The 72,089-nt window shown below is 42.3% G+C and overlaps 1 long non-coding RNA gene across 1 annotated transcript; it reads left to right on the top strand.

Annotated features, from left to right (window-relative positions):
- Positions 1 to 48,977: 48,977 nt before the first annotated feature.
- On the top strand, positions 48,978 to 51,065 carry LOC308457577. Its single transcript, XR_013977013.1, has 3 exons — positions 48,978 to 49,110; positions 49,419 to 49,537; positions 50,957 to 51,065. It is a non-coding gene; the product is annotated as an uncharacterized lncRNA (long non-coding RNA).
- Positions 51,066 to 72,089: the final 21,024 nt, after the last annotated feature.

Raw genomic sequence — 72,089 nt, 5'->3', positions numbered from 1 at the left:
GTGCAAGTTTTTTCCATTACCTTCCATCATCTTTTAATGCGCTTTTGCCTCAGATTGTTTTAAAAGGCCTCTCAAATTTATGTGAGCCACAAAGGGCAAACTTCAGGAAAAGTCAGTCTAAGGCTACACATCTTTTGCAAACTTTTTTGGGAGTATGTCCCATTGAAATCACTACACACTGAAATCTGTGTGAATCAGTGGCAACTAAGTCCATTCTGTCATTTTTCAGTGAGACTCAACTTTTGCTGATCTGTGCCCAAAATGCCTCTGAGCACATGCAGAATGCCTAGTTGGTAGGCATTGTTTATTTATTTAAATGCATATTTAGAAACTGGGGGTACAAGCAAAAATAACCCAGGTTTTCACCCCCCCACCCCCTGATTCTAGGTCTTTCTAGTCTCGCTAACAGTCGGAAGTTGAAAAATCTGTTTGGCCAGTTTGCATTCCTGCTGAAAACAAGAACTGGCTCTCCAGCCTTTAAGTGCCCACCAAGCTACCCTAAATCTCCCAAAGCATTTGTTTCTCATAAATGTTACAAAGGCCTTATCCCTGGCCATTTTACAGACCACAGACCACCAGCCGAACAGAGATAACATCCCACGAGGGCAGTTTCAAAATATGGGAAGTATAAAGTTAGTCTGCGGTTTTTTGTAATACGAACAAACAGATACTTTGTACAAGGCTGATGCTATACCAACAAGCCCGTTTCGCTTATGACCTACTTTGGACCTCAGGACCCCAAGAGAATAAGTCAGTGCACTGGATAGCCTACTTAACTCAAACAATTTTGCCTGGGAGGGAAAGTTTATGGTCATTAGGACCAATGTTTAACTTAGAAAATAAATAAGATGAGTCCTTATGTTTAATCTTAAGGAAACATACGGACACTTAGCAAGACACAGAGAGCAAACAGAGGTACCTTCTACAGGTTCACTTCCTATCATAGCCACAATGAATGGTCTCTAATGCAGCACAAAGAACCACAGTGGAATTCCAGCACTGGCACATTGCAATGGAGATATCTTGCAGTGAGAACATGGGGACCTTTCTGCTGGAGATTTTGAGAGTTTCTCATACTACAGCAATACCACCACTTCCACCTCCAAGACAGAGCAATGCATGTTCATAAGAATGGCTCATAACGCATTGTTTTAAAATTAGAAAATATTCCAACTGAATGTTGCAACTTTACACCCAAACTCCACCACAATTCAGGCAAACTGTTTAGGCAAACCACTATTACCTGCAACCAAAAAGCATATTTTTTTTCCCCTAGCGCGCACACACATATTAAGATTTCATATATTGTGCAACTAAATAAAGACTCAAATGTCACATTTTTAGCTGGCCAGAATCAAGGTTAAAGTCAAGACATTGCCCTTTGCTGCTCAGGGAATAGAGAAATTATCATTATAATGACAAATGACTGTCTCTGGTTCATTACCACATTCATAAGGATGATCTGTTCACTGGCAAAACCACTGTTCTGTGGCTGCACAGAGTAGTACAATTCAACATTATCCCATCTGACCCTCATCTGACCTAGTATAGGACAGCTTCCTCTTGGTAGAATGTTATTTTTTGTGACATTGAATTGCCTGCTGGGATATCCATATTGATACAACCTCTGGACTAAACCATTTGTAGGATAAATACATTATTTATCAAGAACCCATCCCTAAAGTAGTTCTCAGAATCAGACTGTATCAGAATATATTTATAAGATATAAATAGTAGAGTCTGCTAGACTCCATGTAAAGACAATTAGGTTTGTGGCTTCCTTGTGCCTGTCTAAACCAATTTAGCCTTTCTTACAAGTGGAATTGTTGTCAGGTGCATTATTGAACCTCTTAAGAAGTACACTTGAAGTAATGCACTGGGAAAAGCCACCTTTGAGTAAAGAGTTTATCTTGTTTGCTACCTTGGAGATTGATGACTGATTACTTTCCTCCAAAGACTTTAAAGTGGTGCAGGCAGGACGCGGGGAGCTTATTCAGACTGAGGGCCACCTTCCTCTCACACAACCTTTGAGGGGCCACATGGCACTAGTGTGTGGGGCCAGAAGCAAAAGTAGGCACAGCAAGAAATGTAACTGTAAATAAGCAGGCTAGTTTCTACACACATCCACATACCCCTTTCTGTCCTTCATCCAGGCAAGCAAGATGCATTATTGGAGTTCAGGGACACATTCCAGCCATGCAAAAGCACTCAAGGAGGGGGTAAAGCAGTGTGGCTGAGGAGCTGTAACTTGGAGAAAGAGAAAGAGCTGGAAGTCCACATTTGGCCTCCAGGCCAGAGGCTCCCCACACCTACCTTATACATGTCTTCAGAAACCAAAGCTTTGGTTTCCTGTATGAATAGTGCAAACGCCATACAAAAAGGTGTAGAACAGATGCAAAGAGTTTTAGGTAACATGCAATATTGCACAGTGCTAAATGTTAGTGGCCTGGTGATACTGCGTTGCCATGGAATAAAACCTCTTTCAGGTGATCCAGGTGAGCAGCATGTACCCTTTGCATCAAATTGCATCAAATATCAAATACCCTCTACAATATGTGCACAAGTGCAACAAACACTGTATCTTTCTTCCTAAAAAGTGAATGAAGGGTTATGATGCAGCAAAATTGCAGGCATGCAAATCTGCTGCTAAGATTGGTCATTTGCAGATGTTACTATGAAGGCAAGGACTTTCAGCATTTCAAACAGAAGCAGATTCAATGCTTTCCTACCCACACCTATTGTTCCATACGAATGAAAGAAACTGACATGACAGAGGCAGGGGGCAGAGATGTGGCAATGCCAGCAGATACATTGCACACATGTTTGAGTATGTACTCACAGTGGCTGGTCCAAGACATTTTGCTGCCTGTGGCTGAGCAACAAATGATGCCTCTTGCTCTTGCCCTCAGGTCAAGTTAATTCTTAGAGTGGTTTAAGAGTCAATCGGTTTTCCCAGGGAATACTGTAATTCTGTGAGGGGATTGGGGGTCTCTTAACAATTCTCAGCACCCTTAACAAACTACAAATCCCAGAATTCGGGGGGGGGGAGCCATGACTGTTTCAAAGTCACATGATACTGCTTTAAATATATAGTGTGATGTGGCCTAAGACCACATCAAGGATTTCACCATTTAATGCACGGCATTTAGGAATCAACTGCCATGAGAGTTTCTTTTCTTTCAGGAAAGTAAATTGCAGAAATTCAGAGGGGTTCATCCCAAAACTATTCAGCTTTACTGGGGTGGCAGTATTTTGAGAACACTTCAGAATATTAGCAAATGCACTGCAGTTTACTTTCAAGCGTATTTCATAAAATAAACAGGTCGTGGGTTTTTTCTCATCTCATGGTATATTAACACACATTATCAGCTTGGCAGCAGTTTCGAAGCTAAAACATGTAAGTCTGCCAAAAAGGAAATGTGAAAAACGCAAGCAGAGACAGAAGGGAGGTGCTGAGAAAGCAATAACAAACATTACTCAATGCACCTCTTCTATAAATATAATTAAGACAGAAGAGTTTGAAACACTATAAACCAGGACTTTGTGCACATGCTAACATTTCTACTTATCTCTCATTGGGTTCATGGTTCAAATGGAGGCTGCTTAGCATGGGCAAGATTCCAGGCCCACCATGTCCAAGCTTCCATCTTAGACTAGCATGAAATCTGCATGACCAGCACCTTCTTGGAAGCGCTCCCTCCCAACATCACCATTTTGGGAGGGCAGTTGTAGGAGAACAGGATTCAGTAGTAGGTACAGAGGCTACCAATTTCACCTTTTCACTTTGGGTTAATGAAGGCTAAGGCTGGTGCTTAGCAATGTGTTTTCTACCCACCTCATTGCTGCTCACTTAGCATTCATTGAGGCAGGAAGATTAAATACAGGGAATGTAGAGCAAATAATATATTCTAGGATGGCACAGGCTCCAGCCTGTAGTAGTTTAGCTCCTCCCATGGGCTTTGCTGCTGCCATAGTTATTTCAGGGCTGCTTCCAGTAAGCATTCCTTTAACTTGTGTAAATCAGCTTTCTGACCAAGCCTACTCACTTCACTGGCAATGCAATTTGGCATGGGATGGATATCGAGAGATCAGGCCAAAGTTAAAACCAAAACCCAATTTGTTTTTGAAAAGTAGCTGTAATAATTCTAGAACTTAAAAGAAAAGCAGATTGAGCAATTAAGCATAATAGCAATTAGGATATGAAAACAACATGGAAAAACATCTTCCTCTAAACTTACATCTAGACTGTTTCCCAGCTTAAGCCTAGATATGGCAATAAAGCAATTTCAGCTCATCCTACTCAGTTGGCAGCACAGCTTCCAACCTTCTTGTGTTCAGATCAGCTTCTGTTGTATCTAGAGAAACCACGGAAACTCACCAACATAATCAGAAACAGTGTTGTGAAATGCAATCCTGTACACGTCTACTGAAAAGTTAGTCCCAAGGATTTCAAATGGAAATCAACAAATTAAAATGTTCTCCCACTCTTCTAAGTGGCTATATAAATCTGAAAATTCTAAGTATGTGTGTTTCAGCTAATATAAGGGACTTCTTTAAATTCAGCTCTTTACCTTTTATTGCAGCAGATTAGGGAGGACATAAATAGATTGAGTAAAGGGGCCTTTCCCCCCTGAGCAAAATGGTATCTGCACAAAAGATCATTCTCCCTATGCTGCTTTTATTTGTCCAAGTAAATCTACAATATTTGCCACCTCATACATTAGAGCCAAATGAAACATGGTGTTCATTTTCTGAATGCAATTAATGTGCACATTAAGACCAATTAAAATAGCAGCTGTAGGGGGGGAAGCAACAGGAGGACCACAGGAGATGTTTAAGCCTTCCCATCAGCACCATGGTCCTAATAAAAATCACCTCCCCAGTGTTGCTGCTTGTTTAGGAATTAAAGCTTCTATTTGCACCAATGAGGGCTTCTCTTGTGCTACAAATAGCAGCTTCAGGGGTGCATTTTGTTGGGATCATAGCTGGAACAGCTTCAGGTGGTTTAACTCTCCATACCCACCCCCTGTGATCCCATTGCTGTTTTTTCCCCCTTCACACACACACTTTCCAGCTGCTATATACATGTTTAAAATGTGTGCCCTAATTGTAACCACAGAGTGATCATCAACAGCTAGCTACTGGAGTTGAAAGCAAGTACAAAAGGTTTTCTTTTAGAACTCTTGTCAGTTTTTGCTGAGGATAAATGGTTATATCTTTCGCTTTTCCTGACAGTGAAGGACTGGCAAAAGCTTTGGAACCCAAATGCTTTCATTTCTTTAAATGCATCTGTTAGCTAAATATATTATACGGTTATGAGCAGATGGTCTGCTGTGGCTGGTACAACAAATCAAATATATGTGTAAAAAAAAGAGTAAATATGAAATGTTGGAAGGGTTGTGAGGAAGAAAGACATTATTTTCTTTTTTGGTAAATTCTCTTCTTCTACTGCCCTCTTCAAAAGACTTCATAAATGCTTCCTTCAGGGCTAAACGACCTCCTCATGAGAGAGGCATTCACTGCCTAAGATGGTAAACCACCCTCCCATTGAGGTAATAATAAGACTCATGGGGTGGCCACGCCTCTCAAAGCAAATTGTGTACATCAGGGGTGGCTAACCTGTGGCCTGGAGGGCCAATAAACAGGATTCTCTGCCTTCTGCTCCACTTGCAAAAAGAAACAAAAGGACAATTTTGTGTACACATTGTATCACAATGCAAATGTGTGTCCTCTGGCATTTGGGGTTGAGGGACCAAAACTAAATCAGGCGCCACCCACAAGTAATGATGGGTGTCATTGCTAGAAAAGGGTTAAATTTTTGGATTTCTGCTTGCCATGCTGTTGCTACAGGCACAAGAGCCCTGCTCCCCCTCAATGCCAACAGAGAGAATTCAGGCTTTGTGTATAGGTTTGTATAGTGGAGGAATGACTTACTGCTGTTCTTATGTAACTGCAGTCTTTGCTATATATATATTTAAAAACAGCAACAACAACAACAACCTGTATTTCCTGTTTAACTTGTTCTAAGTCACTTAGAAGGAACGCTGTGGGTTAAACCACAGAGTCTAGGACTTGCTGATCAGAAGGTTGTCGGTTCGAATCCCCATGACGGGGTGAGCTCCCGTTGCTCGGTCTCTGCTCCTGCCAACCTAGCAGTTTGAAAGCACGTCAAAGTGCAAGTAGATAAATAGGTACTGCTCCGGCAGGAAGGTAAACGGCATTTCCATGTGCTGCTCTGGTTTGCCAGAAGCAGCTTAGTCATGCTGGTCACATGACCCGGAAGCTGTATGGCGGCTCCCTCGGCCAATAAAGCGAGACGAGCACTGCAACCCCAGTCGGCCACAACTGGACCTAATGGTCAGGGGTCCCTTTACCCTTTACCTTTTAAGTCACTTAGAGGCTTTGGCAAAGGTGGCACACACATTTAATAAAGATAATAAATTATAAAATAATGCATCCAGCCTCTTTACACTGGCACTAACCCTGCCACATGGGGTGGGGACAAAAGGACTGCTTTCCCATTGCCTAACCTTTGCTTATCAAACCACAGAAATAGTTAAAACAGCCTTACAGAGGCAAAACCTGATTCTGATCCCAATGGGTTAAACTTTCAGCTAGGCCACGTGGGAAAGGATAGTAAACAAAGAATGGAAGATATTGTGGAAACATAAATGCTAGGACAGTAAGAGACAAAGAAACATTATTTTGCATGGTTTGCATTAATTAGTTCCTAAGGTTTTTCTTTCTTTTGGAGAACTGTAAATTGCATTTCTGAAGAGATTATGTATTGTGGTCATCGCCTGAAGGCAGCGATGTGCTTCTAGTCTATTCCAATGTATTATATTTTGTGGCTGGCTCACTTGAGTACATTTGTTTGTACTCAAAGCTCTGAAGTTGGATTTCTGTTGCAGATGCACAGCATCAGGTCTTACACAGGAACTTGCTTCAAGCACTCTGGCCATAGTCCAGTATATGTAGCAATTCAGGGTGCCAAATTGCACCTGCCAGCCCTGCCTTGGTTTTACTTGAACTTGTGCATATAGAATGTTAAGTCTGCTTACTTAAAAAGGAGCAACTTAAGCAACAGATCGGTTACTTGTTAGCCCCTTTAAATGCCCTTCCATGCTTGCGATCATAGTAGCGAACTGAGGGAATTTCAAAAGCACTGAAGCATGAAGTGATAGTGGCTGGGATCAATACTACTTAGGAGGGTGTGTAGGATCAATACTACTTTGGAGGGGGAGGGGCGATGAAATCCTTTCAGTCACTCACCTTGAGTTTGGCAGGGGGCTCAAAGATGATGAGGAGTAAGTTCAAGAAGTGCTTTGGGGGTGGGGAACATTCTTCCTATATAGAAATGGAAGTTAAAAGGATTTTCCGCCCCCAGGATGACTTAAGCGTGCTAAGGATCACAGTGATCTGGAAAAATATGCACCCCAAATTGTGTACAACTTATACAGTGGTACCTCAGGTTAAGTACTTAACTCGTTCCGGAGGTCTGTTCTTAACCTGAAACTGTTCTTCACCTGAAGCACCACTTTATGAGAGCCAGTGTGGTGTAGTGGTTAAGAGCGGTAGTCTCGTAATCTGGTGAACCGGGTTCGCGTCTCCACTCCTCCACATGCAGCTGCTGGGTGACCTTCGGCTACTCACACTTCTCTGAAGTCTCTCAGCCCCACTCACCTCACAGAGTGTTTGTTGTGGGGGAGGAAGGGAAAGGAGAATGTTAGCCGCTTTGAGACTCCTTAAAGGGAGTGAAAGGCGGGATATCAAATCCAAACCCTTCTTCTTCTTCTAGCTAATGGGGCCTCCTGCTGCCACCGGAGCACAATTTCTGTTCTCATCCTGAAGCAAAGTTCCTTAACCCAAGGTACTATTTCTGGGTTAGCGGAGTCTGTAATCTGAAGCGTATGTAACCCAAGGTACCACTGTATTGAGAACGCTGGGCTGGGATCAAACACACACATTTTGCAGAATACCAGCAGCCGCTAAGATTTTTTTAAAATAAGAAATGTTCCTATTCTAAAAACAGGCTTGATTTTTTTAGAAATAGAAGCTACAATGTCTTCAATGACTGCGGAACACTTTTATGTTTAGGCAAGCCTACAGAAACATGTAGTTTTATTATATATATTTGTTTTCAAAACTCTTGATTTTATCTATGTTTTCATAAAGTTATTGTGCCAACTGTTCTCCAGGTCTGTTTTAATGAATCTCTTCTCCTATTTCATACAAATTGTTTAGAGTTTGTTTTTATTGAGAGGTATTTAAATCTTGCTAAATAAAAATAAATGTTTGACAGTAACTGATGTTATTAGTGCTGTGAGAAAGTATAGTCATTTCCCCACTCTTTCACATCATGAAATGCCACTGCCATTGTCAGCTGAATTGCCAAATAATTCTCTTAATATACTTCATGCTTGCAGTTGGCTTAAAAAATGTGATTGAGTCACTGCATTCCACAGGCTCACCTTGTGAAAAATCTACAGAAATCTCCATGTTTTACAAATTAAATGCTAACAATATGTCTTCAGTATTGTAGATTTTTGCTAGATATACAGTTGTTTTTCATTCTTTGTGCTTTTCTTTCTATTTCAAAATCCCACCTCAAATCCCTACACTAAAAATAGAAAATATACAGGAAATAGCAGGGAAATTGTTGAAGGTACAGAACACATTCCACGCAAGAAATGCCTGATTATTATTATTATTGACAGCAAACCTCCCCATCATCGTCTGTAAGCTGCCTTCAAGGACCCCAAAAACAGCTTACCTCCAAACAATGCAAACTCATATAATCCACGGCACAATTTGCAAAACTCAAGCAAAAGTGTCAGGTATAGAGGCATGAATCCCTATTGAGCTTCAGTCCTGTGGTTCACCAGTGCTAACTTAACCAACCAGAACTTTTGATTGTTGATTGTAAACTCCCCCCCCAAAAAGTAAATAAATTAAATATATGTATTTTATGGCAATTCAGACCATGCTCATTTTCCCCTATAAGTTTCTTTATGCCAGCATTTTAAGCAATTGCTTCCAAACTTATTAGCACTGTCACTTGTCTTCATTTTTCTCTTTTACTAAGAGATGACAGCCTCCCTCTGTTATTGGCTTGGCTAACCTACAAATCTGTGACATTATCTTCCTGTTGCTTCCTTTTCTGGTTTTCTATTAATGGGTGGAAAATATACAGATTGCATTTACTAATTGGCTAATTTAACCCAAGCTGCTCTGATGGGGAGTTAAATATAATTCTCACTCCCTTCTGCTGTATATTTGAATACAGTTGCATACTAGAAATTGACCTTTGCTGAAGCAAATAACCCCAGGGTGTACCGGGGTCAAGTTATGCCCTATTCAAAAATTGCAAAGATGATAACGGATTTGGAGGGAGCGGGGAGAGATGGCTTTTGTCTCACAGGTATGCAGCAAAGTTACTCACATATACAGTGCTTTTTTCTATTAAAAATGTTTAGGGGTATTCTCATTTTGACTCAAGAAAACCACCATTTTATAGTTCAAATTGGGGGAAATAAATACAGTAAATGAACAACAGTACAAAGATTCACAAAATGTTTAGGGGTATGCATCCCCCTGTGTCCCCCCAGGAAAAAAGCACCGCATATATCACTCAGCCTGTTTTAACTCAATGTTTTCTTTCTGACCTGTTTGCTGTCAACTGCCCATTTCACCTCTAAACCTCATATCATTCAGTTTGATCTCAGTACTTCCAGGGCTTTATTAACCAACTTCCACTTCTCTGTCCATTACATAGTCCACAAAGCCGCTCCTCCTCACAGAGGGGTGGGGTTGCATGTGGGCCTCGTGCTTCCCACTCTCGGAGGGGGCGTGTTGAGCCCCCGTGTCATTGGGGAGTCCTGGCCCACGTCGCGACCACAGCCAGCCAATCCAGTTGGCTGGGGGATGTGGTTTGCCACATTTAAGCAGTTGCGCAGCCAGGAGCTCTTCCTTGTGCTCCTTGCTTCTGCAGATCTCCCACCCTTTTTTCTTGCATTAGTCACCTGACCTTGCTATGGACTTCGGTTGGTCGCCTGTTGAGGGGACCTGGTAGGAATTTTTCCACTTGGCAGATTGGCACCAGCCACTTGGTTTTTGCTTACCTTGTAGCAAATCGTCACATGGTTTGGCGGTTAGGCATTGGAAAAGCTTGGTTGATGGGTGGGGAGGTTGTGGCCATCACCTGCCCCTCCCCCTTTTAAGGGTATTCTGTTAAAGGAGTCTGGAGGTCGTGGTTCCTGTCCGAAGCCTGGGTGGAGGCTAGGGCCATGGAAAGACCTCTCTGGTGACCCTCAGGGGAGCTCTGAGTTGATGTTCATCAACAGGGTTCCTCCTACGTGTGGTTAACCCTTGTGAGACTTCCTACATAGTGGGCAGGAGTCAGATATAGTCAGTTCGGGTCCAATGCCTAAAGCCAATACCACTCACATTCTGTAACCAATAAAGTTGTGGCCTTTCTTAGCCCATTAACCTAAAATACTGGTGTCCATGTGTCTTTATTCATCAAAGGAGGGGGCATGGGGCCTTGACACGCAACCGAATTTCACTCTCTGTACAGCGGTACCTCGGGTTACAGACGCTTCAGGTCACAGACTCCTCTAACCCAGAAATAGTACCTCGGGTTAAGAACTTTGCTTCAGGATGAGAACAGAAACCACGCGGCTGTGGCGGCACGGCGGCAGCGGGAGGCCCCATTAGCTAAAGGGGTACCTCAGGTTAAGAACAGTTTCAGGTTAAAAACAGACCTCCAGAATGAATTAAGTTCTTAACCCAAGGTACCACTATCTCATAGGCACTGCCCTCTTTTTTCCTGTTTTCTCACCCATAGGAAACCGCCCTCCTCCCTAATTTTTATTCTTCCTGCACCCCATAATATCCTTATGCTCTTATCATACAGTCTCTTGGCCACCTTTCTATTATCTCCCAGCTTTCCTGCCCCACACATCTCTCTGCACACCTCTATGCTCTTCAAAACAAATTCTCATCTCTTTGCGCCACAGGTCTCTGGGCACCTCATCTCTGTCAACCTCATTTGGTCTTTATTCCCTCCAAACATCTCTGCTCACCTCCACCTGCCAGTTCTCTTCTCTTCCTGCTACCCTCCCCTAAGGGAGTCTCTGATGCTGGAGGACCACACAGCATGGCTGGAGGACTGTAACTGACGAAGTGCCATTTCCATGCTTCACCAATGAGAAATAATGACCGCCATGGTCTTGGTCGACATAGAAGCCCTCAGTATTCATCCTTTTTCTCAAACATTTAGAATAAGAGAATGAGGATGGAGGATAAGGATGGAGAAGAAAGCTAGCAATGGCTACTAGCCAAGATGGCTACACTCTGCTTCCACGGTCAGAGGCCTGCTGACTCACATAAACTGGGGAAAGCAGAAGGTTAAGGGCATTTGACATTAGCCAAGCCTTATGTTGCACAGGCCCAGCAAGAAGATGTTCCTGATGTAGGAGTATCCAAAGGAATAAGCCGTTTGGATAGGGGTTTTCCTCACTGTCACTGCTGAGTGCCGCAGAGGTGAGAATGGGCCAGGAGGTCACAGGTGGCTTCCTGGTGCTCAGAATGGCACTGCCCTGTTTAAAAATAATATACCACCCAGAGTGGAAGTCCCTTGCATATGATGCTACCATTAAAATCAAAGAGAACATTACAAAGGAAGCAAAGTGTGATTAAGTGTCATTGAAATCAGTGGGATTTTCGTTTTTCACATGTATGTACAGTGGTACCTCAGGTTAAGTACTTAATTCATTCCGGAGGTCCATTCTTAACCTGAAACTGTTCTTAACCTGAAGCACCACTTTAGCTAATGGGGCCTCCAGCTGCCGTCACACCGCCACAGCATGATTTCTGTTCTCATCCTGAAGCAAAGTTCTTAAACCGAGGTACTATTTCTGGGTTAGCGAAGTCTGTAACCTGAAGCGTATGTAACCTGAAGCATATGTAACCCGAGGTACCACTGTATTAATCCCACTTATTTCAGTGAGAGTTAAGGATGCTTAACTTCCCCTGGACTTCATGTCATGGCTCCATAGGCACTGTTTACCAGGTCTTTCCCCCCACATTACATCACTGAGACATGGCTATCAATCACTGTTATCTCTGCATGAGAGGAAGCTCCTTGTACCTTTTTTTCCTTGGAGGCAAGAGTGGGAAGCTCAATTCACTAATATTTAGCCACATGAGGTTGGTTTCAGCTATTAGATATTACAATGAAAACCAATGAGACTACTCAGACGTAATGATGACCTTGCCCTTTTATTATTTTTTAAAGATCCTTAGTCTCCACTTACATGGAAATTGATAGTGACATCAAGCCAGAACTATGTTATTCTAAGGTGGATACCCCCCACCCCCAGCATCTTAATGGCTGCATCAACTTCCTGCAATTGTTTCACCTATGTGGGGTTTCCTGACTCCTTTCCTAATGATTCAGCTGGCAATTCACTGCCGTTTAGGCATTAATAGCCTGCATGTGCCGTTAAAGCATCATGATTCCCAGGCCAACAGCTCCCAAAATAGCAGTTAGCAACTGGGAGAATTTGAGCTATCATTTGCCATTTTGAAAAGCTATTGACAAGGCGCATGCTTATTCTCTGCTCAAGATATGATTTAATATTAAGAGCAGGAAGAGGAAGTGTGAGGTCACTGGCAAGAGAAGGCAGACAAAATAATGATGTAAAGTCTTAAAATTGCTGGCACTGACATAATTTCCTTAACATGTTCAACTTAATTGCTGCACCTTGTTCTTAATTTCTTTTTATGATACTGCAGTATTTAATTTTTCCACATTATTAGTATTTCATTTCAATTCCACCTTTTCTCTAAGGAGCTTAAGGCTGTTACCTTCATGAAATTCTGAGCTGATCCACACATACCAAGGGTGCTGGCTTTTTTTTTTAAATAAGATATTTATTAGGATTTTTTTTTAAATATTACAATACAAAATGAAAAAGAAAAAAAAATACAAAATAAAAATGATTAAAAACACTCAGATTTCCCATTGCTTATTTTTCTTTAGCTTGTTTCCCGGACCTCCTCATACCTCCCTTTTTTGTATTCCAGTTCAATTTGTTGGTTCAGCAAATCCTTACCCTCTTTATTTATCCTATTCTTTGGTCTTAAAATAGTAACGTTAGATTTTTACCTCTTAACAACCCCTTTTTCATATTCCCTTAAAGCATTACAGCTAGAAACCACTTAATTTCTATCCAACATCGTTCTAACATTCATTCATTTTACAATATTTCTGTAGATAATCTTTGAACTTCTTCCAATCTTCTTCCACCGACTCTTCTCGCTGGTCTCGGATTCTGCCAGTCATTTCTGCCAGTTCCATATAGTCCATCAACTTCATCTGCCATTCTTCCAGAGTGGGTAAATCTTGTGTCTTCCAATACTTTGCAATATTTCTTGCTGCTGTTGTGTATCCGCCATTATCGATGGCGCCAACCCGGAAGTCCACCAAGGGCGCTGACTTGGGCCCCGGGTTATGGGTGCCCAATAGCACCTGTGATGCAACAGGACATTTAATAATAAATAATAATAATAATAAATTTTTATTTATACCCTGCCCTTGCCGTTTTAAAAACTGGACTCAGGGCGGCTAACAGAAAAAATAAAACATTGATTAAAATGTGACTTAAAAACAGCATAAAAACAACATAAAATACAACATAAATTCAGGGTCAGTAAACATCAAATGATTACCAGGGCTAACTGGCCAAGTTGTTCCTAATGGGCCAGCAAGGAGACCAGGGAAGAGTTTAAATGTGGGGTCCCAGAAGGGTTTCTTCATAAAAAAGGAAAGGGAAAATGGAATGGAGGATCAGGCTAATTCAAATTGAAGGCCAGGCAGAATAGCTCTGTCTTACAGGCCCTGCGGAAGAAGATCAAGTCCTGCAGGGCCCTAGTCTCATGGGACAGAGCATTCCACCAGGTCAGAGTCATCACTGAAAAAGCCCTGGCCCTAGTGGAGCATAATCTGGCTTCTTTAGGGCCCGGGACCCTTAAGCTATTATTATTCATGGACCTTTATGTCCTCTGCGGGACATACCAGGAGAGGCGGTCCCATAAGTACGAGGGTCCTAAGCCGCATAGGGCTTTAAAGGTCAAAACCAGCACCTTAAACCTGACCCTGTACTCCGCCAGGAGCCAGTGCAGCTGGTAGAGCACAGGGTGAATATGCTCCCATGGCAAGGACCCCGTGAGGAGCCTCGCTGCAGCATTCTGCACCTGCTGGAGTTTCTGGGACAGTTTCAAGGGCAGCCCCGCTTAGAGCGAGTTACAGTAGCCAAGCCTGGAGGTGACCATCACATGGATCATTGTGGCCAGGTCGGGGCGGGAAAGGTAAGGGACCAACTGCTTGATACGGCGAAGATGGAAAAATGTCGCCTTGGTTGTTGCTGCAACCTGCGTCTCCATGAAAAGGGAGGCGTCAAGGATTACACCCAAACTCTTAACGGAAGGCACTGGCACTAATTGAGCCCCCGCAAGAGAAGGGAGTTGGTCCCCCAACCCCATGCCATCCCAACCCAACCAGAGGACCTCTGTCTGTCTTTGAAGGATTTAATTTCAGTCGACTCCCACAAAACCATCCAGCCACAGCCTCCAAGCTGTGTGTCTGGGGCTGAGTTGGAGTGGCCGATCATCAGCAGATAGAGCTGAGTGTCATCAGCAAGCTCTCCTTGGTACCCCACACGAGACCGACACATTCAATGCCAGTGATCGATGGTGCTAGCAGAGTCCTGAAAGAACTACTCCCCTCCCCCGACCCACAATCCATGATTGGTGGAGGACGGAGAAACCTGGGGGTGTTATCTCGTACAAGGAGACTACTTCGCCTACCTACCAAGGTCTCCGTCATGCAAGCCAGGTCAATCCCCTGTGAGACAAAAAAGTCACGCATGGTGGCGGTTTTATTGCTTATGGACCTGGCATTATTGCACAGCACCAATGACAGAGGTGGATGATCCCTGCTCACCCTACCCTCGTCCCTCGGGATGGGGTGTAGATTGAAAGGGAATCTGAAGCCGGTATGGATGTGTGTGCTGTATGTTGCAGGGGGGAGGATGAATTAGCAAAATCTTCTTCCCACCCACCCAAGGTACCCACTAGATCAAAAGCCCACCCATAGACAAAGATGTACTAACTGGATTCCACCCTGAATTGAAGGCAAGGGTGGTAAGCTAACATTACATTTGCAGTGCGAACTATTGCATAGCATAGACCTTGATTTCTGCTCCAGCATATCATTCCAAGAAAAGAAATAGGATTGAGCAATAAATAATTAACTTTGTTAGAAGTGCACCATCCTGGATAAATATTGCAAAGTGATTACACAGGAAAATGCTTGCGTATTAATTCAGTCTGCTGAGATCTACTTATGGCAAAGCCACATTTTTTTTATTTTTTTTAAAGTACAATGTTCCCACCAATAGTTTACACAGAGGACAGGAGCACAGGGAGGTTAACTAACATTAAATGACATATAGTTGGCAGTGGCTTAGGAGAAACGAGTGCCAATTCTAGTAAACTGAGATAAAATTACGAGGGCAAATGGAGGTGGAAAGAGCAAAGGAAAGGCTACTATCCCAGTACTCCTACCCATATTACCAGCCTTTGGTGCTATTGCCTTAACTTGGGGTGGGCAACCTGCGGCCCCTCCAGATGTTGTGGGACTCCAACTCCCATTGTTCCTAGCTAGTATGGTCAGTGGTCAGGAATGATGGCAGCTGCAGTCCAGCAGTATCTGGATGTAACTGATGGAGCTGCCAGCACTATAGCCATGCCTTGCCTGTTTCTGACGCACACCCTGCCATCAGCCTTGTCTCCTGGCCTAATGTTGGTGTCAGTGGATGATAATGGCTCAGACGCTACTCCAGGAGAGGAATGCTCCTATCCCAGCACAAGGCAACCTCATCGATTGGCTCCATTATCAATTGGTGATTGATTCCATTGCTGAAGTGCTCTCACCATTAAGCTCCTGAAATTTACCTCTTGTAACTTAAGCCAGTCAGATCTAATTTTGCCCTCTGAGAAAGACTAGAACAAGCCTTTGTCCTCTTCAGTGTGGCACTTCATTAGGTATTTGAAGAGTACCATCATAAGAGCATAAGAGGAGACTGCTGGATCAGAAGAGTGGCCCATCGAATCCACCATCTTGTTTTCCCAGAGGCCAACCAACTACACCCTACATTCAAAGCACATGACTGCCTCCAAAGTATCCTTAGAACAGTAGGGTGCTGGGAATTGTGGATACGTTAGTATTAAACTACAGTCCCCTGAATTCTTTGAGGGAAGTCAAGAGTTTTAAATGTGTGTAGGCAGCCTACAGAAACAAAGAGATGTTTTCTCTGTTCTCACTGAAAGGTGGCTCTTGATAATCCACACCTGTACAGAACGGGGTAAAGATCCTACAGATGTTGAGATCCTGGGCCAATCAACAAGTCTCAAAGTCAGATTTGTATGGTCACTCCAAAGTGTGTGGCCCAGTTCCATGTGGAACAAGTGATTGCAAAAAGTTTCTTCACTATGGGGGTATTACGGTGGCTATTTGTTGCTATTAGAAACCTGCCACTTTTAAAGTGTGTGTGTGTGTGTGTGTGTGTGTGTGTGCGTGTGTGTGTTTTGTTTTCCTGTATTCCCAGCTACAGTAGATTTTGCATCTGCTGCTAAGACCGGAACACAAACGTTATCTTCAGTGACCCAGATGGGAATCAATGCACTATATTCATAAGGGCTTAGCACTAACTGTGAAAGGGAAATAGCAAACATTAAAAGCAAAGAAAGGAAGAAAGAAAGGGCTATTTCTTGACAGTTCCATCAGTGGAACACATCCTTAAAATTATGCACAGCATGTAAGTTAATTTGGCCTGGAGGACGAGAAACTCAGGTGTGAAATGGGTGCGGCAACAGTTTCAAATTAAATAGGACGCTTTCCTTTATTCTTTTCTTCCCTTTAGTAGATTGTGTTGGCATGCCTGTGGCTGCAGGCAAATCAGGTTATTCACATACCCACTGGTGAAGGGAGCAAACAGATCACCGTAGTATATTAAATATTTCTTAGCAATTAGCACACCCTAGATTGCACACACGCATGGAGGTTTCTGGGAACCAATTTACCTGTAGCAGTTGCATTCACATCAGCACATATGGGAGAAAACACATTTGCCCACCTTTGCCAATGTGGTCCCCTCCAGATGTTTTAGACTACAGTTCCCATCAGCCCTAAGCCTATGATGCTGGGACTGAAGGGAACATGGCTGTACTGGCTGGAGGTGATGGCAACTGTAGTCTGATGGATGCCAGATTGATCATCAGGCCTTGAAGCACTCACATGCATTGTTCATTTATAAAATAATGTATAAACTCCACTTCAGGGCACAATCACCCACCTAAGGCAGTGGACAAAATTCCATGAAAACCTAACCTAGTACAAAATCATCATTTTTTAAAATAAAGCAATAACACTTTACTTCCCGCTTCAATCTGTTCTGTAGCATTTGATGCACAGTACATGAAATTAAAAGCAGGATTACTTTAAAACCGGGGGAAATCACATTTTAGAATTTTTCCTGCAGGAGTCAGTTCTAGAAGTATGAGGCCAGCACTGAAACACACTTGATTGATTGATTGATTGATTGATTGAATTTATATACCGCCCTATACCTGGGGGTCTTAGGGCAGTTCACAGAGTAAAACCAAGATATAAAAACCCAAGATACCTAATGAAAAGCTCTTTTCAATCAGAGCCTCATAACTTAGAAAACACTCCTCTATGCACATCACAGTTGTGATGGGCAGCTGGTTCCCAATGCACATGAACACAGCAAAATGGGTACATGCAAGATCTTCACATGTGACAAGTGTAAAAGGCAGGTTTGGGGCAATCTTGAGGTAAATTAGTGGGCACAGGGCTCCCCCTCCCCCTCTTCACTTGCCTTGCTGCTGCAGCAGAGCTGGTTTCCTGACCACCTCATCTGTGGCTCTGAGGAAGGACCTTTGGACTGTGGCACAGAAGGGGAGGAGGACAGAGTAAGGAGGGATGTGTGAAAGGTGCGGTGGCACTACCGCCACCAGCAGAGCAGGAAGGGGAGAGGGGTACAGGTCGAGCGGAGGTGGTGACAAGAGTTTCCCCTGGCTCAAGAGGCACAGGCTCCCATGCTGACTCTGGTAGACAGATTTTATTTAATTGCAAAAAAGGTATATGCCTCCAACATTTTTAAAATGGCAATTAACAGCCTAAAATTGAAATTCATTTTAAAAAGTGCAAACCACACAGGCTGGTATACAGTCATACCTTGGCTCCCAAATGCCTTGGGAGTCAAACGTTCCAGTTCCCAAACAATCGAAAACCGGAAGTGAGTGTTCTTGTGTTCAAACGTTTTTGGGGAAGCTGAATGTCCGGCGCGGCTTCCGCTATTGTTTCCGGCACACCTGCGCAATTGGAAACCAATCGGAAGCCGCACCTTGGTTTCCGAACGTTTCAGAAGCTGAACGGACTTCTGGAACAGATTCTGTTCAACTTCTGAGGTATGACTGTACAATGCAGAACTAAGTAATCATTGCATCACTGCAAAGATTCACATATGCACAATGGGACTCTTTCCCCAATCCACATGCAGCCTGTGTCTTCCCAAAATCGGTCTCAGGAAGGTTGGGGAACCCCCAAAACAGATTTTGGAGGGTCCTGGCAGGAGAGAGGGGCAGGTGTAAATCCTTGTACTTAGCACAACATCAGCTACAAGCTACAAATCTTTTCTTTGGCTACACTAGTGTTGGTAAAATGGCATATAGGAAGAGGCTCTTGGTGGTGGGGGAGGGCATTATTATTTCACATGCTTTCCATCCATCCATAGATGGATGTGCTGGCACACAGGCTAAAAACTGTTTAGCAACGCCAGTGCTGAAATCACAACAATAATGCAATCAAACCTCTTCCCTATTATGAACGTTCCAGTCCCATTGTTGATTTTTCTGATTAGTCAGGGTTAGCATGAGATAGTTTCTCCATGCTGCCAGGAACATTCTTTCATCTGTCATAGGAATTGTAAGACAAGCCATCCTGAGTGAACAAAGAAGCACAAACAGACACAGAAAAGGTTCCTTCAGGAAGGAGAGAACTCGCAGCAAAGTACATATTAAAAGGGACAACACTGTACATTTTTGCCTGCTACTACCATCCTCCTAAAAAGAAAAAAGAAAAAGAAAGTCAAGATGCATAGCATCCAAGTTATTTTGGCACCTGAAGCATAAAATCCCACAAGCAGGTTTCTCGTTCCCTGTCAGCAAAAAATTACAATCAATTAAATAACTAACAATTTGCTGCCCTTTCATGATACTCAAAATTAGCCACCGGAGGAGGCTGCCTCATTCTGCCTAATGGTGGGATTGACCCTGACTGCTGCATATGGAACGGGAAGTGAGGTAATGCATCCCAGTGAAAACAAAACTGTCACACACACAAAAGATGAGCATTTCAAGGAAAACACTAAGCTAGCCGTCTTCTCCCTAACTGGAAATGCCTTGCACCAAGTCAGGCTATTGGTCCAGCTTGCCTAATATTTTCAGCTCCGATTGGCATGTGATCATCCAAGCCTCAGCTAGGACTTTATCGTCACAAAATGCTTTTATTAAGGTCAAACACAAACCTTGAGAAGACAGGGGTCAAACCTGGAATGTTCTAAATTTCTATGTGGGAAAATTGCTCTTTTTTGTATGGAGGCTCATAAAATTATCTAGTCCAGACACAAGTTGACCTACCCCTGCCTGCCATGCTTCAGTCTGAAAAGGAATAGGCCTGAAATAAAGATGGTGTTCTTCCTGCTGTGGGGTGGAACATGTTAGTAGCTGCACATCAGAAAGGTGTTCTAATTACCCTGAATATTAATTTGAGATTTGCATCATACACACACACACAGTGTTATATGAAACCTTAAAACCACAAAGATATTACACATAATTATGGGTGTCCTTAGATAGGAATCATACAAAGTCTACATTTTAGGTCTCGGTCAATAAGAGTTTTTGAGAAGTGAATTGCAATGGGTGGGACTGAATCAAAATGACGAAGTGAATTCTTCACATATACAGAGTAAGGACAACTGGCTCAGATCACCTAAGTGATCGATAAAGGAACCTTCGCCTTTATTTTTCTCATTTATCTTTGCTCGTTCTCAGTGGTATCAGTTATGTAGCCAACTCTGACTGTCTACATAGCACTGTGATATCGTCCTATTCACTATGTGATCTCTGATTGGCTGGGATCCCTCTAAAAAGGGGATGGAAATCCTAACTTGAGAATAAAAAAATGTGGCACAGTAGCAGCAGCAGCAGCAGCAAAGAGGAAATACCAGGGGAAGCAGAGAGAGTGATATGATGACCCCCTCCAAAAACTCTTATTTTCAGTCTTGTAACCAGCGAACAGATTTCACAAAGCCCCACTTATGTTTTTACAATAAGACCTCTATCCATGGACCTCTGACTCTCACTGATGACTGCAACCACAAATAAAATAGAAGAGATTAGCCTAATTCACAACAGCTGGGTTTTTACAGGCTCTTCCTCTATGGTCCAGTACTGGATATTATGGAGCTATCTACTCTATGGGCAATGAAATTTGGCTGCTGAGAGTACATGCCATAAATACTTGGTTTCTCTAAGAGTTTTGCAAGCATGACCCAGGTCTGGGTTGAAAGATAGGGAAAAGGGGAAGGAGGGAACACCCTGTTTCAAACAAACTCTGGAGACATTACATCAGCAGAAACTCTAGCGTCTGTGATGCCACCATTTGGAGGAGTTTGGATGCTTTTATGTGCTTGCCATACCTGCTAAACTAGTAAAAACAGAGTCCATGCCTTGTTCAATGAGTTCATTGAGTAATAATTGAGCAGCCAATAGGAATTCAAGTAGTGCTTTCCAAATTGCCCACATTTCCCTTCCTTCAGCAGAATAAAGTTTAATTGTTGTTCTGCTTCCAGTATGTGACTCTCTTGATAGGCAAAGGCACACTCTGGTCCTCAAACTGTGCTTGTAAAAATCTGTCTTCTTTCAAGAAGCTGTGTACAGAAATCTCTCCATTTTGAAAATGATGGAACACTCCTACTTTAAAAATTCAACCATCCCTCCCTCTAACAGTAAAGTTGAGTGGCAAGTGCCAACTGCACTGCAGCCAAAATTGGGAAGCAGCATGCTGGGGGACGACGACCCTGATGTTTGCATAAGTAAAGAAAAACCTTAATAAAAAGCAAGACCTAAGGTACAGCCCCCACCCACCCAGTGTGGGAAACAGATTGATGAGGATTAAGTGTGCTCAGTGGCCACTAAATGCTTGAATATCAGCTGGAAAAGAAAAGAAAAGAAAAGAAAAGAAAAGGGAGTGGAATGGGCTGCTTGTGGAACCCTGCACAGGAGCTCTCCTTTAAGAAGCAATGAAATACTACAACATTTTGTTGTAGGTCCTAATTGTAATCATCTTCTATTCAACGTTTATTTGTCATTCAGGGCAATTTTTCCTGATTAACTGAAAATGGAAATTACAGTGAATCTGCTTCCCATGTTAACTGGTACATGCTTTAGCTCACAGACAGGGCTGCTGGAAACAGATGCAAGCAAAAGACAGCATGGTTTGGTACAAAATTATTCATGCTAATGCATCATCTAATCAAGTATGGACAGCTGCACATCTGCATAGCTCCTGATTCCCCATGACTGGACAGATCCAAGCAGTGTATCAGAGCCTTGTAGCTGATGGGTATTCTTCAGTGCCATGAAAAACATCTGGAACCTGAAGAAGAAACCTAAAGTCAACATCTAAATGTGTGTCCATGAAAGTAATGAAGTACAGAAGAGTGGCATCTCTATTCTGATGTGCACCTGAATGTGGATGTTATTCTGCTGCATAGCATTCTCTGTTCAATAGAATGTGGATTTGGATGTGAAGGTGTATTGGCAATCCATCCAGAAGATATTTGTATTTCGAGGAGTTAGTGATCTGACATGGTTATCCTTCCTGCCCCCTGTTCCATCCTTTCTCCTATCTTTTGTTAAGCTCTTTGATGGCATGAGAACAGCCTTTAATGTCCTAATCTGTTGGAAGGAAGCGATAGTGTTGAGAATCTTCTTTGATGTTGAACATTGTTTCAGGAAAGTGAGGCATTGGGAGAAGGTGGGTAATGAATAATCTGCACAAAGCTAGTGAGAGGCATGTAGTTAGTTGGGAAAACCACACAGGTTAACTATCTATAAATCAGATGGTTGTGGACAGTGTGAGAGAGAAGCTCATGCATAGACTGACAGCCGCAGGGCCGTGCAACCTGAGGCTACCTGGGAGAGTCACTTCTCCGCTTTCTGATGGCTTCCAAGTGGCAAATTAAGGTGCTTGCTTGGTATGAGAATCCTCTGTGAAAATAATCTCTCAAAGGACCTGTTGATGGCATTTTACCATTGTATTGTTGAGAGTGTATTAACTTATGGTCTGTGTGTGTGGTTTGGGAGCTGCATGGTCAGGGGAAAAACAACGCTGTCCAAGGTTGTAAAGACTGTGGAGAGAATAATTGGGTGTACTCTTCCCACCTTGGATCAAATCTATGCTTCCAGGTGTCATAAGAAAGCTGTAGAGATAGTGCAGGATAGTGCACATCCTGGAAATAATCTCTTTCAGCTTCTGCTTTCTGGAAGAAGGTACAGGGTTATAAAGACTAGGACTAGCTGCCTGAGAAACAAATTCTATCCAAATGAGATTTTGGTTTTAAATGCAGTGTAAGGTAGTCTCTGTGGGAGTATATTGTATTTAATTATGGGGTATCAGAGTTATTAGGGGGTTAACCAGGCTGGGATAGCTGGGATAGCAGGCCTGTTGGTTTTTGAATGTCTGATGTAGATTTTTTTTGAATTTCGTTGTTCTGTATGGGACAATGACAATAAAGATTACCGTATCATATGTATATACTGCTTGTTGTTTAGAATAAAATCTTTAATCTTCTCACTCACTTGTTCTGAATCTCATTTTTAAAGAACCACCTTGCCTTTGGCAAGCCAGAAGGTTCACAGGACCTCTACCATGCAGCAGACACCCACTTGTAGACACTAAGCTAGTGTGCCTTCATCTACTGCCCACAAAGAGATTGTGCCAGTCTCCATTCTGATTGCCATCACGTGGCATAGGCTGGCGGTATCAGAATGGATGAACAGCCTTCTTAATTTATTTTCTGCAAGACAAACAATGGTGCCAATTACTCAGCCCCTATCTGGAAACATTCTTTGAGGCAAAGCTAACAAAATAATGTACTAAATCTCCCCTTAAACAGTGGCAAGGGCCTTGAAACACTGAAGATCCCAGTTATCAGCTTCATCCCACCCCACACAGCTTTCAGCTATAGCTCAAACCTATTTATCCGTTTCATACCTCCAGCTTACAATGTGTTCTTTCCTTAATTACTCTCTTAGCAATCAATCTTGCTGGTAAATTTGACCTTGGTAACCACTAGTGTCATGGGCCAAAGTGTGATATATTCTTCCTGTGGGAGTTGGGTTAGAATAGGGGTAGGCAACCTAAGGCCCAGGGGCCAGATGTGGCCCAATCACCTTCTCAATCCAGCCTGAGGACGGTCCGGAAATCAGCATGTTTTTACATGAGTAGAATGTGTCCTTTTATTTAAAATGCACCTCTGGGTTATTTGTGGGGCCTGCCTGGTGTTTTTATATGAGTAGAGTGTGTGCTTTTATTTAAAATGCATCTCTGGGTTATTTGTGGGGCATAAGAATTCGTTCATGTATTTTTTTTCAAAATATAGTCCGGCCCACCACATGGTCTGAGGGACGGTGGACCGGCCCATGGCTGAAAAAGGTTGCTGTGCCCTGGGTGAGAATGAGACTCCAACCTTTGGTCACTGTTGAAAATAAACAGAAGGTATTTGATACAGGATTTGGGACTGGCATCCCACACAGAATTATTAGACTACCTTTACAAATGCATCTGGGCAGATGGTGTGGAGACATTAATTAGACGTGCTTGCTATGACATGATCTCAGGGCCCCACTACCCCTGGAAGTGAGCCAAGTATAGACCAGAGATAGAACCTTCTCTGTGGTGAGGCTCTGGCTTGGAAACTTTCCTCAGAAAGTTCATCTGGCAAAGAATGTGTTGTCTATTCAGCAAATTGTTTTTGGGGCGTGGCAGCGGTGGGGAAATTCTCTCCCAGACTGTTTAGAGCTCTCCTTGTTTTTTTATAACATGGCTTTTATCTGCTTATGTTGCTGGCATATATTTTTCTTTTCCTTAGATTTTAACTTTGGAATCATTGTTTCAAATTTTCAATTAGAAGTCACTCTGGGAATTTGTACTGAAGAGCATGATGTTAAATATTCAAATAAAACCTTTGGATCTGTCAAAAGTTACACATATTTGAAGGAAATAGACTCAAAGCCTTGCCATATGTGGAACAGATATATTTCTTTGACTGCTGTTTATTACAGCTGGTTCTTATAACGCCTATGGTTAGATTTATTTATTTATTTTGAAAGGTTACATATCTCCTAAGAATCAGTTTTGATCTTATCCTTCAATAGAATACTTTAGGCATTTCAAGAAAGCTGTAAACCCAGAAAATGCAAATGATCATACCTAAATGTTCACAAATCTTCTTTTAACACTGTTAGTGATTTGGAAATCTCAGATTGCATCTGACGCTATATTAAGATGGTAAAGATTTACTCTGAGAGTTTTGTGGTGGTTTTTCAAGAGCTTCATTCGATGGAACAGCTTAAGGAAAATGTGCAGTTGATCTAGTAATAAGTTTTTAACAATACATATTTATGCGGCTTATTGGTAACTTGTGTAATAATAAATTAATGCAAAAGGCAAACTTTCAATTGATTAATGAGCTCTATATATTATCAGTGAAGGACGCAACATAAGATGGAAATTTCAAATTCAGGCTAGCACATAGAAATTACAACAACAATGATTATTCCAACATGGTTATATCAATTTGCCTCCCCCTGGCCTCCAGAATTTGTAACTAGCAATATGGCTTCTCCTTGAAACAAATATAGTAGTTAAGAAGAAATACTGGTACTTATTATTATTATTCACCATATGTTTATTTACTTCTAGTAACCTGGAGTTGGGGCAGAGCAGGGCCAACCAATGGTGGTACTCTCAATATGTTGTTTGACTACAGTTCCCATCATCCCCGGCCAGCATGGCCAATGGTTAGGGATGATGGGCATTTTGGTCCACTTATATCTGGAAAGAGGCATGTTGGCTACCCCTGGTTGCTATTGCAATTTTAGCACTGGTTTTGAGTGGGAAAAGCCCTAATGAACTCAATGGATGTCTGAATAAACATGAGTATGGTTGGGCTGTCGGAGAATGACGTCAAAAGTGGGAGTTCCTGCTTCAATCTCAGCTCACCATAAGCTTTTGGTGTGGTCTCAGGCAAACAGCCTCATTTGATCCCATCTGTAAAATGGGATAGTAATAGCAGCTTTGCCAAAGTCTGTCTGAGACTTAGCAGTGGTTTATGGCAAGCAAATTGGAAATCCTACTGTACATGCTGAAGCTTCCTGTGTAGTCCTCAGGATCCCAGTAATTACCTCTTCAAATGCCTGGGGAAACCCGGACATATGGCAACCCATGTTGTATGTGGGGCTTTTTGCAGATTTTCTTATTTTTTTCTGTAAGTTCATCAATTTGCCCACCCCACCCCCCGCGATTAAAAAGGTCAACAACTTTTTGTCCGGATTTTCAATTTCTGAAATACGGCAACCTTACCTCTAATAACTGTTTGGCAACACATGTCCTTTCATTTCCATCATAACACAGGGCCCAGAGCTATTTTCGTGTTATGTGCAATTGGAAATGCAATTCTGAGTAGCCGTTTTTAATTGCTGGGCAGATACAAGTCTGGATTTACATGTGTAACGTTGACATTTGCAGTTTCGTGTGAGGACTGTTCATGCTGCATGCTGCACGCATTACAAACGCAAAACGAAATACACTTATCAAAAACGGAATGACAATTTGGAGTCTAATAATAATCACACTTGTAAGAGGCTCAGTGGAAGCTCTGCTGGCAGTTGGACAATCTTCTGCCAAAATTGCTACTCCCTGCTGATAGCACTGCTGTTGCCGCAAATTGGTCTGGAGAAAAATACGTGCCTCTGTAATTTTGGGTTTCAAAATGGACCTCAATGGGCTCATTGTATTAACCAGTGCATAGCACACATAATATGTAGTGCAAAGGCTAGGACATTAAAAAACTTTTGGATGGTCTTTTTTTACTAGCCTCTCACTAAATATTGTGGGATTGCTATAATAAATTTTGTTGTTTGGCGACAATCCAGTATCATCAAAGATTTCTTATGAAATCCACACTCGTAAAATTATCATGTTTTTATAAGTTTGGAACTTTCATTCTTTCTATCTTCCACCCACAACCACAAACCAATCAGAAGATTATGTATTAAAGCATGTTGGATGACTCTCCTGCTTTTCAGACAAAAGTAAGTTGTAAAATTTAAATATACAGTGCAAAATGCTGCTGCAGGAAGGGAGAGCTGTGCTCAGGTGAGTCTGGAGTCCAGTGTGATGGAGAGGGGCCTGGCTGCTGACTTCATGCTCTCTGACAGCCTGAGTGATGATAGGTGGGAAGGAGAAGGGGTCCTCAGCTATAGTTGGACCTGTGGGATAACCAGCTTCATATCACTAACATGTTTAAGTCTAATTAATGCATGAAGGGGTTAATACCATAGAGTAAGCTGTCCTGACAGGCTTAGCTAGGTCACTCATCTTGGGAGGAAGGTAATCAAGTCTATTGTTGTGCTTCAGTCTTAATGAGAAGCTCAGCATGTAAAGTGGTTTGAGCTGGTTGCTCTAAGCTCAGACCGCATGGCTCTAACAAGCCTCTCTTGAATTCCTCTGCCAATAATTTAGGAACTTTCATCACTGTAGCTAAACCGTGTTTTACTTCCTGGCAACATTTTCTGAATGCTGTATGAAAAAGCATATGAACTCAACCTTTGAGGAATTTGTAAGTAAACTATTTTTAACTTACCAAACATGGTCTTTTTTCGCTATGCTGAGGGAAGAGGGACGTTTTGAAACATATTTTAAAGGTACAACAGCATATATTTCCACCCTTCGCTGCATATTTTGAGGTTTTAGATCTCTGCTGGTGTCCTCTAACCAAAAAGTACTTGCCCCAAATCTTGATCTTGGCATCCAAAAATTCTCATCTTATATCTCTTCTTCCCCCTTGAACCAACAGGACCTGGGCACAATGTAGGGGACCATGGCTGCCCAATTCCCTTGATCCGGTGGCTTCACTAATAGTTATGCTAGTGGCTCTTTAAGGAATGTTTTGAGTTCATGCCTAGGCTGCAGTGAAATATATGTTCTGAATCCTTAGTCTCTCAGTAGGGCTATCAAGGAATACAAACAGTGAACAATGTGCTGAGATTTATAGCTACCATGCCCTGTGCAAATTTGTTCCTGTCTCTCAGAAGCACCACTTGTGTGTGTCCATTGTTTCTGCCTGCCCCTTGCCCCTTTCCAGTTTTTTCCTTCTGATATATAGAGAGAGAGAGAGAGAGAGAGAGAGTGTTTTTTTCAAATAATTTTTATTAGTTTTCCAATTTTTAAAGAAATCAATACCAAATTACATCAAATTTAACACGATTTTTCTATTGACTTCCCACTCATCACCGTCAATGATGAGCATGTGTAGCTCACTTAGAAGATACTGGATCAGAGCATTTAAAAACTGGAGAGGAAAAAAGTTTGAGCATATCCAATGTTTCCTCCAACTTCTTTATCTTTTGTCCTTTTTTATTGCTTTTTTGCATAGCATTACAGAAGAAAAAAGAACAATATATTAAATACTTTCTACAATAAAACAACCAGCAAATACAAACTGACATGAGAATGAATAATGCTCTCCTTTTGATTTTCATTTTACAGATAATACCTTTTAGGTCACATAACCTAAAAAAACAACAACTCACGCCATATTGAATCAAGGGTTTCTGGAGGTGTCCAATCATTATTTTATTTATAAAAGCAATGCTGTCTTGGAAGTGGTTTCAAACTCCTCTACATGTGTGCACCTTTTACTTTCAGGGACAGGAAAGACAAGGAAGCTGCTTCCATCACAAGTCAGTAGGAAAGAAAATGTTCAAGCATGCAGAGTTCGTTATATATACCGTACTTCATATCATAGTGCATACTTGTGGCCTTTGATCACACTGCATTGTAAATACACCCAACTGTGATATATACTTGAAATATATACTTTAACTGTTAGAGCAAGCAGGGAAGTGGAGTGTGAATATCTGGAGATTCGGCTGTCTGCTTGCTCTCAACCAGCCCTGGTTTGGAAATACCTGTACAAAAGCAGTGCCTGAGTGGATTCAGATGAAACAATGGCAGCCAAACTGCAGGGGTCCATGACTGCATAGATAATTGGATCAGATTGCAATATTGGCCAGGAATGCCTTTGATCTGTTTGCATATGGTGAGATGGTTACAATAACTCTTGCTCTCTAATACAGAATGAAAATCGTCCTTCAGGAATCACAAAAGCAAATCAGTACAGTGCCCTTTGTCAGGGATTGCCCTTGAAATCCAAATACATTGTGGAGAACGTTTTCTGCACTCTCCTGAGTCAGACTAGATTTGATAGGGGCAGCAATGTCTGCGTCCAGGAGGTTCCATTATGAAGCAGGAGAATTCTTTTTCCCCCACCAAAAGGGATGTGTGGATTAAGCAAGCTCAGTCATCTCCCCCTTTTCTCCCAGTGTTCCATCATTTCAGATAGTTTTATTACCAGCCTACCTTAGTTCTGGTATGCAACAAAGGGCCCCTCACTCATGAATAGGGTTGCCATATCTACCATATTTTTAGGAAGACCCCAAAATTGTTGTTGAGCTTTTTAAAAAAACTTACTCTGTTTCAGATACAAAGATCTATCAGCATGTTTGTAAAGGTGTGTATTTTGTATATTTGATTGAGTCTTTTTGATATCCACATATACAGACTGGGAAGGCAATGCAAACAGTGTCCTAATCCCTGTATTTTGCTCAGCTAATGTACCTTATTTTTCTAGCAAAATTGGATTTTGAGGCATCGTTGGACCATTAGCATTCTCCTGCATGATGGTGCCCTGTCAAGATTGCTGAGCCCAAGAGCTGTTTGTTTTAATGGTTCTTCGTGGTGAACCAAAGTGGTAAATTAAATACAGGCGGTGGTTGTTTATCGAGGAAGAGGAGTAGAGTGGAGAAAAGTGCAAGCAAACAGAGTGCCATAAAAGACAGGATACAGATTATCTGCAGAATAATCGGCTAGCAGGTCAGGGAGGAGAGAGGCAAACGGCAGAGCCTAGGAGGCAAAAGATGCTAAAATCCTGCTAGGTGGTCAAGACATTCTGGTGCTGTTTTTGGATGACAGGATAGTTAACTGGAGCCTGTGGGAATTAAAGTTGTTCACTGCTTCTGCTTTGCTATGTGTGCATCCCATACTCCTGAAACCATTTGACAGGAACCAGACGAAAGCAGTAGCATTCCTTTTGAGATGAAACACCTGCATGTCTCTTCAGTTTAGACTTTGGATTCTGGCTTAATTCCTGACGTATTAGAAGGACAGACTTCTACATTTACCCTGCTCCTTCCCCCCTCTCCCTTTTGCCCTGAATCTTATGCACAATTTATATTTTGGATTCTGAGGGCAGATGGCCTTAAATCATCAAGGAAGATGGCTGTTCTGATTTAACTGGTAGCTGAGTGGTCCCTAAGGTGTCCTTTGTTTTTCAGCAGTCCCTTCTCATGTTCCGAAATAGCTCTAGTTTGTTGACTTTCCAAAGACAGTTCCAAGCATATTGATTTACATGAGCTGGCAGGGGGGTGGAGTGCAAAGAATGCTTTGGAGGTGGGGGAAGGGGAAGTCTGTGCTCAACCCTGTAAATCAGAGCCATTTTTTAAAAGTTGTTAAGAAGTCCAGGCCTCCGATGTACTGAGCTTTAACATCCTGTTTTGGGTTGGCGTATTTACTCCATAATAGTATTGCTGCTCCTCCCGGGGCTGGAAAGGCTCTAGTTTAACCTCTGGTTTGCTTGTAAAACCAAATTGCTGTGTTGTGAAATAACGCGTGTCTAAAAAGTGTATCACTAATATGAAAAGTTTAGAAAGCTCTGTGTTAGATGGTTGGGATGTTATTACATTTTACGTCTAGACATTTCTGTCATAGACAATCATGGGGAAATCTGCATATTATATTAAAGATGTATGATCCCATCTCCCAAGAATGATCATAGTGATTGTTCTAATTTTAACAAGTTCTCAAATAGTATTTGATTCCTTCTGGCTTGGGTGTGAATCTTCAGGTGTGCCTTTGTTCAGTTTGATCTTAGATAAATTTTAGATATAGGCTCTTAGAGGGCCTGAGAGGTATGGAAAGCTTTAAAGTCAGCAGGAACACAGGGTTCCAAGTATCCCTGATGGAGGCAGCCGATATCAAGTCATTGTTGTATGCTTTGATGATCACACAGCATTTGAGTGGAAAGATGACACACGCACATAAATGTTTTAAATTAAAATAAACATAATAATGTTCGCCACTTGCAATCACTTTATCGGGAAAACCTGTCAAAATTACGAGGCTGCGTACACACCTTACACGTTTAAAACACATCCCTTCCTCCCCTCCCAAAGCAGCCTTGGAACTGCAGTTTACGGGTGCTGAGAATTGTAGCTCTGTGGTGGGTAAACTACAGCTCCCGGGATTCTATGGAAGGGGGGGGAAACATGCTTTAAATTTATGGTGTGCGTACAAGTCTAAGGATAAGGAAAAACAAAATGGAACATAAAAAAGGACCTCTAATGCATCTATTTAGTTATATTTACTAATTGCATCCATAAACCAATTTTCACCATCTGTTCACAAGGCAGTGTATCTAATTATGCCTGTTCTGCCTCTGTCCGCAGTGGCTGCTTCAGGTGAGGGATGTTGGGGGGTGGGGAGTGATGGCAAGAAGTTGGAGGGCAGAGCTCTGTGTGCCCACCCTGCCCACCTGTCACCCAAGCGAGCCACTTGTCCTCAGATACAGCGGAGGACGCTGTACTGCTGCCAGATTCAACTGCAGCCCAGCTTGCTTCTAAAATTGTCCTTCACCTGGCCTTTGTCAAAATGCCTCTGAACAGCTGTCTGTCTATCTACACACACACACACCTTGATAAATTCAATTAAGACACAACTAAGCAGGAACAGTGTGTCCTGTTTCACCATTTGGAGTGCAGAAAATGATGTGCCACCCACCAGTGCACCACCCATCTCCATCAGCATCGCCGGTGGAGATGGCACCAACATTGGCACTGGTTTCCGGTGAGAGATATCACTGAAATCCCACAAGATTACTGGCTCTCTGTGAGATCTTCATAACTTCAGAACCACCACAGGGAAGCTCCTATCCCTGGTAACTTATAAGGTGAGAGGCTGAAACCTGGAGAAAAACCTCACAGCCTCATTCCAGGGCCTTTGTGGAGAGAATTGGAGTGGGTGGGGAGAAAAGGCACATCTAGTGATATTCGGGGTTGACATCCTCACTAGAGTTTTAAAGGTCAAAACATGTCCTACTGTTGCTCAGCACACGGGTTCTACATACAGGGTTGTACTGAGGTGAAACTTTGGCCCACTTTCCTATTTCTCTGTAAAATATCACATGTGGCCCAAGGGCAGGCACACATACTGTCTTCCCTCCGTAAATAAGGTCTGGGTCAAATGCATATGTGACCTTCTAACATGGGAGAACACCGGGTTCATATACCGGGGCGATGTGATCCAGTCCCATTGGGAAAGTGTTGTATCCTGGTCGCGTGTCAAATTCTTGTTCATCTGTGGCTTTAGAAGACCACCTGGGGCAAGCCACTGTTTCCGCTGCCTCTGCTGCCCATTTGTAAAATGAGAAGCACAATCTCCTCTCTCTGGTAAGACTGCTGAGAGTGTAAATGAGATTAAGCTGATGAAGCATTTGGGGCACTAAAGCACTTTAGGGAAAGGCATATGGGCATCTCTAGGAGGTAAAAGGCTTTTAAAATATTAACAACTTGAACCTCAAACAAGCATCAGGGCCTGAAAGCTTAAGTGCTCGGATTCACTCATAAATGTGGGAAGGGTTGCTCAGTTAAAACTGGAAACTTGGAATGCTGGTTTCTAAAGGAATTGTATCCCCAATTCTGATACTAATAGCACCTTAGGGAGACAAACAGCAGTGCTGGGGGTGGATGTGAAAATTGTGTGCTGCTGAAAAGGTTAAAAAAAAACCCATCCCTGCCCTCCACCTCATGCTGCAGTTTCAATGTGCTGTGACCAAAGTTCAAATCAAGGGTCCTCACAGTTGCTTTTCATAAAAGAAATCAAGTAGGCAGCTGTAATCATGTGCTTAAAAGTGCCTCTTAATGTAATGTGTAGTCAGACCTTAAATGCGTTTTTGCATTTAACATGCAGGACTTGTAAAATGCAAATAGCATTGGCTGGGTATGGTGATAGTTATTGGGGTCACAGCCAGCATGGAGTGGAGATTTGACCCTTTCCTCTCCTGCTGTGGTCCTGAGGGGGAAACTCCTCATGTGTTTACATTGGGAGGAAATCCTCTAATTGTGGCACCACAAAGAGAAGTTCCCTTAGGACTCTGCCAAAGGAGGTTAGGATTCAGTCCATGTCTTGCTGGTATTCCAATCATTATCAGCATCCCTTTCCATCTCCCCCATGCTATTGCATTTTTAAAAACGCTGCACATTAAATGAAAAGGTTTCACATGTAGTTTGGCCCTTCGTTATACTAGTGGCCAAAATTGTGGAAACCTTTTGGGGAAAGTGTATTTCCGAGGTTTGATGCCTCATAACACCTGATTGGCTCTCTAAACACTCATACTCATGGACTACATTCAGATGAATGAAAGCAATGCATATCAACCTAAGCAAGCTGTGCTTCCTTTTTCTGGTTATTTGGCTACAGCTTTTGATAGAATACAGACAATTGAACAAACTTTGCTGCAATACATTCTTCATTAAAATTTCTTTCCATTGATATATAATTTTGTGGTATTGCTCCAAAAAAAGAAGTGGTGTAATGAGTCATGAAATGTTGGGATTACACCTTTTCCAAAAGGTTTCCACAGTTTTGGCCACTAGTGTATATCTGTTAACATATCAGCTGAATGGGGGCAGACAATGGCCATTATTCAAAGAGCCCCCTTTAGGCATGTGTGGTGTGTGTGCTTGCTATTGAGATTTCCTCTTTTCAAATTCCTGGAGTTGATTCTAGCAAGGTATTGCGAGCTATTTATAATCTACCTGAGCTCCAGGGCTGTTCTTCCTGAGGGGTTGGAAGCTGTTCCTAAAAGAATGAGGTGAAGGTATGGTCGAGATTGGCATCCATATAAAGATTTATAGCTTAGTGGCAGAGCATATGCTTGGCATTCAGGAGGTCCCAGGTTCAATGCTTGGCATCTCCAGGGAGCTGGGAAATTCCCCTGCTTGAAACTCTGTAGAGCTGCCAAGTGTTTTGAACTCGAGGAACCAATGTTCTCACTTCAACAGTGGAACAGACTCCCTCAGAAGGTAATGGGCTCTCCTTCATTAGAGGTTTATAAACAGAGGTTGGGTGACCATCTGTCAGGGACTCTTTAGCTGTGATTCCTGCGTTGCAGGGGGGTTGGACTAGATAACTCATTGGGTCCCTTCCAACTCTACAGTTCTGTGATTCTATGACTCAGTGTGAGGCAGCTTCCTGTCACTGAAGTAAAATGTGGTTCAGGAGAATCGTGTTGTTGTTTTTTCCTGATAAGGACTATTCCTTGTACGCCTTTTTAAAATGACTGTTCACCGCATCAGAGGAGAGAGGACAACCCAAACCATTTTGGAAAAGCTGTTTTAAAAGCCAAACCTTTCCCTTATTAATAAGTCACAAGCGAGACAAAAACGAGAAGTCAGAATTAACTATAATATCAGTTGTGTAAGAAGGACTTCTAGTGGCCACCGTGGTGCATTGCCGCCTTCTTTAGTGCACATCCATCTTCATCCTCTGCCAGGGGGATGAGGCTGACAGGCATGCCAGGGGAAATCAACTCCCTTAAAAGAGGATGAGCTGAATCTAAGTCCACACACACAAAGAACCCTGGTTAAATTGTGCTTGGTAGCACAGGCCATTGGTTCAGGGGACAGGATAAAGCTGTATTTCCCCTCTCTGGCACGACTCGAGGCGCAGTGCCTCAGGTTGTGCATACAGAGCTCTGAGGCCTAGGTTGGGACATGTTCAGAGGGCCTAGGAGAGAGCTCTAGTCATAAGAAGAGCCCAGTTGCATCAGACCAAAGGCACATCTATTTCAGTATCCTGTTCTCACAGTGTTCTCACAACTGCCTTTGAAAAGCTCATAAGCAAGATCTGAGTGCAATAGCATCTTTCCCACATGTGATTCCCAGCAACTAGTATTCAGACAAATCCTGACTCTGATACAGGAATCTTGTTTCCACTTTTTTAAAAAAAATGTGCACTCTGTGGATTATTTGTGTACTATGTGGGTGATATGCCATCTATGTAAAAACGAGGTTCGAGACAACTCCAATTTATCATAATATTGAGGCAGGGGCTTAGGTTTTGTGTGTGGAATATGTCCACTAAGGAAGGGGACTTTCCCCCACTCTCCTCCACCCACAAACCCCTTAAATCTGCTCTGGAAGGTTGTGGGAACCCCCAAACCAAGATTGAGGACTGCAGAGGGAGGGAGGGGGAAGTCCCTTTGTGCAAGCAGATCTCGTTCCCTGTGCACATACCCCACTTAGTACTACACTGAATTCCCCTCATAATATCTTATCCCTTGTATCCTAAAGGCTTGTGGGAAGAACAACAACTATATTTATATGTTGCTTTTCTAGGCAAAGCCCATTCAAAGTAGCTTACAACAATTAAAGAAAACACACACACACACACAACCAATTATTACTAAAATCAAAAAATAAAATGGATTCACAAAAATTAAAATACAGAACTCCAGCAGCATAACAATACTTCCATCCACCAGCTGACAACACAACCAAAACCAGGACCAAAAATAGACCAGGGTCAATTCTGATAAGCCTGAATTGTAGCATGTTAAAGATCTATTCATTTCAAAATGTTCATAGATTGAACTCGTCAAACACCTGTTAACACAGAGACGTGAACTGGAAGCAAGACAGAATCAGCTGAGGCATTCTTTGGTTGAGAAAACTACACTGAAACTTTGCTTCTCCTATCACTGGAGCGCCACCTGGAGAGAATATATGGATGGACAAATCTCTCCATTTTGGTTGCTCTCAGTTTCCCAATCCTAAATTGGTTTCTCCACATTTCTGAAGCAATTTGCAATCAGAAAAAGTCTTCATGAAAACTCAATAGCTATTATTGTGAATTTCTGCTAATATGCCCGTTTTTGCATGTTTTTTCAAGCCATTTCCCCTGATACAATAATTTTTGTATGCTGTTTTCACTAATGCATGCAACTTTATCCTAGTATGTACATTCTTGTACATGATATGCAGCTGGAGAACCTGCATTAGAAAATTCAGAGGGATGGAAATTTCAAAGAAGGGCTGTCTTTTGGTCCGTCATCTCTTCTTCCTGGTCTCGGGTTTTGTCAGTCCTTTCTGTTCCATCCATCTAGTCCATCAACTTGGTGACCTTCTATCCGAGGCTCTTAAGTCTTTTCCATGTCCCTTCTGCAGGTCTTCTTCATGTTTATACCTGCACTTTACTTTATCTTCTGCTGATCTTATTCTTAATTTCCTTCCTTTCTCTCGGGGAGACTCCAACTTGACAATATCTTTATCCCTTCTCGACAAGTCAGCCCATTCTCCATAGTCGACACTGAAATCCAAAAGATATTTAAAGGCATGTTTCAAAGTCCCTCCAAGATTAAAGGCCCCCACAACTCCGAACTCCCCCTGGCCCAAAGCCAGATCCGAAAAGTCAAAACATCCCTGCACAGGGGGATCTATCCAACTTCCCATCTCCAGACCAAACAGTACTCCATCTCTCCAAATCTGACTTTCTCCAGGTTCAGCCGTCAAAGACAGCAACTTACGTTCCTGCAAGGCCGCAGCTCTCTCCATTTCTGGTACTTGAGGTTCAGCAACTACCTCCCCCTTTATCTTCTTCACCACTTGCTCTGTCAAAGCACATTCCTGGATTGATTCCTGAGTGGTTTCTATATAAGTATTCACTGTTTGTCCAAAATTTCCAACTGCAACAGTCATCAAATCCATCTTCTGTTCCAGTAAAGCACTTGTCTTGCAAAAAGCAAGCACTAAAGCTTCTTCTGGGCACATTCTTGTTCAAGGTCGGTGTCTAATTCCCACGATCTTTTATCTCTACAGCTGTAGAATTCCCCAGATCGGCTCCAGCAACAGTTTCACAAGCTCCCTCTAGAGGAAACAATTTCTTTTATAAGATATTTATTAAGATTTTTTAAAATATTACAATAAAAATGAAAAAAATGAAAAAAAAAATGACAAAAATACAAAATAAAAATAGTTAAAAACACACAGATTTTCCATTACTTATTTTCCTTTGACTTATTTCCCGGACCTCCTCATACCTCCCTTTTTTGTATTCCACTTCAATCTGTTGGTTCAGCAAATCCTTTAAAAGTAATAATATTAAATTTTTACCTATTTATAACCCTTTTTTCATATTCCCTTAAAGCATTACAGCTGGAAACCACTTAATTTCTATCCAACATCATTCTAACATTCATTAGTTTTACAATATTTTTGTAGATAATCTTTGAATTTCTTCCAATCTTCTTCCACCGACTCTTCTCCCTGGTCTCGAATTCTGCCAGTCATTTCTGCCAGTTCCATATAGTCTATCACCTTCATCTGCCATTCTTCCAGAGTAGGTAGATCTTGTGTCTTCCAATATTTTGCAATGAGTATTCTTGCTGCTGTTGTGGCATACATAAAAAAAGTTCTGTCCTTCTTTGGCACCAATTGGCCGACTATGCCTAGGAGAAAGGCCTCTGGTTTCTTTAAGAAGGTATGTTTAAATACCTTTTTCAGTTCATTATATATCATTTCCCAGAAGGCCTTAATCCTTGGGCACGTCCACCAAAGGTGAAAGAATGTACCTTCAGTTTCTTTACATTTCCAGCATTTATTGTCGGGCAAATGATAGATTTTTGCAAGCTTGACTGGGGTCATGTACCACCTGTATATCATTTTCATAATATTCTCTCTTAGGGCATTACATGCCGTAAACTTCATACCTGTGGTCCATAACTGTTCCCAGTCAGCAAACATAATATTATGTCCAACATCTTGTGCCCATTTAATCATAGCAGATTTCACCGTTTCATCCTGAGTATTCCATTTCAACAGCAAGTTATACATTCTTGACAAATTCTTAGTTTTGGGTTCTAACAATTCTGTTTCTAGTTTTGATTTTTCCACCTGGAAGCCAATTTTCTTATCCAAATTATATGCCTCCATTATCTGATAATAGTGAAGCCAATCTCGCACTTCTTTTTTAATTTCTCGAAACTCTGCAATTTCAGTTTGTCTCCTTCTTGTTCCAAAATTTCCCAATATTTCGGCCATTTGGCCTCCATATTGAGCCTTTTCAGAGCTTTCGCTTCCATCGGTGACAACCACCTTGGGGTTTTGTTTTCCAATAAATCCTTATATCTTATCCAAACATTAAACAATGCTTTCCTGACAATATGATTTTTAAATGCTTTATGTGCTTTGACCTTATCATACCATAAATATGCATGCCATCCAAATACGTTATTAAAACCTTCTAAATCCAAAATGTCTGTATTTTCAAGAAGTAGCCATTCTTTCAACCAGCAAAAGGCTGCTGATTCATAATAAAGTTTAAAGTCTGGCAGGGCGAATCCACCCCTTTCCTTTGCATCAGTTAATATCTTAAATTTTATTCTGGGCTTCTTGCCCTGCCAGACAAATCTAGAAATATCCATCTTGTCCACAATTTGCAATGTTTGAAACAAAAACAACATTCTAGGCAATACATTCATTTTTATCACAGCAATACGACCCAACAGTGAAAGCTTTAAATTTGACCAAATTTCTAAGTCTTTTTTCACTTCCGTCCAACATTTTTCATAATTATCTTTAAATAAGTTCCCATTTTTGGCTGTCATATTAATCCCCAGGTATTTCACTTTCTTAACCACAGTCAAGCCTGTCTCATTCTGAAACCTCTCTCTTTCAATCGGTGTTAAATTTTTCTGTAAAACCTTAGTTTTTAACTTGTTCAATTTAAATCCTGCCACTTGACCAAATTCTTGAATCAGTTCTAAAACCCTTTTAGTACTAGATTCTGGCTCCTGTAATGTCAATACTAAGTCATCTGCAAATGCTCTCAGTTTGTACTGTTTGGCTCCGACCTGTATACCTTTAACCAACCGGTCCCTTCTAATCATATTCAGCAGAACGTCCAGGATCGATATAAAAAGCAGTGGGGAGATTGGGCACCCCTGTCGTGTCCCTTTTTCTATCTTAAATTCTTCCGTCACCTGTCGTGTCCCTTTTTCTATCTTACATTCTTCCGTCACTACATTATTTAGCCTTTTGTTCAGAATATATTGCACCTATACCATTTTCAAAACCTTGGCCTACCCCCATCCCCTGTAGGTTCTTCTTCATAAAGCTCCAAGAGATGTTGTCAAAAGCTTTCTCCGCGTCTACAAATATCAGAACTGCTTTAGTGTTTATATTCACTTCTAATTTTTCCAAGATATCAACTATATTCCTCAAATTATCAGACAAGTGTCTTCCCGGGAGAAAGCCCGCTTGATCTTTATGAATCTCTTCCATCAATACTTTTTTCAATCTCTTGGCCAAAATGTCTGCAAAATTTTTGTAATCCACATTAAGTAACGATATAGGGCGGTAGTTCTTAAGCTGAGTCTTTTCAGTCTCTGTTTTCGGTATAAGTGTAATGTACGCCTCTTTCCACGACTCTGGTGCCCTTTTCCCTTCCAATATTTCATTGCAGACTTCCTTGAAAGGTTGTACTAACCACTCTTTCAAAGATCTATAGTATCTAGAAGTCAGCCCATCCGGTCCTGGAGATTTGCCCAATTGCATGTTTTGAATGGCACCCTCTACTTCCTGTTCAGATATTTTGTAGTTCAACATTAATTTGCTTTCTTGAGAGATTTTTTGTAATCCATTTGTCTTCAAAAATCGGTCTATATCCATTTCTTTCTGTGGCCCTCGTGTGTATAATTGTTTAAAGTACCTCTGGAAACAGTTTCTAATCTCAATTGGGTTGTGTATATTCTTTCCTTCCACTTCTAGGTTTGTAGTAGTATTTAATTTTTGTCTTTTTTTCATTTGCCAGGCCAGCAATTTCCCACATTTGTTAGCTGATTCAAATGTTTTTTGTCTCATTTGTTTAATTTTCCATTCTATTTCCTGATTCATCATTTCCATATATTGTACTTGATATAATTTTATCTCTCTCAAAATCTCCTGCGACTTTGGTTTTGCTCTCAATTTCTTCTCACTTTCTTTTATTTTCTCCAAAATTTTATCTTTCTTCTCATTTTGACTTCTCTTCTTTATTGCATTCTGTTGTATCAGAAACCCTCTCATAACAGCTTTGCTTGCGTCCCAGATTACTCTTTTTTCTACAGTAGTGTTCAAAAGTAGTATTTTCTACAGTAGTATTGCAAAATAATCTCTCAAAGTTTTTGGGGCCTTTTTGTAGACTTCTTCATCTCTGAATAAGGTGTCATTCATCCTCCATCTGAAGGAGCCAGTTGATATTTGTTTCATCTCCATCCTTACAGCGTTATGGTCGGAGCAAGTTTTTGGGCAGATTTCCACTTTATCTTTGGTGCCATTCATCTAGTTACCCATATTTGGTCAATTCTAGTCCATGTCATCTTGGTGTCAGAAAAGAAGGTTCCCTCTCTTCCCTGGGGGTTCTTTACTCTCCAAATGTCCACTAAGTCCATATTGTCTGTCATCTCAAAAAATGTTTTCGGTAGTCTACCATCCTTAGTAACTACCTGTCTTTGTGCCTTGTCCATATTTGTAGATACTACTCCATTCATATCCCCCATCAGAATCAGATTGTAATCCAGATAGTCCAATAAAGTCTCATGCAACTTTTTAAAGAATTCAGATTTCCCCTCATTCGGTTCATATATTCCTACAATCAAAAATTTCTCTCCTTGAACTTGAATTTCAATTGCCAAAAATCTGCCTTGTTCGTCTTTAAAAATTTATTTCGGTAATAATCTCTCCTTTTCGTATATCACAACTCCTCTTTTTTTAACTTTATCAGATGAGATAAACTCCTGTCCCAATCTTTTATTAATCAGTAGTTTCCTGTGTAGCCTTGTTATATGTGTTTCTTATAAACAAATCAAGTCCAATTGTTCCTTTTTTAATAGATGAAAAACACTTTTTCTCTTTCGAGGAGAGTTCAAACCATTACAATTCCAACTTAACAGTTGCAGAGCCATGATGGGGTTACTTCGCTTTGCCTCCAACTGCGCTAAGTGTCTGTTCTTGTTCTGTCGATGGTGTCTCTTTCTCTGGGCCGTGCAATCCAAAGGATAAGTTTGATATGTCTAGTATTCCTTTTTCCAGTGCTTTTGGCTCTTCTCCGGATTCCGCTTCTTTCTGTAGATCTTCTTCGTGATCTTTCAAAAACCTATCTTTATCATTGACTGATCTTATTTTTATCTTTCTTCCTTTGTATTTAAAGGATAGGCCTTGAGGAAATTCCCACCTAAAGAGAATTCTATTTCTTCTCAACAGGGCAACTAGGTCTCCGTAGTTAAACCTTAAGTCCAAAAGATGTTTTGGAATGTCCTTAAATATCTCCACACTTGAGTCGTCAATTTCCAAAGTCTTTCGATAGTGCAATTTCAAAATTTTGTCTCTCTCCTCTTTTGTTCGAAGAGTAATCAAGCAGTCCCTCACCTTGTTCCTCCTTTGTCCTCTTCCAAGTCTAAATGCACTCACTATCTTAAATTCTTCCTTCCCCAAGTCCTGTTGCCAAAAATCTGCGAATTCCTGTGTAAGAAATTCAGCCAAATTGTCTTTCTCACGTTCTGGTACAGCCCTGATTCTTAAATTTCTTTGTTTCTCTTTCAATTCAATCATAGACAGTGTCAAACCGTGGTCTTCCAATTGCTTGTATACCGGTCATATTGAGCTTTTTCAGAGCTTTCGCTTCCATCGGTGACAGCCACCTTGGGGTTTTGTTTTCCAACAAATCCTTGTATCTTATCCAAACATTAAACAGTGCTTTCCTGACAATATGGTTTTTAAATGCTTTATGCGCTTTGACCTTGTCATACCACAGATATGCATGCCATCCAAATACATTGTTAAAACCTTCTAAGTCCAAAATGTCTGTGTTTTCAAGAAGTAGCCATTCTTTCAACCAGCAAAAAGCTGCTGATTCATAGTAAAGTTTAAAGTCTGGCAGGGCAAATCCACCCCTTTCCTTTGCATCAGTTAATATCTTAAATTTTATTCTGGGCTTCTTGCCCTGCCAGACAAATCTAGAAATATCTCTCTGCCACTTCTTGAAACAGTCCATCTTGTCCACAATTTGCAATGTTTGAAACAAAAACAGCATTAGAGGAAACAATTTCTATTTGTATCCGTCTTTTTAAAAGCAGATCTAGCAACAGAGTTCCTTTCGTTTTCCAAATATTTTGTTCCTTTTAAGTGCAAAAGGGAACATTGGAATCAATATGTTTCTCTTTTTTAACTATCTGTCAAAAACGTTTTGTCCACAGTCAATGAACTTCCCCAAAGTGTCTGTCTCTGACACCCCGCTCCCAGGATCAAGACGGTGGAAATTTATCTTTCTTTATTCTCTCTTCTGCAGGTTTAAACAGTCTAAAAAGATTCCCCCCTCTTCTCCTGCTTCCAAGGGGGTTTAGTGATTTTAACTTATGGAAATTTAGTCCTTTACAAACGACTTTCCAGACTCTAGCTTGCAATGTCTTTGCTTCAATCTATTTACAAAAGCGGAAGGCGGACTTCCTGTTTAGACCTTCCCGCTTCGGTGCCAAATTAAAAAAGTTTCTTAATCCAATTTTCCGTTCTACTCACGGGCAGTTGTTTAAAATCCAATTGTCCACAGGAAAAAGTCAGCGCTCTCCGGCAACAGCAATGCGGCTTCACTCCATGAAAAAAGCAGTCGATTCAAAGCACCGCGCCATTCACCCCACGTCGCTCCGGATCCCCGAAACCGGGTTTCCCCGCGAGTAGGGGAGGCGCAAAGGGTGCCAGCCGAATCCCACGTCCACAGGCTTCTCCCGCCTGTGGTTTTTAATGAGTCTCCGCCTTGCCGCGGCGGTCCAGACCCTAGTTCTCACGAAGCGGATTCCTCCTGGTCAGAGGAAATCCGCCATTGCCGGAGGCGCTAACCCGGAAGTCTCTGTGGGATTGCAATGTTCATCTCACCTCCTTGCTTCCCACATTTGCTTTTCAAAATACAGTGGTACCTCGGGTTACATACACTTCAGGTTACATACGCTTCAGGTTACAGACTCCGCTAACCCAGAAATAGTACCTCGGGTTAAGAACTTTGCTGCAGGATGAGAACAGAAATAGTGCTCTGGCGGCACGGCGGCAGCAGGAGGCCCCATTAGCTAAAGTAGTGCTTCAGCTTAAGAACAATTTCAAGTTAAGAACGGACCTCCGGAACGAATTAAGTTCTTAACCCGAGGTACCACTGTACTGGCTGGTGAAAACCAAGCGGCTAGTTTGCACTCGAGTTTCAGGCAAACTGAAGTAGGGCTGTGGTGACAGGCAGTGCCTGGCTAAACATTGTCACATGTGTAACATGAAAAACACACACAGCCTGCCTACTCAGTGCATCCACACTTGAGCAACATGAATTTATGTTGGATTTCCCCCTCAACACATTATCTGCAGGTGGAAACATTTTAATTAAATGCAAAAAATGTGAACTATTGCTTTAATGAGGATAATGTTATGCAGGCGACACAAAAAACACATGGGGACAGCATCCTCCACCCCACCTGAGGGCAGCAGACTAATTTAGGAGGAGCAGGTCAGGCCACGTGGCTCACACAGTCCTGTCCTCCAACACATTGTTACTGCTTTCCATTCCAGCCCCTGCATGTCTATTGAGGGGGTGGCAATCCTTTGCAAACACAAATCCAGAAGAAATCACTCGGGTGCTGCTAGACTCCCATCATCAAAAATGCAAACGATATTTGTTGAATAAATTTGGAAGAAATTCTTCCAACTTTTCTTCTTCTTTTCTCTTTATTTCTTCTTCTTTTTTCTTTTCTTCTTCTTTTTTCTCTTTTGTTCCTTTTTTCATATATATGTGCTTATTTGAAATATATATCAATCAATAGACTTTATTTGCGTAGCCGACAGGCCATAGCATCAAAGGACAAACACCGACAAAAATACATTACAAATATAGTTACCATAAAATCTTATGACCTATTTAAAACCCTAGGTAGAAGCTGGATTATCATTCATCAATGACCCTCTGTCCCATGGGCGGCGGCCTTTTCTCTGGTAGATTGTTCCAGGTCGGTTAAGTAAATAGACCAGCCAAATTGAAAGATTATAAATATAAATATAACGTCGGAGGGATGGTCAGGACAGGGAGAAAGATAATAATAACCAGATGCAGATAAATTAATAATCTCAGTACTTAATACTTGGCAGAGGTAATAAAATACTAATAATAAAACATAATGATAATAATGATAAGATCCTAGGCAAGGAATCCGGGTGACGACACTCATGTCAGTCAGATAGCAGCTCTCAGTCTCATTGCTCTCTCGATAAATTTGGCAACCTTCTCTGTTGTCAAGCTGTTCTGGTCGGCTAGGAGTGAGAACAATTTGGCTTCACAAGAGCGGCCCGGGATGGCAGATAGGAGCGGCGTGATGGTCTCGTCCCTGAGATCTTTATATAGGGAACAAGACAGGAGAACGTGTGACACAGTCTCTACGTAGCCAGCTCCACAGGGGCAGAGCCGGTTCTCGAATGAAATTTTTTGATATCTACCTTCAAGAACAGCTGAGGGTAACATATTTAGTCTGGCCAGTGTAAAGGCCCGTCTGAGTTTTGGAATGGTTAAGGTAGACAAATAAGGTGCCCGAAAATCAAAGTGGGAGGGGGGCAGATAAGCGTACCAAGCACTAAATTTCTTAATATAGGCCAGATTATTCTGCTGCTCAATATCCTTCATGTGCTGGTCAATAATGGTTTTTGCCTTGGGGAGACCCATTTTCAGGAGATGCTGTGCTTGGAGGCCACATGTAAGTAGTTTTTGATGCACTACTTTGGACCACCGACTTCTATGAGCATCTCGTGCTACTAGAGGTAGTAGTCCGGATGGGTTTAAATTGAAGCGAAGCCAATAGTTGAATGTTCTTAGCCAGGTTCGGGTTTCGACGGAGAGGAGCTCAGTCTCCAGCCGTAGGGCCGCATTTGGTGCGCATGGTGGAACAGCTAGGATTTGTCTTAAGAATTTAGACTGGACCGTTTCAAGTGTGCGGCAATGATTTCCCGTCCAGATTTGGGCCCCGTAGAGTAATTGCGCCAAGGGTTTTGCTTGAAAGACCTCCAGAGCTGCTGGGATGTGTCTGCCCCCCTTCGTAAAGTAAAAGCGTGACAGTATTTTGGCGCTTTGAGATGCTTTTTCCCTAGCATATTTATGATGGGCCTCCCAGGTCCCTGTTGACTGGAAAACTACTCCGAGGTATTTGAAAATTTTGACCTGTTCTATTGGCTGATTGTCCACCTCCCATCTGTGATGTCTGTGTCTCCTAGCGAAGACCATGACTTTGGTTTTTTGGTGATTAACCACCAGTTGATCTCTCCTACAGTAGGCTGAGAATTCTCTTAGTAGCCTTTTGAGGCCTACTTTAGTTCGTGATAAGAGAACCGCGTCGTCCGCATAGAGGAGCGCTGAAATTGATTTTTCGGCCAGTTTGGGGGCATGAAACTCCAGGGATGTTAGGTATTTGACCATGTCATTTATATATAAGTTGAATAAGGCCTGGGCTAAAATACAGCCCTGCTTGACTCCTTTGGTGGCTGGTACAGGGCCAATTAGTTGCCCATTTACTGAGGTTCTTACATATAACTTGGAGTCTTTATATAGGTTTTTTATCAAGAATAGTAATCTTTTGTCAATGTTGGTAGCATTGAGTTTAGCCCAAAGTTTGACTCGTGAGATCGAGTCAAAGGCCGCCTTCAGGTCAATAAATGCTGCGTATAGAATCCCACGTGTTTTATTGACGTATTTGTCAATGAGGTGTGCTAATATGAAGCAATGGTCTATTGTTGTTCTGCCCTGTCTGAAGCCGGCTTGCTACTCTGCCAGAACTGCCTCAGTTTCCATCCAGTCAATTAGTTTGATGTGGAGGTGTTTGGCATACAATTTGCTGGGGATAGTAAGGAGGCTAATGGGTCTATAGCTCGCTGGATCTGCCATAGGACCCTTTTTGTAGATTGGGATGATTACTGCCTCTGTCCAGCAACCAGGGATTATGCCTGTTGAATCGATGTATGTAAATATTGACGCCATTATAGGAGCCCACCAACTGATATTGTTCTTCATGAGCTCTGCTGGAATGTGGTCTATGCCCAGGGCTTTGTTGTTTTTCAGTTGGGCAATTAGATTCCCCACCTCCTCTATGGAGACAGGAGGCCAATAGGGTAAGTTCTCGGGGTAGGCACTTGGATCATTGTGCTGAGCTTTGTCGTCATAGAAGAGGGTTTGAAAATATTTAATCCACTCCTGGGGTTCTACAGTACATATGGGACCAATCCGCTCCTGGCCCAGGAGGCCCGTAATGGTACGCCAGAAGGAGGTTGAGTCTTTCTCATTCGAGGCCTTCACTAAATTACACCAGGCCAATCTCTCAGCTTTTTGTTTTTTTACCTTTAATAGCTGTTTGTAGTTTCGTCTTAAACAGATGTAAACCATAAATAGCGAGGGTGCTCCGGTGTTTCTGTAATTCCGATAGGTTGATCTCAGGCGTTTCCTTGCTTTTCTACACTCCAAATCAAACCATCTCTCTTGATCCATTGCCCGTTTTGTAACAGAATTAAGTATCTCAGTTGTTAGGAAGGTCTTTAGTCTTACTAATAGCTTGATAAACGAGTCCATGGCCTTTTCCCCGGTATTAGCTGATAAAATGGCTGAGTAGATGGTCTTCATGTCTTCCAAATGGAGGAGATGGGTTAGCTCTGTATTGAGCATGGGGGTCCATTTAATTCTTCTGGGGGCCAGTGATCCCAGATTAACGATGGGGGTGTAGTAAAGGTTAGCCGTGGGTTTGTTAAACGATGGACCATTGAGCGCTAAAATTAGTGGAAGGTGGTCGCTTTCGGTGTTATGTCCCACTTGAAACCTCGACACAGAGTTATAGGCGAATCTTGATATCAGAATATAGTCTATCACACTTCCTCCCATCTTTGAAAAATAGGTATACTCCCCTGGGCGATCCTCTTCCTTACTACCGTTTAATATCATCAACTCCCTTCTTTTTGCGACCTGGGCTAGACATAGCCACAAGAAGTTGCATTTATTATCTTTAGAAAGTCGTGAGACGCCTGCTTCGGTTGGACTTTCCGGGTCCTGAATCTGATTATATTGGCTGTAAAGATTGTTATCATCAATTCCCATACGGGCGTTGAAATCCCCCTCGATTATAATCTGTGTAGAAGGGTGGGAAGATTCTATGGACTCTAGGAATGCCTCTAACTCTGCCCAGTTAGCTTTCACTATAGATTTTTTTTGGCAGGGGGGCAGATAGACATTGACCACTACCAGCGCATCTCTCTTAAATTTGAGTAGGACTGCCGTGGCTAGTGAATTGCAGTTTGGGAGGGCTTTTAAGGAATGTTCAAGCTCTGTGGAGATAAGGCTGGCTAAACCTCCACTAGGCCTACCTCCCCTCACAGATGGAGTAGCAAATAGGGAGTGACAAGAATACCCGTTGAACAGAATGGGGTCGCTGTGCCAGGTCTCCTGCAGGAGGATGATATCGAATCGCTTAAGAAACATTGCAAGTTGTTGATTGTTTTTCTTAGCGCGCCATCCTGCAATATTCCAGGACAGCAGCTTTAATTCTCTGTCCCTCCATGGTGTAGATTTGTTGGGTCCACTGTGTCCAGTGACCCCTTTACATCTAAAAAAAACACTCCCATTAAGTTTGTCAATAGGCATCTGCTGCATAAGGGAATGATTATCCATAGCTCTTGGGGACTTAAAGGGGTGGTTTGGACTTGGGGGAGTAGCTATTTCATTTGGGGAGAGTTTTAGATAGTTGAACCAGGTGCTCGGAGATGTGACAGTCTGTTTTAGTTTTGCCTTACCATACTCCAGCGGGGGCTGCGATTGGTCTTCCGAATCTACACATTTAAAGGCGCCACCCACCATCCTCTTGTCCACTAGGCACTTGGGGGATATAGGCCGTGTGTGTGAGCCTTCCGTAGTCTCAACATGGGGCTCCTTTTTGGTCAATCTGCTTCTCAGGGTGTCCAGTCTAACCAAGATTTCCTTTTGGGCTGGCATCTGCAGTGACCAGAACCGATTTATTAGGGCATGTTCTTCTATGGAGAAAGAGTCCTCTCTGTCGTTCGAATGAAGTTGAGTCTCAATAGGGGCTATGTTTTCCTGCTGGTGCACTAGGCTCTGGTTTTGCTGGTTTTGTTGCATGTGCACTCTATCGTTTTGTTCCTCTGTTCCTGGTCTCCCTTCCCCCTTGGCCTCCAGTAGGGAGGTTAGCGGGGCTCTGTTTTCAAAGATTCTTAATAAATCTATTCCTTTCTTTAAAAATAGATTTCTTGTTCTAAAGATGAAGTTGACCAGATTATGATCTGTGAAAGTGATCAGGGCACGGACTGAATGTCCATCTTGATATAGGTAGTCTATACTGTCTATGTTGGTTGCTTTAACTGCCCCAGGTAGAATGTTGTTTATAATAGTCAGCAGGTGCCTCACGCGGTCTGTCCCTGTGCAAGGACCCAGTGGTTTTGGATAGTTCGTGAATACCATCTTTTCCGGGCTTAGGACCAGGATCCATTCTTTCTTTCTACTGGGGGCTTGGGGTTCCCGCAGGTTCCCGTCTATATTGGAGATCCCCGACTTACTTCTGTTTGCAGTTGCTACAGGGGTCCTAGGTGGATTCAAGACAGGGGCATCCAGCTGTAGTTTGGTTGCTTTTGTCAGGCTGGGCGAACACAGGGGGAGAACAGCCGTGGGGGGGCTTATTTCTTTGAATGTACTTGGGGAATTATTTTCACATATGGGGAGGGGTTTGGTCTTTGGCGAATCTCCCTTGTCGATCTCTTTGGTGCCTTGAGCTTTGATTTTTTTTGTGGATATAGGAGGTGATGATAATAAGTTGAAGAGTTTCTGCCACTGTTTTTTACTGATGTGTTGGGTTTTTCTAGACGGCTTAAAATTTTTGATGTTTTTAGTTTTCTTCGTCTTGGGTTCCGGTTTTCTTTTACGTGAGTTCTTTTTGGGTGGTATGTGGATTCCAGCATCTGAGTCCAGGGACTGATCTGTGGCTCTTTTTGCTTGTTTGAAATTCTCCACAAGCGTCAGGAGTAGGCCATTTGTTACTGCTAGGAAGTTTCTTATATATTGTAGAGGTCTGTGCGTATCTGATCTATTTGATCGTGTAACTGGTCACCCCTCTCTTCTATACTGTTGGCATTCTCTGTGGGCTGAGGGTCTTGCTGGTTTTCCCTGAGATTCTGAGGGTCTTGCTGGTTTTCCCTGAGATTCTGAATTGATTTTTGGTGCTCGAGGTCATTGGGGTTGGGGGAATTGGTCATCAAGGCGTTCTCAGCTTGACCAATCCAGCACAGTAGGGGCAATTTCTTTTGGAGTGCTCTCGTGCTGTGGATTCTTATTCCCTTCTTTATTGGGGAAGTAATTGGTGATTTTACTTTGCTTCCTTCGGGGCTCCCACTCCCCGAGGTGATATTGGTGCAAATCCCAGGTCCATATAGTTCTTTCTTGTAAGGACCATGTTGAGCGTGGAAAAAGGTAATTGGGAGCAGCTTGCTGGAATCTCTTAGTCCTGGGTTTTTTGGCTTCACTTGGCTCAATCACAAGACAGATTATATTTATCTTCCAGTTTCCCACCTTCGAAAGGTGGGGAGGGTTGTTTTACAAGCAGGGTTTTATGCTTGTCCCTTATCTCGGAGGGCCTCTGGGGTTTCTACTCCCTTTTCCGTCTTTAGTTCTCAGCTTTTAACGCTTCTGTCCTGTGGTGCCTTCCCCCTTATATTTGCGAGCAGAAATACCGAGGCTGTCTCCAGTACCCTCGTCACCCTCAAAGAAGTTATAAATGACTAATAAATCAGAATGGTTTACTGCAGCAAAGTAATAGGGCTTGTGCCGGGGGATAAAATGAAGCAGAACTTGCCTTCAGTTTCAGCTGCTCCTTCTTGAAATATATATGTATGTATGTGTTTGCAATATTTTGCTTATATTTTGTAACAATTATGTTAAATAAATTAAACATTTTAAAAAATGCAAACGCAACACGCTGGCTAATAACGGTTAGTAAATATATAATTGGTATGATGTCATTCAAAATATACGATTAGGCCACTTTAAAATAATCTATATATCATACAACACATCTCACAAAATAGACAAGTAACTGCAAGTTGTTATATGTATCAGAGTCAAACAAAGATTCAAACAACCAATGAATAGCAAGGAACGCCAAACAACTCTCAAAGGAAGACATCTCACGAAAGTCTCAAAGGAAGACGTGTCTCCGAAGTCTCAGTGCATCCGGACATAGTTCAACTGTTTTGGAATAAAGTCTTCATCAGCGAATAATCAATGAAATATACATACTAGTGAAGATCATACTAGTGGATCAGTGCTCACTGGATAATGTAGCTGCTGATTTTTGTAGATTGTCACATTTTGCAACACAGGGGTTTGTGTTTGTTCGGACTCCCATCATCGCCAACCATTGGCCATTTGGGGTGGGGCTGATGGTAGATGGAGTCCAGCGACAACTAGCAAGCCACAGATTCTCCAACCCTGGTCTGATGGTAGGGTCGGCCCCAGCTGGCTGTGCAAGGGGATGAAGGTGCAAAAGGGCAGCATGTTTCATGAAAGCATGCCCATGTCTGTTGATCAAGTCGCATGAGGGCAGTAGGCCATCAGATGATATGGCCACTAGCACTGTCGCAGAGAGATCTTTCTCCTGCGTGTTTATTGGAGCATGTTTCGCGCACCCTCCCAACAGGCTGCCCTCTGCTTCTGCATGGTTAAAGGGATGTGTGCTCAGTAATCTGCTTTTGAGCTGTATTACTTTAATGCAGCTCAAAATAGCTTTGGTAACAGCGTGAGATCTTGACCCACTTAAATTCAGCCAAGCAATATGCAGGATGGAGCCCCAGAGGAAGAAAAAGCTTTTGCTTTCCCCTCAAACCGTAGGTAGAAACCCCCCCACCCCAACGAATTTTCTCGGAGAAGCATCCAAAATCTATACATAATAAGGCGATTGCAGAAAGGAAGTATGAATAAGCCATCTTTTCATTTTGAGAAGCGGGAAGATGTGGTGACATTTCAGCGACTAACCCTTTGAACACATAAATCCCCTCCCTGTTAGAAGGTAATCTGGTCTCTCAGGCTCAAAGTAGGATAATGAAGTGTCTCAAAAAATAAATACATGGTAAGTATTCAGTAAGTGCTTCTTCTTCCACAACCTGCAGTTCACACATGCATTCTATGTTTCTCTGACTTAGGAAATGCACAGACATAAATAAATTCCACTCTAATTTTACACTCCAACCGATACACCTTTAAAGCTTTAAATTTTATTTTCTGACATTTATATATATATTTTTCATTCAGGGAACACAAGGAGGCCTGCAGGTTGTTCCTCAGAAGTCATTGACCAGACCCAAACTTGCTTACTTTACCTATAGAAGCTCCTATAGAAACCGCCCTTGGACCAGACCGCTTAGATGACGATTGCCCAGATGCTAACATCCCCTTTGCAGGTAAGGTTCTTGAGTGTGTGGTGGCTGTGCAAATCCAAGCTGACAGAAGTAAGGCCTTGTCAGTATATGTCACCTGTACTCAGAGATCTGCACTGGTTGCTGATTTGCTAACGGGCCAAGTTCAGAGTATTATTATTGATATATAAATCCCTTAACAACTTGGGACCAGTTTACTTATGAGATCGCTTTACCCTGCAAGTGCTCACTCAACCACTTACATCAGTGGAATCATCACTGCTCTAGGTAAAGGTAAAGGGACCCCTGACCATTAGGTCCAGTCGTGGCCGACTCTGGGGTTGCGGCGCTCATTTCGCTTTATTGGCCGACGGAGCTGGCGTACAGCTTCCAGGTCATGTGGCCAGCATGACTAAGACGCTTCTGGCGAACCAGAGCAGCACACGGAAACGCCGTTTACCTTCCCGCCGGAGCGGTACCTATTTATCTACTTGCACTTTGATGTGCTTTTGAACTGCTTGGTTGGCAGGAGCAGGGACTGAACAATGGGAGCTCACCCTGTCACTGGGATTCGAACCGCCGACCTTCTGATCAGCAAGTCCTAGGCTCTGTGGTTTAACCCACAGCGCTACCCGCGTCACTGCTCTAGGTACCACTTACTACCTGCTCCACGTTTTTAAGAACTCCATCATCTAGTGTGGCAGCAACTACACTGTGGAACTCCCTGCCTCTTGATATCAAGCAAACACCTTCACTGTATTCTTTTTGGCTCCTGCTAAGATCATTCTTGTTTAGAGAAGCCTATGCAGATGCTTAGGAAGTTGGTGCAAATTTTAATCCGTTTTAGCTTTTCAACTATGGTTGCGGATTTTTCTTGATTTTACTTTTATCTTTTCATAAACTACTTTGAGGCTTTTCTTTTTACAATCAAGTAGTGTAAAGAAGGCTGATCGCCAAAGAATTGATGCTTTTGAATTATGGTGCTGGAGGAGACTCTTGAGTCCCATGGACTGCAAGAAGAACAAACCTATCCATTCTTAAGGAAATCAGCCCTGAGTGCTCACTGGAAGGGCAGATCGTGAAGCTGAGGCTCCAATACTTTGGCCACCTCATGAGAAGAGAAGACTCCCTGGAAAAGACCCTGATGTTGGGAAAGATGGAGGGCACAAGGAGAAGGGGACGACAGAGGACGAGATGGTTGGACAGTTCTCGAAGCTACAAACATGAGTTTGACCAAACTGCGGGAAGCAGTGAAGACAGAAGTGCCTGGCGTGCTCTGGTCCATGGGGTCACGAAGAGTCGGACACGACTAAACGACTAAACAACAACAGTGTAATTTAATTAATTAATAAGATGCGGCTCCATTATAATCATTGTTTTTAGAGCGGTGGCAGTTGTGTGTTTTTTCTTTTTACAAGTTGTTGGCACTTAAAGCGAAAACCAGATTTCAAATTCCACATCTGTAATATGTTATGCTGCATTTCACCAGGAGAGCAGTGAGCACAATATATCTAGTGGTTTTTATATATGCTACTAAGGTAAATGCAAAGGTAAAGGGCGCCTGGTTGGTTAAGTCTAGTCAAAGGACCATTGCACATCAAGGACCTATTGGGTTCAAGCTTTGTGAGAAACAATCAACGCTGAGGGTGGAAATTCCAAAATCAAGCCACTAGAGGGCATTGTACTCTGCCTCTTGCTGCTTTCTTCATAGATACTGCAAGAAATTACTTTTTCCCTTGATCTCAGGGCAGCATGAAAACCTCTCCATTTCATTTCTCTTAATATCTCATTTTTCCATTGTAACTTCAGTTTTCTACGTTTCATTTTGCATTTTTTTAAATCATTAAAAATTGTCCACATTTTAGCACAAATTTCTCCTAATGTTCGCTTGCAGTTGTGCCTCGTATGCACATTTTTGCAAGTATTTCCCCCTAATATGGTGCATTTTATATATTATATTTTGTTCACACCTATATTTTTTATCCACACTTTATTTGGAGAATGCTCATCACAAAGTTCACCAAAGTGTGAATTTTAAGTGTTTCTGTTTGTCTAATGTTTTGGAATGTGCAGATTGGGGAGGTTTGCATTAAAATAGTAAAAGAGTCAAATTTATTCCCCACCCACACATGCCATAGATGCTAGGAATGTGTGCAACGGGCTTCTTTTAATTGTCAGTCTGAACTGCAGTCTTGAGCAACAATGTAGGCTTTCGAGGAATTGCCCATTGCTGTGACAGATGCAACATTTCATATATATTCTTGGAAACATTCCCAAATTGCTTTGGGAAATTATTTATTATTCATCTTTGAATACCGTTATTCATTTCAAATATTTGTAGACCGCTATTCTTTTTTAAACAAAAAACAAACAAACTACCCTATTGTTGATATATTCTTAATTGCCTTCATTGCCCAGTATACCAGAAGGAGCGTCTCCACCCCCATCATTCAGCCCGGACACTGAGGTCCAGCGCTGAGGGCCTTCTGGCAGTTCCCTCACTGCAAGAAGCAAAGCTACAGGGAACCAGGCAGAGGGCCTTCTCGGTAGTGGCGCCCAGCCTGTGGAATGCCCTCCCATCAGAGGTCAAGGAAATAAACAACTATCTGACTTTAAGAAGACATCTGCAGGAAGCCCTGTTTAGGGAAGTTTTTAATGTTTGATGTTTTATCATTTTATTATTGTTGTTATTATTATTATTATTATTATTATTATTATTATCATTAATGTTATTAATATTCTGTTGGGAGCCACCCAGAGTGGCTGGGGAAACCCAGCCAGATGGGTGGTGTATAAATAAAAAAATATTATTATTATTATTTATTAAAAACTGAAGGAAAGCTTCCTTTTTCTCTTGTGTGTACCTCCCTTCCAGTCAGATTTTCAACTTTAGTACTGAGAAATATGCCGCCTCCCTACCTTATGGCAGGGGGTCAAAAGCCCTTTCCAGTTTAAGAACCACACATTCCTTCATAAGGAACCTTCTGGGGCCACATTCTAGTGGCTCCCAGGGTCAGAATCAAAAGTGGGTGAGACCAGAGGCAAAATGGGCAGAGCAATGGATTTGACTCTTCACTATGTACAACAGGCTACATTCTGGCCATGAAAATATCAGAGGATGTCTAAAAACGCATCTCTCCCCTCTTCATGTGAGCAAAGGTTTTATTGTAGTCCAAGAACACATTCCAGCCAGGCTAAAGCTGAAGATGGTGTAGAGTCTGACTGGGGGGGACTGTGGCCTTGGAAGAGCCCCGAGGGCCAAATAAAAAGAACCAGAGGGCCACATTCAGACCCCTTCCCCATTGGTGTCTTAGGGGAATGAGAAAATGCTGAATTATTTTAAGTTCAGTAAAAAGTGTTGGTTAAAATACATGTTCAGAAGGCTGATGGTCATTAGAACAAATGGCAGTTATCCTATCCCTTAGAGAAATTAGTTCAGGGTTTTTTAAAACACCAAATAGAACACATTTTGCACATTTTTCTCAGGTGTTGGTGGCACAACATTTTAATAGAAGACCTCGACTTCCCATAAGAAGAGCAACAGCATTAAATGTTTCACCCTGTCGATTCATCCATATGGGAGCTAAATACATGAATGAGCTGGAAAGATTTCTAGCCCACACTGAGCTTCATTCATACTGAAGGAGTGAGAGGTGTGTGAATTACTTAACAACCGCTTGATTAAATGTTGAGAGAGTCACAGCTGAGCAGCTTCCTATCTGTAATGAAACAAATAACATCAAAGCACGGCCCCCTCAGGACACACACAGCCAGTCATACTTTCAGCTTCTGTGTGGGCAGCATAAACAAACAGTTAGTTTTTGGCATGAATGATACATCCTTCAGCCCCTGACTTTTTGCTGGCTTGGAGAAATCAATTGACAAACTCCTCGGATGCCATTTGACAAATATTTAGCATGCCTACCACGAAAAGCACAAGATCAAATAGGATCCTTTTCTGTCTTTATGTTTTAAGGGAGACATGAAACTGTCCCAGCAAAATAAATAACATTGGCCGCCTTTGAATCCAGCCAGGCTCCCACAACCAACAACCGCTTCTGGCCACATTGGGTATACTATTCATTTTCAGTTTATTTTAAAGTTGCAAAGAGTTGAAAATACTTTAACTTCCATGATGAGGAATTCCTTAGTGTAAATTTAGAACCTGATGCACATAGGAGGGAAAACTCTTCAGTGTTGCTTACAATCTGTTGATTTGCAGCAGATGTATAAATTATGTTCTGATTAGCCTTTTATATGGAATTGCCACCCTTAGTTCACTCATTTTCCCCAGGAAATCCAGGTGATGGCCAAAACATTGCATTTCAGTGCTTTCTGTGTTGTTCTTTCATGTTTTTGGAGATTTGACTTATGGAGATTTTGGACAATAAAACCCAGTGGCAGGCAAAGTAACATTGAGACTTCTGCATTTAATCTGAAGCTTCCAGATTCAGATCACTGTATTGTTTAATGTTCTGCATGGCAGGGAATTAATTGGGCCCTGTTGAATCAGCCTTGGTTTCCCAACTACAGGACAGTCTTCCATTTCTGGTTTCATATACAGATAAATAATACAAGGTAACCCATAATTAAAGCCTGCCCCAGTAGGGAACAAAAGTTGACTAAATAAGGAGTAATTCATCACTTACTTGCCCAACCAAGCTGTATGGGGGGAAAAACAAAATGGACTGGAGTTGTAAGCTTTTAATTAACATTGCAAAATATCTTTGCTGAATATAGGCAGATCTTGGCAATGGAAAAGCGTATTGCAGTATAAAATAACGCTAGATTAAGTGCTGTTTGGAACTGGCATTTTAATTCCAGCTAATTGCAGAAGAGCAATACCCAAGCAGCAATAAATTGCTTTAACTGAAAGCAACCTTAAAGAAACAGCACTAATAGGGATCAAAAGGGACCAACAAAGATATATACTACAGCTGGTACAGTGCATTGTAGTCAGCTAAAAGATCAGCTTTTAATTAGAATCTTCTATCTCAAATCTCATCCTGGTGATAAACCCGCATGGTAGTTCTATAGATAACCTATAGTGGCCCAGTTCACACGGTTTTCCTGACTTGTAAGCATCCCCAAGCCCTCCTAAGCACTACATGAGATTCTGCATGGAACATTAGTGAAAACTGAGCTTTACCCAAATACTGCCGTGTCAGCTGGGGGAAAACTGCTGCCAGGATCACAGAAATTATATCTGTATTGTTATGGGTTTGCAGGGTGCAAGGATCCCCTAAAAGTCTTGGTACTACATTACCCCTCATAATTTATGGAGCTAGGTCTCCATAAATTTCTAAATGCATGAAGTCTTCATCCAGGTGCGAGGCAGCTTAGCAGTGTAAAGAGGCAGGCTGAATCAATTTCTTGGCTAGGAATCACCTGGAGAGAAGCAGCAGCATGTGAATACAAAGGAAAGTAATGGGCAATTGTCACAAACAGTTACCTTTTTGCAGAGCAGCAGAGGAGGGGCTAGGAACTTAATATGCGGACTCTCCCGCTGTGCTATAGCTACACTGAATCCACCACTCGCAGGACGGTTTGGTTCTGTGGGCCCGTGCACAAAGGCAAAATCATGCAAACTCAGGAAGCATAAGAAATGCTCAACTGCCCCCTGTAAGGTGGAGGGCTGCTTACAGGGCTCTGGGAAGGTTGTGGGGTGGTCCAGAGCCCCCATGCCTCCTTCCCAGAGCCAGGTAAGCCATCCTCCGCCTCACTTAGCAGCCTCAGGGAAGGATTTACGAGGGTTTTGGGAATCTCTCTAGGCCATCCTGTGACATTACGAGAGAAAACACACAGAGTGCATGGTTGGGGGAGGGCAGGAATGGAGATTGGAGAGCAGTGGGTTTTGCCCACTCTTTGTTTATTTATTTCCCCACTGAAATATATTCGGTGTCAGGTGTGGATTTCTTGCTCTTTATTCAGCTCATAGTAGTGAGGAATGCCAGTTCCCCCGAAATGTCTGCTTTATATACATAATTTACACAATGGGCCCCACATGATTGGCTAATTCCGGGATTCTCCTGTAGGCCAATAATGTTGCGGATTCACTTCCACCTGGAGCTGGATTGGGTGGCTCCTGCAGACCAATCAGACTGCTGCATTCTGAATCCTATTGTTCTAGGACCAATCAGGCTGCTGCATTTTGGATCCTATTCAACTCAGTACATAACACACACCCACGTAAGGTCCTGATCGCAAGTTCTGGCTCTCTGTATGTGCATTAGAGGAAATCTGCTTATGCAAAACACCCCTGCCACCCAGTACATGGAATATCTGTTCAATTTGTTGCTGGGTTTGATTCCAAAGAAATTTGGGGAATGATCCAGCCCAAATCTGACCGGTTTGAAATTTCATTGACTTCAGGGGGAGAGGGTCGCTTACGTACTTAACTTTCCCATCAAGTAAAACTTGGGTTGAACTGGACTTTTAGATTTCATGGTGCCCTGCTGATCATACCCACAAGGTCTGGATTTTAAAACGTCCTTGGCATTGGGTGTCACCTGGGGGCAGGGATGTGGGGTCTTTGTAGGTTAGTCAGAGTGCGCATCTTGTGGAATTCATTTGTCATTCACAAATGGGAGATTGCAGGCTGCCTACAGGAGTTTGGTATTGTCTCCCTTCTCAAAGCATGACTGCTTTAAGGCTTCAGCAGAATGCTATTTTGGGCTTTGTGATGAGATGATTATAATATAAAGTCATGCTGCGTGACCAGCTTGCCAGGTGTTCACTGTTCAGTTCTATTACTTGTGGATTGAACAAGCGATGATGTGAGGAGAAATCTGATTTAGAGAAGGAAAAGGGAGGACTGCAATGCAATGTGGAGGGCTCCTGTTCAGTCTGTCAGCCAAGCAGCTGTCCCTCCTTTCAGAACACTCCATTCCATCCCCCTGTTTTCTATCCTCCCCCACTTCCAAGATACTAAGTATGCTGGGGTATATTACAATATATTACATAGGAAAGTTCTGAATAGCAGATTAAACTGCAGGGGTTTTCTGAGTTGGAGGGAGTGCAATTGCTTCCAAGCATTCATACATTCTGACACCAGTTCCTGCTTAGAAGCAGCCTTCTTCAATCTAGCGTCCTCCAGATATTTTGGACAAGGGCCAGTCCCAAACATTTTGGCACCTGAGCAAACCACAAAATGGCACCCACCTCCCCTCAGGAGAAGAAGAGGGGAGTGAAGATTTACATCAGGAACAAGGGGGAGAAATAAAGATCAATACTGCACATTGGCAACAACAGCAAGCAATACTTTCATTGGAGTCTGGATCTGCCACCCCTGTAGATCTTGCCATCCAAGGCAGTTGCCTCACCTTGCCTCATGGGTGGGCCAGCTCTGTTTTGGACTGCATAGACAGCATGGTCAATGGTCAAGGATGTCCAACAATACCTGGAAGCCATTGGATCAGGAAAGTCTTGTTGGAGCAACAAAATCAAGTGAAAGGATCTGAGATGGATGTTAAAACCAAATCGGTTCCTCGTGAAAGCGCATCTTGATGTTCTCTGCCCAATTTTCCGAGAGTGGTTCCCTTGAGAATGCTATTAAAATGAGTGGAGTAACTGGTTTGTCAATGCATCTGTTTGCAGCAATAAACAATGCAATCAGTATGGCTTGTAGCAATAAGCAATGCAAGCTCCCTATCTTTTGCATTTGAATAGACCAGCTATATGGGTGAAGGGCTAAGGAAGGTTCTGCCCATGATTCCTCTGTGGATACTGTGATGTGCAGACTTTCGGTCCTCCTCCTGAAGAACCAGAAGCCAATCAGGGCTGGGAAGAGTTTCAAGCAACCTGGAGAGAGTAGAGAATTAAAAGAGAGAACCTGACAATTAAATTGACCAGGAATTAGTTGGGTGGTTAGGGAATTGCTAGGAAGGCAACCCAGATTCTTCCCTGAAGGGAATGAAAACATCCTAGAAGGGGTGGGAAGTGTTTTACTTGCTGAGTGGAAGAAAATAGCCATTCTAGGAAGAATCAGCTTAATCAGAAACAGGTATAAAGTGAAGTTTTATGCAAAATTCTTAATTTCTTCAGTAAAGTGTTCTTGACTGAAACAAAGTACTGTGCATAATCAGAGAAACCATTAAGCTTTAACCCTCATCAAGTGTGTTTAAATAAAATTCCAGTTCTGTTTCCAACATGCCTCATCCTTCCTTTGAACCTCTGGTTAAGGGATAACCTTTTACACTATGAAGAGGTCTTGCTGCTGGATATGAGAAAACAGTAGCTCGGACAGAGAATATCAGACCTCACAAGTGTTACTGACAGGAGTGTCTAAGTTACACTTCTAAACAGAGCTCATCTAGTTGCTTAATATTCAATTTACTATTAAGAAAATGGGAGAAGGCTCTCTTCTTCCCCTGAGAGGGGCTCAAGAACTGTTTTAATTTTCAAAACCACATCCCATGGTTGTACCTTCTGAAGCAAGGAATTGGGGCTGCAGTAGAAACCCAGTCGTGTTACTTAGTTCCCATCTCTACTGAGGTACAGAGACTCTGAAGATGTCGGAGAAATGTTAGAAGATTTGTTTTCATGTTTAGGCTTTGTCAATCATGAGAACTGGGGCAGTTTAAAATACTGATACTTTCACTTTACCTCCCTTTCTCTTTATCCTTGACTGAGGGAAGGGGCAGACACACACAGCACAAATGTCTTCTGGCATTTTTGAAAAATGCATAGGCTCAGAGTTTGATAAACCTCCTGGAGGAAAAAATTCCACTACTGTGAAAGAGCCACCAGGAATGCCTGCCTTAATCTTTAAATGGTGTGTGGATTATATAGCTCTCCTTTGTTCTGAGAAACTGTGATGAAAGAGCAACCAAGAATGGAAAAGGCGAGTTGTCTCCAACAATTATTTCAAGGTTTTTAAGGCAGTCACATGCTTCCAGAGACCCACTTAATGCTGTAAAATTTCCATCTTACACTTAGCCAGTATAAATAAATGCAAACAAACTTTATGTCACAGAAATGTTGTTAAGTCTTCAGTGACCTTCATCTCAAGGAAAAGTGTCCAAGGAAATCCTGAAACTTCTGACTACAGTGAGATTGGGATATTCATGGGAGGGTACATAGATTTTTTTAAGTGCCTTCCATTTCCCCAGGATGATTTACATCAGGCATAGGCAAACTCCAGCCCTCCAGATGTTTGGGACTACAATTTCCATCATCCCTGACCACTGGTCCTGTTAGCTAGGGATGATGGGAATTGTAGTCCCAAACATCTGGAGGGCCGGAGTTTGCCTATGCCTGATCTTGATGATCACAAATTCTGGTGGTTGGAGTGTTCCAGTGTTATGAGATCCACTTTTCCATACATGTTTTAATAAATTTTTAATCACGTCATCTCTTAATCAATACACACATCTGTGTACTCTTAACTGGAAGTAAGTCCCGCTGAACTCAGTTGGGCTGACTTCTGAGTTGACATGTAAAGCTTGCCCTGTTGAACTGTTGTAGCTGGTGAGCAAGGCTGTATGTGTATGATGCTAAATGTTCTGAGCAAGCAAGTGTGTATACACACACACACACATTATTAGTTTTTAATTATAATAATCCAATAACAGCCTCATTATATCAATGTCAAATTGGAATACAATTCCTAATATCAATCATTCCAATACCAAATTATATAATTTAGGTGGCCTCCCAAGTGCTAGAATTTTCTTTTAAATAATTTTTATTAACAGACCAATCAAATCAAATCAAATCACATAAATTCCAAATTACAAAGCCAAATTTTAAATTTTTGTTGGGGGTACCCGTATTTCAAGTTCTGAAGGGGATCCAGTCCTCTTGTTGCCAAGTGCTAGAATTGATGGTTTGATGATTTAGTTTATTTCTACATTCCAGCCATAATAGTAATTCCTTATACAACAGCTGCAATATTTATAACTTCTATTTGTGTTGACAAATTAAATTATTTAAAAGACTGCAAGTGAAGATCTCATACTGTATCCTTGTTCTTCCTGTGTGTGACATTTATTCTGTTGTTTCTTCCTGTCCTTGTAAAATATTATGTCTATCTTTTTCCCGGTTGTTGCTGCTATACATCATGCCTTGCGCGGAGCTGATACCCCAATGTTATTCCAAAAAATTCTGCAAGCAAGTACCGGTATATTTTAACACCTCATAAGCTAGCCACCAGATGGAGCCAGTCTTCCAGGCATTCAGGTGTTAAATGGCATATGGATAGTCTGGTTTCCTTCTTCCCAAATTTCCATTTTAAAAAGAAAACATTGTTTTCCTCCCTAATACTTCTTTGTGTGATTCTTGTGCACTTTTACAAAATGTGAAGCACAGGGTATGTGGACTCCAAACACAGTCAAATCACCAGATTGCTCCCTGTCATTCGATATCCAGCCCCTATGCCTGAGAGGAAAATAAATGTCATTGACTTGATTTGTAGCAATAGTTGAACATCAAATTAGAATTGGCCCCTGTCTCGCCTTTTACCACCTAGACAGGTTCACATTTTCTCTTCAATGTTCTTCCTTTAAAATAAAAATCAAACTGACTCTACTAACTGGTCATTAAATAGATTAACGTATGCAAATCAACGGTGCCCTTTTCAGGGTGATGTGCTAGCAGCTCTAAGTCAAATATGGTAAAAGCAAATTAAATAAGACTGCAGCCAGCCAGCTGGTTTTCGGGACTATGAATGAAAAAGTCATAGGGACTGTGTGTGTTTGTGGAGAAAGAGAGAGCTGAGTGAGTGACCTACATTTCTTCTAGGTCAGCTGTGGGCAGAAGGCAGATGGGGGAATTACTGGCAGATCTCTGGGTGATTTGCAGTAGATCAGCAACCAATTGTTGGACAATAGCAACAACAAAATTGCTTTCCTCCAAAAAAATTAGGTACTGAGAGTAAATTCCTGGGCTCATAATGTGCTTACAGGCAAACCCTTTTTTTAATACCAACTATCATTTTCCTATGGTTTTCCTAGTAGTGATGTATGGGAGTGAGAGCTGGACCATAAAGACGGCTGATCACCGAAGAATTGATGCTTTTGAATTATGGTGCTGGAGGAGATTCTTGAGAGTCCCATGGACTGCAAGAAGATCAAACCTCTCTATTCTTAAGGAAATCAGCCCTGAGTGCTCACTGGAAGGACAGATTGTGAAGCTGAGACTCCAATACTTTGGCCAAATCATGAGAAGAGAAGACTCCCTGGAAAAGACCCTGATGTTGGGAAAGATGGAGGGCACAAGGAGAAGGGGACGACAGAGGACGAGATGGTTGGACAGTGTTCTCGAAGCTACCAGCATGAGTTTGACCAAACTGCGGGAGGCAGTAAAGACAGAAGTGCCTGGCGTGCTCTGGTCCATGGGGTCACGAAGAGTCGGACACGACTAAATGACTAAACAACAACAACAACAACAAATTCTTTTCCTTGTCCAAAGATCTTGGAATTCTAGTAATAAAAAAGGATGCCTCTCCACATTGGGAGTTGCCTTATACTAAGGGCAGATCCACGCTATACCTTCAGAGCATATTCAGTGCACATCTAAAGCACATCTTCCCCCAAAGAATCGTTGGGAATTGTAGTTGGTTAAGGGTATTTGGTAGCACAGTGAGATGGAGCTATAGTTTCCAATATTCTTTGTGGGATTCCTGGTGCTCCAACACTGAGCTCTCACCCTTGTATTACATCTCCTCTGTCCCCTTGTTTGTCATTCACTCTTCCTCTTCACTGTGGCTATTATTTTCAATATTCAGCTAGTGCTAACATGTGAACAGTGCTTTACAGGGTACAAGAGGACAGATCTCTGCGCTGAGGAGCTTACAATCCAAAATTCAGCCACCAGGGTGAGGAGAAGAAGAGCAGCAGAGGGGTAAACAGGGGGAAAATATGTGGTCTTTTCTGCTTAAGCTTATTCATATTTACGTACTTGTTCAGTTATCTCTTTAAATGTTTGATAGCTTGCCCTTCTCATCCCCTCCAACATTTCTCCGATGAAAATAAGGATGCCCTAAAGAAAAGTGGGACATTTCAGGATCAAATCATAAACCAACTTTTGTCAATCCAGAAACAGCTTCTGTAAATCCAGGACAGTCCCTGGAAAATAGGGATACTGAGGGTCTGCCTTCATTGTTACTGATATTTCGTGTGTGTGTGTGTGTGTGTGCAGCATTTGTTCCTTTAAAAAACAACAACTATTAAAACAAAAGCTAGTCTTATAACACTTGGTAGCAAAAGACAATGAAAAACAGCCAAGAGGAGTAGAAAGCTAAAAAGGGTCACTCCTTAAAAATCTAGAAAGTCTCAATGAACAGGTTTGGGCCAGTAATGACAGCAATGTCAGCGCCTGATATACCTGCAGGGGGAGGACAGATGGGGAGAAGGCATGTAACCCAAGCCAGCATAGGGAATTCCCTAATACTGAGTCAGACTAATGGTCCATCTAGCTCAGAAGGATCTGCACTGGCTGTCAGCAGCTCTCTAGGGTTTCAGAATGGGTCCCAGCCCTAACTGGAGACATCAGGGATTGAACCTGGGAGCTTTTGTGTGCAAAACAGTTTATTTGCCACTGAGCTATGGCCCTTTCCGAAAGAAGTGAGCATCCCCCAACCATGGGGCGTGAAGAAAAGCCCCCTCTGCAAGGAGGGAGGGAGGGGGAGAGAGAGAGAGAGAGATGCAGGTGCTCCTTCAGAAATTTGGGTCCCCAGCAGCCACATTCTTGGAGTCCAACAATATCTGAACGTGCCATATTGGTGCTACCCCTGGATTACAGCAATGGTCTAGAGCAGGGGTAGTCAACCTTTTTATACCTACCGCCCACTAATGCATCTTTCTTGATAGTAAAATTTCCTTACCGCCCACCAGTGCTCAATGGGAGGAGGATTCAGCTTGTGCCATAGAACCCCCTACCGCCCACCAAGAATCCTGAAACGCCCACTAGTGGGCAGTAGGGACCAGGTTAACAACCCCTAGTCTAGAGCTAGAGAACCCCAAATTTTAATCCCCACTCAGCTATGAAGCTCACTGAATGGCCTTGGGCCCACTATTTTCCAGGCTAACTAACCCCACCAGGTTGTTATTAAGATAAATTGTACCCTGGAGTGATTGTGTAATGCATACATACATGAATTAGAGTAATTATACAAAGTTTTTAAGGATGAAGCAATTGTTCTTGAACGTAGAAGTGGATCTCTCCATCAAGTTGGTCCAAGCTGAATGGATTCAAAGTTTCCCTTCTTTCCTTTGTCCTTCTTAAGATAGGCAAGCGGAAATGCCTTTTCTTGATTTAATGGATTCTCTGCAGGCTTCATAACTTGTATTTCATCAAGTCTAGGTCTAGACCTAACCATTTGGTATCACATGTAGTATTATTTTATGATCTTGCAGGTTGGATTAATAAAGCCTTGGAACGTAATTCCTACCGCCACAGTCAATACAGATGTCCCAATTTAATAATCTGCAGCCACTCCACAGACTGGAATAATGTTTTATCTCTATCAAATCTATATCAGTGAAAGCCAAGGGTTTACACTGAGTGCAGCAAGATTAATTCTCAGAACCACCCACACACGGGTGCTTCTGCAAAGATGTCACCAGCAGATGGTGGCATTTTCACTGACTCTTGTGGCAGGCGAAATTGGCATATAATTAATGGAATGCACATGACTGGAAGTACACGATGCACGCTTCACAGTAAAATCTATGAATGGCAAAGAATCTGTGATTGCAAAAAGAAAAGAAAAGAAAAGATGACAAATGGATTTAACAGCAAATGACATTTATTTGTGCTGTGCTAGAGGCAGAACGTGGACTAGGAAACAGCATACGATTCATATGAACCTATGAATAGCTGGGCTGGATCAGGCCAAAGGCATCTAGTACAGTATTCTGTACAAGATTTTCCCAGTAGTGATGTATGGAAGTGAGAGCTGGACCATAAAGAAGGCTGGCCGCCGAAGAATTGATGCTTTTGAAGTATGGTGCTGGAGGAGATTCTTGAGAGTCCCATGGACTGCAAGAAGATCAAACCTATCCATTCTGAAGGAAATCAGCCCTGAGTGCTCACTGGAAGGACAGATCGTGAAGCTGAGGCTCCAGTACTTTGGCCACCTCATGAGAAGAGAAGACTCACTGGAAAAGACCCTGATGGTGGGAAAGATGGAGGGCTCAAGGCGAAGGGACGACAGAGGATGAGATGGTTGGACAGTGTTCTCAAAGCTACCAGCATGAGTCTGACCAAACTGCGGGAGGCAGTGGAAGACAGGAGTGCCTGGCGTGCTCTGGTCCATGGGGTCACGAAGAGTCGGACATGACTAAACAACACAGTATTCTGTGGCCAAACAATACCTATAGGAAGCCCTTACTATGTGGACTCTCCCTCCCTCCCCCCCCCCTCTCTCACACACACACACACAGAGTACTACTAAGTCCTGGTGAAACTGTGCTTACTGACTCCTGCCCACTAGTGGAGATAAAGATGTTATCAATGGCAACAGCAGCCAAGAGAGCATTGTTATGAATTGTGCATCTCCCTGAATCAGATCTTCTGTTCCAACAGAACCCACACTTTGAATGTTATATTTAGTGTTGTGGGATTTGTTTTCCTATTGATTCATCCTTTGGGTGCCTAGTCCAAGAGGAAGATCCACACAGTTGCTAGTAGTGCATGTGAAAAGGATCTAGGGGGTCTTAGACTACAAGTTTGATGCAGCAGCAAAAAGAGCTAATTCTATTTTAGGCTGCATCAACAGAATACCTCTAGTTGCATTCGCTTCATGTTGCAGATTTTCAGGTTGCAGATGCGGCAAATATTCTCTCAAAATTCCCACAACACACAATAAATTGCTTGCTCTTCCTATTCACAATCTGTTTGCACTGGCTCAGCTTCCTACATATGAACATGTCACCTTTAACATGCCTCCATTTCTTTGGATGTTCCCCCATCTGTTCTGAGCAGAGGACAGAGGCAAAGAGCTTCTGTCTGTGAGCGAACACGACTGTGGCTGATGCAAGTGATTTCCCTTCATTGATGAGGGTGTGATTTGCCCAAACCATTTTGTGGTCTTGTCTGTTTTTCTGCTTTTTTAGATTATACCAGCCCCCACCCACCTTTGGTAATCATTTTGTGTTATGCCATATTGCCATTTCACCAGGCCTGGCTCAAGAGCTTTTGCTGCCTTAGGTAAAAGACAAAATGTCTCTCCCCTGTCCCATGTATAGAAGAAGCCACTCAGATTGCCCATTGACTGTGACTTCAGTGCTGGCAAACAGGACAGCTTTCACCTTTGTACGTGTGTGCGTAGGGTAGTCTACATGGAATGCACGCATTTTGCTCCCTGCTGTTCCTGCCCCCTCCAGCATCTGCTGCCTGAGGCAGAAGACTAAGACTGTTCAACGGTAGAGACGGCCCTGCATTCAGTCCAAACCACAAGGGCAAAAAAGAGAGAATAGAGTAATCGCAGATGAGAAAAAAACAAACCTCAAAAAGTGCTCTTGTATGCTGGACCTCTATCTACCAATGACTGCGAGCATAACCACTGAGATTTAATGGGGCTTGAAATGGGTGGTGTGGCCTAGCTCCCATTGAATGGTATTTGGGCAAAAGCAGTGCCTGGTGACCTGTAGTATTCCAGAAAGATGCACCTGGTGCAGGGCTTCCTTAGCCTGCTCAGGGTGTCCTCCGATAAACCCGAGTGTGAGTCTTAATCAGTAATCGGCTATGGGAGATATTGCGAATGAAACTGTGAGTCACGAGTTTGATTTCCATTGCTAAACCTTTATTAACATATTTATTAAAGACTTTTCACAGCCTTTTGCTTCCCCACTTGTGACTGCCAGCCAAGATGCCCCCTGCCTGACATGAATAGCTAATAAGGCCAGTCAGATAAAATGAGACGGAGCTCTGCATGTATAAATATGTGGTTGATTTGTGAATCCTGGGAACTCTTTCTCTCTCTGCATTTTTTCTTTTAGATAGAGGAAGATGCCGGGGATTTTTTTTAACAATCTCTGCCTCCCAGAGTCTCTGCTGAATTCTAAAGAGCTGTCTACACTTGTCAAAGCACTGATGGTTCTTAAAAAAGAAAAAAAAAGTGGTCACAAAGATTTATGTTAAATGCAAGAGATGGGTCCCCCCCCCCCTCTTTCTTTCTTTCTTTCTTTCTTTCTTTCTTTCTTTCTTGTGTGGCCATAAAACAAAAATTAATTGGTTTTACTATTCAAAATGTAGATAATTGCTGACAGTGGGATAATCAGTGCCACACGCTGCAATTTAACCTTGATTGCTTTCAAGCCCACAATCCACAGGGAAGGAAACGCTTCAGGCCACACATTGGTTTGGTTCAACGCTATCTGCAAACCATGTGCAGGAGATCATCTCTTTCTGGCTTTTCTCTGCTCCCTTGACCGCCATCCATCTTCCTTGAAGCAGGCAAAGTGGGATCCTCGGACTGACTGTTAGAAAGAGAACCTGCTGTTAAGGTGATATACAAGGGAGGGGTGGAATCCAAAAAGATAGCAAATCTACTGGGTTTTTAAAATATAAAATTGGCATCTGGTTCCTCACTGAAGTGCTGGTCCGAGTCCCAAATTGGATTGGAGGCCCCAGCATGTATGCAGTCATTACTGAAAAAGTGCTAGGCCTAAAACAATTAGATAAAACAGTCAAAAGTAATATTTTCCTTATGCTACTTTAACTTCAGGTTTTAAAATATGGGGTCCTCTTCTCTATCCAATGAGAGGTCCTAGAAGGTCCTAGGTTCAATCCCTAGGATCTTCAACTGAAAGGATGATGTAAAAGCCTGAGACACAAGTGCTGGTGTAGCCAAGATGGGTGGAATCTAGACACATATAAAAACATTGCAAAAATGCTATTTTAAAAAAAGTCTTGAAAAACATGTTGAATTTGCCATAGCTCACCATCGCCATCTAGTGTCACGTTTGTATAATGCACTTAAAACATTTTATTTGCAGCTGTATAGCTGAGTCCATGGTGTTCTCCAGATGTTGTTGGACTACAACGCCCATCAGCCAACATGGCCAATGGTCAGTCAGGGCAAATAATATTGTGCTGGATGGACCCAATGATCAGAATCAGTACAGGACAGATTTCTATGTTCATGACTGTAATCTATATCAATGAGTGTGAATAAAAAACCAGGGGATCTGTATTTAGTCCAAATTAATCAGTGCAGAGCACAGTAGCATATGCAGCGTAAGTCACATAAATAGCTCATTAAAGAAAAAGAAAAATCTGCCACAAGTGATCTCTGTTATCCAAATGTCATTTATTTGAATACACTAGCAGAGACATTATGTTGCATACCTTTTAGCATGCAATTATTTCCCGGAAAAGTAAAATGAGTGAAGTCGCTTTAAGGTTTTCAGAATAGCTACCAGTTACCACAGCAGCAGCTCTGAAGCTCCTATAGCATTCCTTTGAAGCATGTCCCTGTGTGGCGCACAGCATTATTATTCAAGGTGTACCACACTGGGGCATCCTACCTACATAACCTTCCTTGCCACTTCATGAATGTTTTAAAAGAGCTGGAATAGCAGCGTGAGCCGCAGCAGTGGAAATATAATGGGAAATTCTTGTGCATTAAGTGTAGGGTGGCCACTTACACGTTGACCTAAAAGAAGACAAAAGGAGACACACAGATCTGCTTACAATTCACATGTTCTGATTTATATATACAGGTGCAAATGTGAAATAATTACTATTATTCAAATAGAACTACAGTGGATCTTACCATTGTGCCCGAGGGCCCTGTGCTCAACCTGTTATCCAGTTGCCAACCATTGATGGACAACCTAAAGGCTTCAGCTGCTCTCCTTTCTTGGGGTTCTTTATCTTCAAAGCAAACTGGACAGCCCTACAAATAGAGGAGGCCTTCAAACAGGTTTCCTAACCTGTGGGTTGCCAAGCCTATGCAAGTGGGTCATGGGTGTTATAACTATCGGTATACCCCCAATAATGATTGATTTTAACCCTTAAATTGTATGATGAATGCCTCTTACAACTTTTGTTCTGCTGGCATGTTATAACCCAGTTTTGATGTTCATCTTCTTTGGCGATCACTCGTAGCCGAATAAGATTGTCTTCCATAAACACGGTCTTAACAATGAGTCTGTAAGTGACTGTGGAGGCCAATTCTGGATCCACACATCCTTCCACAGGGGGGACATTGGTTTCCGGGCAGGAGTTGATCATGGTGTGGATTTGCCAAGCATGCCTTCCTCCTAGCATGTTTCTCCCTTGCGTCCTGAGTTCGAGTGTCTTCAAAGCCCATGACACCTTTGGTAAAGGCTGTTCTCCAACACAACACTGGCTCACAGGCCAGTGTTTCCCAGTTGTCAGTGTTTATACTACATTTTTAAAGATTTGCCTTGGGACAGTCTTTAAACCGTTTTTGTTGACCACCAGCATTACGCTTTCCATTTTTAAGTTCGGAATACAGTAATTGCTTTGGAAGACGATCATCATGATTTTCATAGCCAAACATTGGAAAGGCTGAATTATTGCATTTTAATACTTAGGAGCCACTCTCTGGTGGCTGGCAGAAGATCTGGTGATGGTTTGCCACAAGGTGCTCATAGGTGTTATGTAAAGTTTTGCTTGGGTGTCTCAAAGTTATGGTTATAAAATAGGCTAAAATGCAGGAAACCAATGGCTGCCAAAGACCTAAGGTCCAAAATTCTTGTGGCAATTAATCAATGGGTCACCACACCAAGTAAATTTGGACTTGTGAGTTGCCATGTTGAAAAGGTTGGAAACCACTGAAATAGAGAACTGTCCTTTGAGAGTCCTTCAGATGGTCCTCTCTTGGATGTATGGCAACCTTAATTAATCATGGCAGATCTCTCCCTCATGTAGGAGCAAACATGGTACTGTCTCTAGCATTTCCTGTCAGCCCACTGGATTTCCTGTCAGCCCACATGGCCCACCAGAAGCCATGTGATGCTAGCATTTCACTGTGCTGTAAAGCAAAAAGAGATAGACGGGTTGATTTTTAGAGAGAACTTTTCAGGGGCCAACTGGTCACTGAGAAATGGTGGCAGGATACTGATGAGTGGGCATCTGGAGAAGCAGGGTTGGACCTGACTTGGAAGAAGGCATCAGTGATCCGGGGGAGCCTCTAACAGCCAGGAGATTAAAATCAGAGGCAGGAGAAGGTGCAGAATTCAGGAGTGAAGAACAGGTGCAGGAAGCAGGAGAGATAGGTTGAGTCAAAGGCTTCTACACCTCCTCCTCCTGCCCCCACTTTTCCTGCTCCACTTCTCTTAGGACCAGAAGAGGAATGAAGCAGAGCAGAAGGTTACCTGTGCCTGCCAGCACCATGACAGAGCTGCTCCTTCATCCCACAAGAGAGTAAAAGATTCCAGCTGACCTCTGATGCTTAGCACTTCATCAAACCAGTCAAACCCAATCATTCATTATGAAACACTAATGGGTATTTTTAAACAGCTGTCTTCCTTATAATGAACCTGAGAGAGGTGGCCTGGTTCCTTTGGGATGGGCTTGAATTAGTATCCTCCTTTATTGTTTGTGGAATGCAAAATAACCAGTCGCCTCTGATTCTCATGCAAGCCAAAACTGTAGTGGAGTAAAGCAGTTCATTAAGCAGCAGCTAGACTCAGGGTAACAGCAATGGTTTGGTTGCCTATCATTATGTCAGTGCTGCAGAGTGCTTTAGATTAAGGGGTTAAGCAAAACACTTCCTCCTTCCTTTGTGGAAAGACAATTCAGATGTGTCTGATATTCACAGACAGTTGGACAGCAGCTGAGGTTTCATTAAGAATCTCACATATGACCCAAAGAGGCATCTACTTTGGTGTTTCCGGGAGCCGCAGGCAGCCAGAGCAGATGGGAGAGATCATCATCCACAGACAGTCAACAGGGGAACCTCAGGCCACATGCTTGAATTTTTCTCAATGAACCGCATACAAGCGAGGCATTCAATCCATGTGACTGCAGCTGCTCAGTCCTCCGGGAAGAGGGAGGCTTCTGATTGGGCGAGCTCTTTCACAGGTTATTAACAGGTCACACTGTGACATTAGTAGGCCGGAAACATCCTATCTCCCAGGAGGCTGAAACAAAAGCAGGAGAGAGGTTCCTGCTCATAATTCAGCCACAGTTCAGTGCTTACAGATTACGCCACATAATCTGCTTGGCAACCGTACCAGCTCCCTGAGGCGCTGCTATCTGATTTATTTATTTCTTCTCCCTCTTTCCATTAGGAACGCCAAGAAAGGCTCTTTTTACATTCTGCGTCTTGCAGACCTCAAAAGGAAAGAGGCTGCTGCTTCCCTGCAGCTTTTCGGCATCAACGGCTGAGGCAGAGAGCAGCTCTGATGGCTGCCCTGCCTCCCTCAGATGTCCCTTGCTGCTTTTCTTCCATTCGTGGCGTCTTGTACTCTTATTTCACTCTTTCATCGTGTGATTTGTCAAGTTGATTCAATCAGCCATAACACTGAGCTTAGTGCCATGTAAGAGGCAACTACAGCTTTCCTGACAGATGCCCTCCCCCCCATTCTCTGTTTAAATAAAGTGAATGAGAGCCCACTGTGGGATATGGACCCAGCTCATGCCATTAGAGGGTTTCTCCTTATTTTTAGCCAAAACCTGTTTTCCTACCATTTTCACACATTGCATTGGTCCTATACTTGCCCTCTGCAGTAACAGAGAACAAGCCTCTGGGTCGAATGGAAAAGGGTGTGGAATCAGTGGTCCTGCAGATCTTGCTGAACTACAATTCCTATTATCTCTTGCCAGCAACATCAGAGGCTCATGGAAGGTTCCTCTATGCCTGAAGTAGATGGACCAATGGTCTGATTTTATATAAGGCAAAATCCTATGTTTCTATTTTTTGCACTGTGCCAGATGGTAATCCTTACGTGGAAAGAGAGAGAAGTTAATTCACGCTATTGTTTCTAAACAGTCAAAACAAGTTTAATACTTTTTTACCCAACTTAAAAAAAAAAAATTAAAGTTTAGAGTACGATTTCAAAGCTGAGATGTTTCTTTTAAAATTCTGGTCACATCTATGTTCCGTTTAAATT

This window comes from Podarcis pityusensis (genome assembly GCF_964106645.2).
Source record: "Podarcis pityusensis genome assembly, chromosome: 10".
NCBI lineage: Eukaryota > Metazoa > Chordata > Lepidosauria > Squamata > Lacertidae > Podarcis > Podarcis pityusensis.
This window is presented reverse-complemented; position numbering and strand designations above follow the sequence as displayed.